The sequence below is a fragment of the Borostomias antarcticus genome (assembly GCF_949987555.1).
Source record: "Borostomias antarcticus genome assembly, chromosome: 4".
Taxonomy (NCBI): Eukaryota; Metazoa; Chordata; class Actinopteri; order Stomiiformes; family Stomiidae; genus Borostomias; species Borostomias antarcticus.
In genome coordinates, this window is record NC_140237.1 from 17,516,807 (window position 1) to 17,588,895 (window position 72,089).

Consider the following 72,089-nt stretch of genomic DNA (forward strand, 5'->3'; position numbering starts at 1 on the left):
GGACCTAAGTTAGGCTTTCCAAAATATGATAATATTGACCCCTCCTGTGAAAAATGTAATCAAGCACCAGCAAACCATGTGCATACTGCATATATGTTCTGGTCGTGTACATCTCTGCGGAACTATTGGTCTGCGATTTTCAATACTTTGACAGAGGTGACTGGGACGCTTATGGAGCCGAATGCCGTTACTGCTATGTTTGGTGTCCCTCAGATACTTTTGCATGGGCCACAAGCGGATCTTATTGCCTTTGTAACATTACTGGCTAGGCGTTTGATCTTATGGAGATGGAAATCACCTACACCGCCTTCTCACACTCAGCGGGTTAGGGAAATCTTCAACAATTTACAGCTTGAAAAAATCTGTTATACATTAAGAGGCTTTTCCAGGACCTTTAAAAAGATGTGGGGACCTTTCTTTGCCTACGCAAAGGCATTTATTTTCCCAGATATTCCTGAATGAGGCCCTGTTTCTATCTTGTTTCCTAATTATTGTTATTTTTTTATTTTTTTATTTTTTTATGTATGCCCTATTTGTGATGTTATTTATGTTTACTGTTATAGGTGAAATAGACCCAAGCTGACTGTTTGTATTGTGTTGTCTTGTAGTTGTTAGATATTGTATGTTGTTGGTTGTTATAATGTGACATTGTAATTTACATGTGCTCTGATTTTGTTCTAATTGTGTATTAAAAATCAATAAACAAAGTTAATTTTTAAAAAAATTGAAGAATAATAAATCACCACAGAATGTCACCATGTCAGACATCAGCATCACTAAATACAAAGGAAAATGTACAGTATCTGTATACAATTGTACAAAATGACATGATGGTTTCAATCACACCTTGATTACATACAGTTTACTGTAAATACTTCCATCCAAATTAATTAGTTTGGGAAGAGAGAAAAAAACAATGATCTACTGTCAGACTGAGGTCATAGAACACTTCATGAAAGACACTAGATTGGCTGGACATCAAAATCCAACCAGCCCTTATTAAAGGAACTGGAGCCATCAAACACAATACATGATATTTAAATGACAGCTGTGGCAGCAACTCTTGCGCATAATGAAACATGTATGTAACAGGAGCTGGCTAGCATGCATGGACCTTTAACATTAAATTACATTTACATTACAGTCATTTAGCAGACGCTTTTATCCAAAGCGACTAACAATAATTGCATTTAACGTAGGAAAAGCCAATGTACTACTACTTACCAGAACTCACAAGTGCATCATCTTTCTAAAACAAGTGACTAAGAGCATAATCTAGTGCTGAAGGCAAAGTGCAAGAATAGCAATTTAAAGTACAGTGCAATACAATACAATACAATACAATACAATACAATACAATAAAATACAATAAGTGCTTAGGAGGGAGGATTGTTGTAGTACTTCTTGAAGAGATGAGTTTTGAGCCTGCGACGAAAGATGGGCAGCGACTCTGCTGTCCTGACATTAGTGGACAGTTCATTCCACCACTGCGGGGCCAGGACAGAGAAGAGCCGTGACCGTGTCGATCGACTGCAGGGGCCTCGGAGTGACGGGGCAACCAGTCGCCCCGAGGTAGCAGAGCGTAGCGGTCGGGAGGGGGTGTAGGGTTTGACCATGGGCTGGAGGTAGGAGGGGGCTGTTCCTTTCATTGCCCTGTAGGTTAGCGCCAGAGTTTTAAACTGGATGCGAGCTGCTACAGGGAGCCAGTGTAGGGAACGGAGAAGGGAAGTTGTGTGGGAGAATTTGGGGTGGTTGAACACCAGGCTTTGACAATGCTAAGATTACACACTGACATTACTCACTGACCTTTATGCTGTTTCAATAGCAGATAGGTCTCCCTGAGTCCAACGTGGGAATCCGTGTGCTTTCATGAGATAATTCTCCTGCTTCTCTCCTCCAGAGCCATATCCTGGTGGCTGATTATGCCTGTGTCCTCCAGAGCCATCTCCTGGTGGCTAATTAGGCTTATTTCTGGGTGCAGCAGGCTGAGGTGATGAGCTGGTCATCTATGAGGAATGAAAGGCCACATGATGTCCAGATTGGGGCTAAGCTGTCAGAGATCCCTGGGGTTTGCAGGGACCTTGACGGTCAGCGTCATGTCCTGGATCTACTGGCCTAAGGACCAGTACTGTAGAAGGGTAGAGTATGACCCCTCCACATCTGTACGGTCCTGTTCCTCTGGACTCCAGCACCTGTTTACACACAGTGAGAGGGAACTGACTTTTTGGTTAACTGTCAAAGAGCAAACCAGCTACTAATTCAAGCGTAAGGAGAGTGAAATGTTTTTTTGGCCGATGTGATGATGAATATGCTAGGTGGTAAATATACTGCTGAGATAAAGTAGCCATAAAAATAACCGTGAGATACTGTAGAAAGGGCTCAGGGCAGCAGGAAACCAGCCACACGCTTTATGAGCCTCAACACCTTCCCATCTGAGACCAGTGAGCAGGGACCATAAATCAGGGCAACATGGTGTTCTATAAAAGGTAAGTTAAACTGTGTGTGTGTGTGTGTGTGTGAGAGAGAGAGAGAGAGAGAGAGAGAGAGAGAGAGAGGAGACAGAGAGAGAGAGAGAGAGAGAGAAGAGAGATTCTCTGCCTTCATGCGGTACAGACTTAGGGAACACATTGATATGGCAGATACAGTAGATAGAGCTCTTATTGATGTACACAGATAGAGGTGAATACTGTCATCTGTGTGTGTGTGTGAGTGTGTGTGTGTGTGTGTGTGTGTGTGTGTCTCTCTCTCTCTCTCTCTCTCTCTCTCTCTAAACTATTTTTTAGCCTGAAATTAGAATCATAATTAATAAAAATTAATGATCTTAGAAATTGCTCCAAATTAGTTTTAAGAGATTTACAAGCTGTGTTAATTGCATTTTCTCATCTGAGAAAGTTATTGCAGCAATTAGTTGTAGTCCAACAATTTGTTGTAGTCCAACCTTTTCTCCTAATCCTTCTTTTTAAATGTGTGCATCTTCTTCATCATTAAGCCACAGGTAATTACTCCGCTGTGAGAAGCTCCCTCTGTGACCTGTGAGGTTCACAGGGTGTGAGATAAATGGAGGCCACTGCTTCTCATTCCAGAGGCACCAAAGGAAGGCAATTGTTATTCTACAGTATCTCACTGTTCTATTTGAATACCAAAATGAATCCACATTATTAGATTGCAAAACTCCTATTGGTGATGTAATGTAAAGTGGACCCAGAGTGATGGCAGGCAGGCTATCTCTCCCTCTAAGATTGATTCAGCAGGTTATTGAGGCAGTCAGTGTCAGTTTCTGGGCCAGACAGAGAGAGAGAGAGAGAGAGAGAGAGAGAGAGAGAGAGAGAGAGAGAGAGAGAGAGAGAGAGAGAGAGAGAGAGAGAAGGCTGAATATTACCTCTTTCAGTATTTTGTCAGACTCCTGGCTCATGAGAATCAGAGCAGATCAATCACGGGGCTCGTTTCCAGAAGGCTCTCCTGTACTTCACCAGATCTCAATGGAGTGTGCTGGAAGGGAATGGCAGTAGGTAATAAGACGCAAAGAACATCTGCAGGCCTCGAAAACGGGCTAGCAAGTCATGTCAAGTCTCTTTATTGTGAGAAGGGCTAATGCACACCCTCAACGATGTAGACAGGTGCGCAGGAAAAAGTCAAAAGTTGTTTCCTTCTCTAATAAAATCTCTTCATTGTCACATCACAAGTGTACCAGTGAGTGAAATTCTTAGGTGCAATAACGCACAGTTACAGTATACAATTAGTAGAAGTGTAATAATAATAAATAATAAAAAACAGCATATTAAACAGCATATCAACAGGCAGTATAATAACATGTAGACATACAGTGTGAACACTATGGACATAGTGGATATGGATGTGATACATGGACATAGTAGACATGGTATACACTATATACAGACATATGACACTATGGACACATTGTATAGAAGTAACATATGGTGTCATATTACAGTTTTTCTCGATTGCTTAAGCACGATTTTGAAAACAGGGCTCGGTTTTTCAAAAGACTACACACAATTAGCACAACCGCACACCCAATTAGCAGAACACCTCAGATCCTTTGCAAAATGAAACACACTTGTCAAAACTATACACTAATTTTTAAAAACCCTATTTTGTTACAATATGAAACACACACGTTTCATATGACTTAATTCTGTTTGATCCAGTTACACACTGCTGTTGCTAACCTAAAACACTTTTAGCAATTCTACTTCTCAGTGAGTAGAGAACTGTAAGTGAAGTACACAGAGAAAGTGCAAATATACAATATTTTTGCCAAACACACAAGACCAATGCTGCAGACTGATGAAAATATAATTTATTCTCTCCATATCTTTACGTCAGTCAGTCAATATTTCAACATGGATGACAAAACATGCAGTTTTCACGCTGCCACATTAGTGTGCCTACTGTAACACTACTGTTCAGGACATATCAGACAAACATAAAATACCCTACTGTATGAGGACCAGGACCACAGTGAAAAGAAGAAAATGTCTGGTAAAACCTGAAAAGAAAAGACTGAAAATACAGTAGGCCTACATAAAATACTAGTGAACATCTCTTTGCCTAGCTGGATCTGGCCAGAGAATCTCGTCGACATCACAGGCGATATCCTCGTTGGCGAGACAACGTGGGAAGAATCTCCTTGAATGTTGAATCCATCCCTGAATAGCCGCAGCCTTGATTCGGTCACAGGCCGCATCCATGGCCTGAATGAGGGGTAGGCCTACCTGACCCTGGGGCCGGAGGTCGTACACCTTCCACCGCCATGCCGAGAAGAACTCTTCCATCGGGTTGAGAAATGGAGAGTAGGGGGGAAGAAATAGCACTCATAACTGTGGATGATCTTGAAACCAGTTGCGGACCAAAACTGCGTAGTGAAATGACACATTGTCCCAGATGATGATGTGTCGGTGAGCTTGGTCTAGTGCTGCAACGATGTTGTGCAAACGGTCTAGCAATGTGAGGATGTGAGCTGTGTTGTAAGGGCCCAGATGGGCATGACGGAGGAGGACCCTATTCTGTGCAATGGCAGCGCAAAGGGTGTTGTTACCCCCACGTTGCCCCGGGACATTGATGATGGCCCTGTGGCCAATGATGTTTCTTCCTCTTCTCCTTGCCTTGGTTAGGTTGAACCCTGCCTCATCTATAAATATGAATTTGTGATGGATTTCACCAGCATCCATCTCCAAAACTCTCTGAAATACAGTGAAAGACAATATTTTGTAGTTCAGCATAGATCCTACAGTATAATTTTACATGTGAAAAGGTTACGTGTGCAGTAGGCTGTGCAACATCACAGTGCTAAAGTGCTAAAGGACAGTACATACCTCCACATACTCACGCCGCAGCCCTGTGATCCTCTCACCATTCCACTCAAAAGGCACTCGATAAAGTTGCTTCATTGCAACTTGATGCTTTTTCAGGATACAGGCCAGTGTTGACAGAGATACTTGATGTACATTGTTAAAAATGCCATTGTCCCCGATAATGTTGGCCTGAATCTCTCGGAGCCTGATGGCATTGTTGGCCAGAACCATGTTTATGATTCCCCTCTCCTGTTCTTGAGTAAATATGGGCCCCCTTCCTCCTTGTTGTTGTTGACCCTCAATCCTATGTAGAGAAAGATACATGTAAACTACTGTGAAATGTCACAGGAAGGGATATCAAGAGTGCTGATATGGTGCATACAATACTGTAAGCACCGGATTACTGTAACTGTAGACAGATTCTTTCTTACCTGTTTTCTTGTCTGAATGTCCTAATGACAGATGCCACTGTGAATCTGCTCAGATTTTGCTGAACACGAAGTCCAGCCTCCCTCAGTGTCAACCCATAGTTCAGGACATGGTCAACTAGTGTTGCGCGTATTTCATTTGTTAGATTTGCTCCTCGTCTCCTTTGAGCTGGTTCTCCTCCAGCTTGGGGTCTTCCTCTTCCTCCACCTCTACCTCCTCCTCCTCCTCCTCCTCCATGCATTCCCCCTCTCACCCTTACTCCTCTACTTTTAACTCCTTCCATTTTCTTTGAAGACAGAGGAAAGAGGAACTCACCTGCTGCAATTGTATAGTGCCTAAAACTGATTAGTGTGTGTACAATTAAGCAATTATGTGTTTGCGCACCTGGTGGTTGTGTTTAACCAATTGGCTCATAGGTGTGTTCATTTGACAGTCTGTGCTTTGGAATTGCCAGGAAGAGACATCAGTATATACTTCTGTGTCTAAGGTATACAAGTGTGTTTAGTGCTTTGCAAATCACTGTGTGTATTGTTTTGCAAAATGTGTGAGGCTGTGTGCTTATGGTGGTGCAAATCTGAGCTGATGTTTTGCTCAGTGAGTGTAAGGTGTTGATAATTGTGTGATACATTTTAATTTAGTGTTTATGCAATCGAGAAAAACTGTAATACACTATAAACAGATGGCATATATACTGCTCCTATACTCTAGTCTAGTCCTACCCCTATATACTGTATCAGGAAGATTCTGGTCAATTTACAGTACTCGTCTCTCTAAAGACTCTCTTTGCCCGGACATCTCTCTGACAGGGCTGAATCCAGCCTTTTATCAAAGGCTTTTCTCCTCCTATTAAATATTCATAGACTAGAAAAAAAAATTCCACCACCCTCTACCACAAATGAGGATATGTCAGTTCACCATAAAGGAACTTCAATCTGGAGACTTGTATGTTTGGTGACTTTATACATTTATACAACAGCTATACTGCTTTGTCAACTAATAGGCCTTGGATGGAAGTGATGTCTCCACAAGTTGTACAAGCTACAATATAAAAGAGAACAACAGAATCTCTTGATCAAGTTTGTGTTTGAATGATCGGAATAACTGCACTCTTGTCCTGTCAGTCACATTGTGTGTGTGTGTGTGTGTGTGTGTGTGTGTGTGTGTGTGTGTGTGTGTGTGCATGTGTGTGTGTGTGTGTGTGTGTGTGCATGTGTTTGCGTGCGTGTGTGTGTGTGTGGGTGTGTGTGTGTGTGCATGTGTTTGCGTGTGTGTGTGTGTGTGTGTGTGTGTGGGTGTGTTTGTGTGTGTGTGTGTGTGTGTGTGTGTGTGTGTGTGTGTGTGTCTGATGTTCCATTTCCAGAGCTGTGGTTCTCAGTTCATGGTGTCCTCCGCTGCTGTTAAAGTGGAGGTAATGATGTGTTTGTGTTCAGGAACAGACAAGGGTGTGAGCAGAACCCCGGGGCTGAGCTGTGTGTTCAGTAACAGACAAGGGTGTGAGCAGAACCCCGGGGCTGAGCTGTGTGTTCAGTAACAGACGAGGGTGTGAGCAGAACCCCGGGGTTGAGCTGTGTGGCTCCTCCCTGGAACTAGTTATTATAGATATATAATTATGATGGATTTAAAAACATTGGGAATGTTACTGTGCATGGGAGGACAGAAATCAATGACACGGTAAATTGTTTTTCAAAGGCAAACACACTGATCAAAATTAACTACAGCTGTAGGAACTACCTATGTAGCATCCTATGAATTTCATTCGGGGTCTAACTGTTGTGTCAGTCATACACTACTAAATAATTTGGAAGGAAAATCAATGGGAAATGCAAAACCCTGGCAGGCATATAGCACTGGTTGCAGAAACTTCATTTGTAAGGGATTTTCTTCCAAACTACTTCAGCGTGCTGAGACACGAGTCCTTATCTTTAAAAATTGTTGGTGTGTACTAACATAAACACAGGGGGACTCTAGTAATGGACTGAGCTCATGTTTGCAATGCAGAGAAAGATTAACGACTTAAATTGTAGTTTGAATTGCTGTGTGGGGATTTGGGCCTACAGAATGAATGGGCAGTGTTCTGGGGCCCCTAGCTGCTGGTGTGGGCGGGGCCCGTTATTCACCGGGGCCCAGGAGAGTGCGCTGGCTGGCTCTGCCCTAATCACAGCACAACATCTGAATACAAACAGCCTTACCTCAGAACACTGGAGGAGAACATAAATTGCCCCATTACTCACTCCCAAATAAATCTATTGACTCCCATCAATGATTGCACATTGAGAACACTGTCATAGTTCAACTTTGATTCAAGATTCAAGATCCGTTTTATCGGCCATGTATATGGTACACACACTTGTCTAGGATAATGGCATACGCTGTTGCAGACGACATAGGACAGGGTGCAGGACAGGACAGGACAGGACAGTGCAAATGTAATACAAAAACAGTACAAATACAAAATACAGAACAAAAAAAATACAGTGCAATATATAAAATGTGATGTACTGTTAAAAAATCGGAGGCACACATGCAATTGATGTACTATATACAGAATGGATTGATGTACTATATACAGAATGGATTGATGTTCTATATACAGAATGGATTGATGTACTATATACAGAATGGATTGATGTTCTATATACAGAATGGATTGATGTTCTATATACAGAATGGATTGATGTTCTATATACAGAATGGATTGATGTACTATATACAGAATGGATTGATGTACTATATACAGAATGGATTGATGTTCTATATACAGAATGGATTGATGTTCTATATACAGAATGGATTGATGTACTATATACAGAATGGATTGATGTTCTATATACAGAATGGATTGATGTTCTATATACAGAATGGATTGATGTACTATATACTGTACAGAATGGATTGTGGCGAGTTAATGTACAGTGTGTGTGCAGAGTGTAGTGTGATAGATGAGCGATCTTATGTATACATACAGTGTGTGTCGTTGAGGATGGGGATTTTCAATCGATCATGCTTATTTTAAACTGTCCAAATCTCTGCACACTATTGATGAGGTGGGCTTGTGTCTTATTAAAGTCCCAGTACAGCTCATTTCATACACAGAGGCAACACAATGCGCTTTACAGAGAGCAATGGGTGGGGGGGGGGGGGCATAGGTCCACTCTATATATTGCAGAGGGAAGAAAAACAAAAGTGAGCTGTAGAAATTCTTCCGATCGAGCAAGCTCCTGGAAAATGTTTGTCTATTCGCTAAGAACATTTACAGAGCAATAAACATTGGCTAAATACTTCATAAGAGAGACATGACTATCAGTAGAGTACATAAATAGTTACAGAGATGTTGCCTACATGGTTGGCCATTGTGTTAGATATCCCTGTAGTTCAAATAGGATATTTAAGTGAATCATATGACAAAGCACTTAGCTGACAGGCTCATAAAAAATTTAGATATGTAGTAAACTAGGTATAGTCACTGAGCAGAAGTGGGGAGACAAAAAGTAGAGAGACAAGAGTAAAAAGGGGGGAGGTGACTTGATAGGGACAGCTAGTGACACATAGTGGGATGGAGCTGGACACGAGGATGGCAGGGGGCCTCTCCAGGAGCCATGGGAGCCATTAGGAGGACCTTGGTCAGGAAAAGGGGAGGGGGACTTTCTGGGACCTTGGTGTAGTACAAGAGAGGGAAACACTAGGGAGGAGAGAGGAAGACAGGGTTAGTATCCGCACTGGGTCTCTGCAGCAGTCAGGGGGATTTCTATCGGCTACAGGGTGGCCTGCAGGAGACAGGGGGGGGGGGGGGGGTCCACAGGGCCTGTTTAGAGTATAAGAGGGAGAGACACTAGGGAGGAGGGAGGAAGGCAGGGTTAGTGGCTGTGACCTCTACAGCAATCACAGGGGTTTCTACCATACTCAGGGTGGTCTGCAGTGACAGACGGGCATCCACAGGACCTGGTTAGAAAATAGGATGGAGAGACACTAGTGAGAGATACTAGGGAGAGGCACTAGAGATAGGGGAGGCAGGACAGGGTTATTATGCAGAGCCATATAAACAACACCGATGTTACCAGACCATGCCAGTTACTGGGCAACAAGCATCTGTATATACTGTACATCTATATATATATATATACACAGTGCATAACAGGATATGTACCAATGTATACCAAGATTCACTAGCAGGCTGGAGGCTGCCTTTCTTTGTCTCTAGGTCCTGGTTAGTGATTTTAGGCTAGACTAAATTGGTAAGTCTTAAGATCTTGCTTGAAATTTCCATTGTTTCAGCCCTTCTTACATTTGGGCTAACCTAACCCTAACCTCTCTAACCCTAACCATCAAACAGAGATGGAACCCACTAGAGATGCACAATATTATTTTTTTCAAGCCGATATCGATACCGATAACTTCCTGCTTCTCAAGACCGATACCCAGCGTGTGAATTGCTGGGGGGGATGGGGGGGATTTCCCCCCCTCTGGTTTTGATATGCCCTCCTCTGATCATTCATTTTTATCGCCGGTGGGGATACGTTTTTATCCCTGCTTCTGGTCAGACTGAATATAGCTACAATTCCTGTGCCCGAAAATAGATGGCGCAATTTAGAAAAACTACACTTGCTCAAAAATATGATTTACAACAGCTAGTTCTAACCACGCGTTTGATTGTCGTGGCAACTGTCAAACAAGCGCCTACTCTAACTAGCAAGAATTAGCAATGAAACGGGGTCAACAAAGCATTTCGTCACATGTTGCTGCGAGGATTTTGGAGGCTGCCCAAAACGCCAGAGGTCGTTACCGTAACCGATAATATATTTATATTTATTCATTTTAAAATGTAGATTCACCTGTAGTTTTTGCACACCTGGAGGTAAGAAAGACTGGTAAACAAAGGTCGATTTAACAAACAGTAGCTTTGTCCTAAACAAATATCATCACTACTATTAACAAAACAAAAACCAAGAACAGTTCTGTCTCTGCACATTTATTTTTCAAATAAACTGGTCCGAGTCCTCAGTATTTCCCTGAACAGTGAATGAACTAGTGAATCACTCTTCTTAGCAGATAAACAATTCAGTGCAGATGTTAGGTTATTGTGCTCCATAAAGTAATGGAAACAAAACTCTCTCTCTTTCAAATGAATAGAAATGTAAACATTAGCCTTAGTAAAGTGTTTATTTACACCGAGCTTCTCTGCAGGGGATGTTTACGACAGGCTGTTTATGGCACAGGCAGGAGAAAGGGAACGCTTGATTTGTCTCAAAAGAAAAAAACGTCCCTCTTCCCAATCCATCCACATCATAGTACAGACAAACCGGGCGGAGCCAAGAAAGAAATCAAACAGACCTCTTCCTAATCATACACAGTACTGGCAAGCTACGCAATCCTGCTTTGTTATCAGAGCTTTTTTTTCTGTTTTTTTTATTTATTTATTTATTTTATCGGTACTATTCTTAACGTTATCAGATTTATCTGTATGACGTCATAATTCCTGATATCGGCACGATAATTATCTGTCCGATATTTACTGTGCATCCCTAGAACCCACATACAATAGTTTCAACATGAAATTCAGGAAATGGCTCCTAGCAAAAGTCCAAGAGTAAAACTCTAATAGTAAAACTCTTGGACTCTGGAGGGTTTGTAAGATGTGTACATTTTGTTCATACTACTATGTTGTATTTTTGTTGATTCTGCTTTTATGTTGTAAGTAATGTTATTAATGAGAATGTACTGTATAGTGTTGCACAAGGACAAAAGTGTTGGGCCACCTACACTTTACACCTACAGGAGCTTTTATGACATTGCATTCTACTGTAAATTCATAGGCATTAATATTGAGTTGGTCCCCCCTTGCAGCTATAACAGCTTCCACTCTTCAGGGAAGGATTTCTACAATATTTTGGAGGGTGTCCTCTCGTCCAACATCAATGTCTGACCTGGGGGGACCAACTCCATATTAATGCCTATGAATTTAGAATGGGATGTCATAAAAGCTCCTGTAGGTGTAATGTGTAGATTAACAACACAACACTGTTGTCCATATGTGCCGAGACCAAGGACCACAATGGAAATAGGTCTTTGACTTTTTTGTGCCATCCTAATAATGCAAGAGTTGCTCTATCATGTATTTTAACTACTGTCTAATTAACTAAACTAAACTAGAGTATTGATAGGGTCTGAAACGGAAATCTGATAAGCCAACCAGCTACAGCTTGTGGGAGGAAAGTGGTTTTGGCGATATTGTTTGGAAGAACTGTTTAGCATGGACACGAAGATACCAAACACTGGAAAGCCTACCAAAGCCTGTGGCAGGCCATTGGAAAGGACTCTGAAAGAAGATTAACCACACACCACCTCACAGACAATTTCTATGTACACTTTTTAACCACCTAACTGAACGTCAACAACGAAGATCAGGCTGGTCGCTTGGAGCAACAGACTGAGCTGGTCCAGATGAACCAGAGCTATGGCAGTGAGTGGTCCGACTTACTCCCTACACAGGCTAGCTTCACACCCCAGGGTCAGCTAGGGCTCATGGCTCCCATTAAATACAACATGTACAGCAGGGAAAGGCACTAGGTTACTGTTAGGGTTTGTAGGTTTGTAGTTGGACCCAAAAGCAGGACGGAGATAGGCAGGTTCAGGAGTTGAGCGCATGAGGAGTACACCACAGGAACAAACTAACATTGACAGTGGACCGCCAACGACAAAGGGATACATGATGGCTTGAATACACAGGGATAACAATCAAGGAATTGAAGTGCAGGTGAGCAACAAGACACAACAAGACATAGGTACATACAATCACCCAGACAAGGACATGGTGGGATTCCAAACAAGACCCCAAGACAAGGACAGAGGGAACAAGGACACAAGGGAAGAAACATCTCACTTATTTTCATCAGGCGGCCATCGATTTAGTTTTGAGGTGTGATAAAAGGTCAAAAGGTGAGAAGTTCAGACCAGACAAGGGCATTGTGGGTACACCGATATATGTATGTATGTAGTTATATGCGCTGAAGTTAAGCTACTTTTTATTTTTTAACTGTGACTTTTTTCCCCTAAAGAACATCCAGGACTTATATCCAGGAGTATATGAAGTGAAACCAGAGGTTGAAAGACACGTTTGAGTGCCACTTATGAAACAGTGCCTGCTTAGACTTGCAGACTAATCATGGAGCATAAAGGCCATTCCATCTCCTCACTCTGACGGCTGCTGGCCCTCCCGTGTTCTGAGTCACAAGCCTGGGTATTTATGGAGCACCAACTGTGGTCGCTGAGCAGCCCAGTGGACACGTTTCCATCCCATAAACCCTCACTGGATGTATCCAACACCTACTGCCAATCATCATTCTAGCGCTTGAGTGGACGCAAACAACGGTAAAGGGGATTTGAGTGAGAGGCAGGTAATGGTTTCTGTGTCCTTGAAATGAAAAGACAGAATGCTCTTTAGTTGTGCCTGAACAGCATTCACTAAAGTGTTTTGAGAGCCGCTTGCACATAAAAATGCCATCAGCATCTGGGACAGTAGGCCTAGCACTCTAGAATAGTGAACAGAAGAAGCTGTTTCTTGCTTTTGTGTTGTTTTTTGCACCCTTTTCTCTGATAGTTACCTGCTCTCTGAAAGCACTCTCTGTGCTATCACAGAATCATACCGGACGGTCTCAAAAACACAGAGTTGTTACCAGGAGCGTTTCTAGGATTCAAAAACATTAGGGGCTAAGGGAAAAGCATCAGGGGCTGAAGTTCAGAGTGGGTGAAACTTGCAGGAAAATATATTTTAAGGGCCCATTTGGGTTTGCCACCATGCACCAAACACACATACACCATAAACAGTGTTTCCCACAGGATTTTGGGCAGCTATGGGGGGTGGACCTCCGACCCTGTAGGGGGGTCCGGGGGCATGCCCCCCCAGGATACATTTTTTAACATTGTTAATTTAAATGCATCAATTTGGCGCACTTTGAGAGCAAAATCAAGAAGCCATAGCAATTTAATCATCAGACCACATTTATTTATGAAAGTGGATGGCAAAGAAGTAATCATACACAAATCATGGTAAACGAGACGGGACATTAATAAATAAAAATCAATATTAAATAACATCCAGTGTCGTGCCCAGTCTTTTTTAATGAGAATACAGGTAACAACCTGACAAACAACTCAATGTGCCACATTTCCATCTACTGTACAAAATACTATTTAATGCAACATACAGCGGGACATGAGCCCTTAAAAAATGTCAGTTCTGAAAAAGAAAAATCTGGGGAGGAAATGTGCCAGTGGAAGCTGAAATGACTGCAGTTGCTAAAAAGAGCCAGCTGACCATCATCTAATAGAGATCCCTCAGAGATGGCAATCATGCAGTCTGAACGAGGCTTCCCCTCTGACACTAACAGCTGCCACCACACACCAGTTCAGAGGGCCTGGACATCTCACTGGTCTAATTAATTTCCCACCCTCTGAGCACAGCACAAAACACCACGGCGTTCGAGTTTTATTTTTTAATGAGAAGTCAAAACTTTTGATAACCAGTGGCGTCTGGTGGGTCCTAGAACCGGGTAAGCCAGGACCAACGAAACGCGCCCAGCGAGCACAATTTTTTGGGGGGTGCGCTTTCAAAGCATGCCCTGATGGGAGGCTTCACAGCACCAGAAGGGCGCTGAGCAGTGGCCCTTTTATATGTAAAAACATATAACCAGTAGCCTAGCCTAGGCTAGATAGATAGATAAATACTTTATTAATTCCCTTGGGGAAATTCGGGTGTCTCGCCACTCTATCACAGGACATACATACATAACTAGGCCTACTGATGGCTACTGATGTTTTTTAACACGTCAACAAAGGCCAATCATTTGACAGCGAGTGAATAAGCGGGCAATATTTACGCCAAAACAAGCAAGCTTTTAGGTACACACTAAATAAACTACAGAGCCATTATATGACAACAATGGCCAAACACCACGAAGAGGAATGACAGAACGATAAAATACACCCCCTTATGGCACAGCACTCAATAGCCTACTCCCCTACTTCACTAATCAGTGTTTAGGCTACTACTAGGCTAGGCTTAGCCCACCTCTCCAGGAAGCAAAGTTCACACTCTCGAGTGCTGATTAAATCTAGGCAAAGCAAAACGCACAGCCATAACAACTGGCAATTAATCACAAAAGACCTACCTTATATAATAACCCAAACTCGTTTAATCCACTTCATTTTGGAATCAACTTTTAACAAATACTCAAGATCTCTGTTTTCCATGTTGATGCTGCCAGTAGCTAGATAGTTAAAGTGGGTAACGTGATTGACAGGCGATGTGAATGACGGGACAGTCATGACAAGTTTTGATTGGATATAGCCTACTGTCCCAATGTTAAAATGTCAATGGGAATTCCAATGTAAGCACTTGGAGAACTGGCTTACTACACTTGCTACAGCTCTGGCGTGTCGGGGCAAGTTCAGGAAACTTTTCTCTCCCGCTTTGGAATCTGTCTCGCGGCACGCAGTGACTCGCACGCATGTAGCCTACTGGACTCGCGGGGGTGAGGGGCGGAGGGGGCTGTAGCTATAACATACGACCGACACGTGAGAGTTGTGACTGTCTGACTCGATTTGGGAATTTGATTTGCGTATTGCGTGCATTTCTTTATTAAAATATGTACTTTTTGCTGGGAACTGGGGGTCAAAAAACGTCCGGGGCTAGATGAAAAACATTCGGGAGCCCATGGCTCCCGACGCCAATGGTTGTTACTGTTCTCAACATGGCCCTTGATAATATAATGACTTTCTATTATACTCATCCCAATCATTCTACTGTATACATCCATCTCTCTGTGGTAGAGAATCTTCTCCTGCACGCAGGATGCTGACAGGCAGAGCAGAAGGGTCATGAAAAGCTGCTGTCAATTTGTAAATTTGTAATTTGTAAATTGAGTATTGGAGTCTGTTTTTCAGCATCATCTTGGAGCCGGTAGCAACATTTCACTGTGACTGTACAAGTACGTGACATGAATAAATAAATAAATCTTGAATCTCTTGAATCTTAAATCTACCTAAATGTTAAAACATAATTTTAATAATTTAGGACATTTTGAATAATACTTTTTGCTCCTCATGCGTATACTGTATATATTGGTTGTGTGATTGAATAATGAGTTATTTCTGAGACGTGACACTAGATTGAGAGTCCTGTTGAAGTGAGGGGGACAGCTCTTGCTAGCGTGGGCCGGCCGGGGGAAGGGAGATATCAGGAGATATCAGCAGCGGCTGTCCTGTATATGGTGCTAGATCTATATGTACTGTATATCTGTATGATCTCATATCTATACGAGTACTGTATGTATGGAATACAGATTGACTGCTAACGTGTGTGAAACCTGATCACTATCTGAATCACATTCTCCTGTGTTTTCATCCGCTCTCTTCATCTGCAAACTCTGGTTTCTCATGAAGGGGGTTCCGCCAACGAGCTCTACTGACCATGCATCTGTCACCCTGCCTGAACTACTAATTACAACTCATTGACTACTCAGTGAAGCCTGCTGATTAGTGGCTTTATACAAATAGATCTGTATTCTTCCAACTTGCTGATAATCACAGTAGCATTTCCACTAGAAAGACGACATCCAAATGACAATGCAAAGACGGTTGGAATTGACGTGCCTATTCATTGTTGGCAGGCATCCGAATAAATGGTATACTGGTTTAAATCAATGGTTGAGGAATATTAAAGGCAAAATCTGAAGATATTTTACCCCTGGGCACACCGATCATGGATAGTTCATAATATGCAACATCCAAACTGCAAGGAGATTCTTCCCACATCTTAATGAGGTCAGTCTACAGCAGGCAAACTTGTTTTTTGCTCATCAAATAGGCATGATGAAAGGCGCAGGTACAGTATGCAGATCACTGCATCGCTCTCTTGGCTTCTTGGTTCCTGAAACCTCCCCACCCCCATCTCTCTCCCTTATCCAAATAAGCATGCACACACACACACACACACACACACACACACACACACACACACACACACACACACACACACACACACACACACACACACACAGATTAAGACAGCCCCGGGCATCCAACAGTACCCAGAGCATCCGTGCTCATCTCAATATCAATACTTTGATGAGACTCCAAGGAGTCATCCGCCCAGACCATTCTCGTGGGAGTGTGAGTGAGAAAAACAGCGCTGGTGGGATAAAAAGTGTGGGGAGAATGTTTGTGGAAGTAATGAAGGCTCTAAATGCTGAGGTGTTACTGAGGCAGAGCTGCTCTTCTATCCTGGAGATCCTGGAGACAGGAATACTTATGTGGTGAAGGATCTTGTGTGAGCATTGGACCAAATAGACAAGCATCCCACAGTCTACAGCTGAGTAGAGTTCTATATATATTTGTGATACTCCAACATGACTCCAGTGACATAACTACAGTGACATGTTTTCCATATTAGTTCAGAGGTCTTATGAATCAAGAGCACAACAAGGATATTCCTTATCAGATCAGCATACTTCCTGAAATCTCATTTTCAATTCTGCCTTTGCTTGAAATGCTGAAATTCATGGAGCTGGCAGCCTTGACACTTCAGATTATAACGAGCCGCATGGGAGTGGAGGGTAAACCTACCTCACACTGAGCAACCAACTTCACCGAGGAGAGCTTCTCACTTCATCTGAAAATTGGTGCCATCACACAATCGTGTTTCATTTGGATCCTCTGCTGCCTGTGTGTGTGTATGTGTGTGTGCGTGTGTGTGTATGTGTATGTGCGTGTGTGTATGTGTGTGTGTGTGTGTGTGTGTGTGTGTGTGTGTATGTGTGTGTGCGTGTAGTGTGTGTGTGTGTGTGTGTGTGTGTGTGTGTGTGTGTGTGTGTGCGTGTGTGTATGTGTGTGTGCGTGTGTGTATGTGTGTGTGTGTGTGTGTGTGTGTCTGTGCTGCTGTTGTCCACTAAACTCCGCACACTGACAGTTCTTTTTATGGATCTTTATCGAAGACTGTGTATTAATAAACCCATGTCTCTCCAGATAGTGTTTTGAGAATCGACTGTGGATTGAAAAACTGAAAAACATATTTACTGTGCATTCAGACATTGGTATGTCTCCTCATCCCAGATACTGTATGGAGAGGGTCTGTTTGTCAAACAGTATGAGCGCAAAAGAGAATAAGCTCAATTGAAAGTTGAGTTGAATAGCTGCTGTAACTGTCCATCTTCAGGATAATCTAATGTATTGAATGTCTTCCACAAAGCCGTTCCAAGCAAAAAATATATGATTGAAATCTGGTGCAAAAAAATAAAGAATGTGTGATGTGATGATTTGATTTGAATGATCAATAATAGGGACACAGCAATCATTCAATCTACTGCAGCATCCTCTCCACTGCTTCACCCTAGCAACACTCCACCTCCAATGGCCGCCCTGTAGGAAGGGAGAATACAGCTCACACACTCATCTGAGCTAAGGGTGTTAGTAAACACAACTAAAAACGAGTATGCTGCAGTCAGAGTGTGTGTATGGAACGACTTCTCAGACTCAGTATTCCCCACACGGCAGCAAACCCTTCCAGATCAATATTGGAGTTTAGAGTCTGTCATAAGACTCAGCTAATATTGATCAAACGCCACTTGACAGCCTGGTATTAAATTTCAGTGGGCAGAAATGGCACATTTTTCTTTCTGCCATCATGCGTAGAACTGAAGATGTCACTCTAAATGTAAAAACAAGCAAAAGCATCAAGCATGTACTGTATGCTTATCACACACAAAAACAATATATCCTGCTGCACTCTGCATATTCCAGACATCTACAGAATTGTTCTTCTTCAGAAGTTAAACTTATCCACTTAATCCTCACAGAATGAATGAATGGTGTGTCGTTGAGGGAGATGTGCCAACAGGAGAGGCCCTTCCATGCCAAAGTCATCTGGCACCACCGTTCTGATTTGGATCACGAAGCGCTGGGGGGATTTGGCTAAGAACTGTTCTAAAGTGGCACAACAATGGCTGATCAATGGCTGATCTGTGGACGACCATGGCCTTTGTTTGTCTGCTGCCTGTCTGTCTGTCTGTCTGTCTGTCTGTCTGTCTGTCTGTCTGTCTGTCTGTCTGTCTGTCTGTCTGTCTGCCTTGATGCATGTGTGTGTGTACGTGTGCGTATCTGTCTGTCTCTAACCCATACTTACAAGTCATATTAATTAGAACCGAAACTAAGAACCTATAGGAAATCAATGTACCATATTTGCTTTGTTGTTTTTATACCAGACATATTACATTATGTCTCTTTGGACTATATATGAGTTATATATGAGTTGTATAGAGTCATGCTGTATTTTATAGAGGGTATACTGTAGCTGTTTTGTATGACTGCACTGTGGACAGAGCATGTGGAGGAGTGTTTAATTCAGATGAATAACGTGGATGGATGGAGGGGTGCTGCGGCAGAGAGAGGGTGAGTCACTCTGTCAGGTGTTTGACAGCCCATTACTGTAGAGACTGGGTCTCCATCTCTCAGAGTACTGGCTGTCGGGGCGTCTGCCTATCATCATTCACTGTTGTGCGTGTGTGTGTGTGTGTGTGTGTGTGTGTGTGTGTGTGTGTGTGTGTGTGTGCGTGTGTGTGTGCGTGTGTGTGTGTGCGCGCGCGTGTGCGTGTGTGTGTGTGTGTCAGTCCTCCACAGACATCCCATACATCCCAACATTCCATCCCCAAAGCAGCTGTGATCATCAGGGCTTACAGTAGCTGAGTCCCGCCTGCTTCTACTACACCAAACGTACAGTAATCTGGGTTCCCTGTCACAGCAGCAGATCTTCATGGTCTGTGAAGAATAGAGGTAACCTTGGATTGAATGGCTGAGACATACAGTCAGACTATTCATCTGTAGCTCAAATTGGGGATATTGCTTAATCTGCCCAGTGACACATCTGTTCATTAAGTCCTATTGATTTTGATTGTAGAACCTTAAGTTGCAAAATTTGAATGAAAGCAGATGCAATATCATCTCAACGTCCTTAGAATGCATGAGGCTACTTAATTACATAGCTCACAAACAGCAACGGGTTGGTTAACTCAAGGGAGCAGGTGAGTGTGAGAATAAGATCATAAATCTCAAAGCAACATAATACCAGGACTCCTAATCGAAACCAGACGAGCCACTTTGCTCGCCAGCAGAATTCCAATTAACGGAAACCTATTGATCACCAAGACCTCTCCATTACATTGACAGAACCGAAGCTACGCTGCAACTGGACCGAACAGCAACGCAACGCATCAGATATACTGTTGCTTTGTGAAAAGTGAAGCTTTTCTATTGATAGAAGAACTGTCCTTTAGGAATGGAGTCTCTGTCCACTTAAAGACGCTGGAGGTCAGTGTGCAGGTTCAGAGAGAGCTTGGGGTCAGTGTTCAGGTTCAGAGAGAGCTGGAAGACAGTGTTCAGGTTCAGAGAGCTGGGGGTCAGTGTTCAGGTTCAGAGAGCTAGGGGTCAGTGTTCAGGTTCAGAGAGCTGGGGGTCAGTGTTCAGGTTCAGAGAGAGCTAGGGGTCAGTGTTCAGGTTCAGAGAGAGCTGGGGGTCAGTGTTCAGGTTCAGAGAGAGCTGGGGGTCAGTGTTCAGGTTTAGAGAGAGCTGGAGGTCAGTGTTCAGGTTCAGAGAGAGCTGGAGGTCAGTGTTCAGGTTCAGAGAGAGCTAGGGGTCAGTGTGCAGGTTCAGAGAGCTAGGGGTCAGTGTTCAGGTTCAGAGAGAGCTAGGGGTCAGTGTGCAGGTTCAGAGAGCTAGGGGTCAGTGTTCAGGTTCAGAGAGAGTTGGAGGTCAGTGTGCAGGTTCAGAGAGCTAGGGGTCAGTGTGCAGGTTCAGAGGGCTGGAGGTCAGTGTTCAGGTTCAGAGAGAGCTGGAGGTCAGTGTTCAGGTTCAGAGAGACCTCTTGTGGCTTCAGAAAGGAATAACGTCCATAGCTGATGTCTTTCAATTATTTCAAAACCTCAAAAGAATTTTGGGTCAAGCTTCCGGGGCTGAAAACCAAATCTCTTTGTGATACAGAGAAGAGAAGGCATCACAATGTCTAACTTTCGACATTGTTTAGTGCTTGAAGAGTACACAAATAGTTTGATACGCACACGCACACACACACACACACACACACACACACACACACACACACACAGGGCTACTGCAGGGGGCTGAGCTACTGAGAGGGCGGGGCTACTGAGGGGGCGGGGCTGCTGCAGGGGGCTGGGCTACTGAGAGGGTGGGGCTACTGCAGGGGGCTGGGTTACTGAGGGGGCGGGGCTACTGCAGGGGACTGGGCTACTGAGGGGGCTGGGCTACTGAGGGGGCGGGGCTACTGTAGGGGGCTGGGCTACTGAGGGGGCTGGGCTACTGAGGGGGCGGGGCTACTGTAGGGGGCTGGGCTATTGCAGGAGGCTGGGCTACTGAGGGGGCTGGGTTACTGCAGGGGGCTGGGCTACTGAGGGGGCGGGGCTACTGCAGGGGGCTGGGCTACTGAGGGGGCTGGGCTACTGATGGGGTGGGGCTACTGCAGGGGGCTGGGCTACTGAGGGGGCTGGGCTACTGAGGGGGCGGGGCTACTGTAGGGGGCTGGGCTATTGCAGGAGGCTGGGCTACTGAGGGGGCGGGGCTCCTGCAGGCCAGAGGCTGAGCTCTCACTTTCTGAGCAGCTTCTGCAGGAGGCAGGATCAAGGTCCTGTCATGTTGTGGAGACTGCAGATTGCTCACATGCACAAAAACACATTTAATTTATCATTGAGAAGATGGCTCATTGGTTGGGGTTCTTCTTTTGGAATGTATTGTAACACATAAAAAGATAATTATATTATTATTAGCATACAACTGTAATACATAAAGTAGGCATGTAATACAACATGTTATGTTATGTTGTCCCTTGTCGTCCATTTTATCCCCATACCTGTCCTGCAACAGGATTTATTTATTTATTATACCTCCACTTTTTGCCTTTTACTGAGGCTGCCAGACTGATTATGTAAATAAGAATTTGTTCTGACATGCCTGGTTGCATAAAATATATATGAGGGTAGGATTACTTGCAGCGAAGATGTTTTAGTATAAAAGCGTACTGAAAAACACCTTCTGGTTCTGGCAACAGATTGTGACATTTTAGCACAAGTTGTCAGTATACAATTAACAGTTACATAGGCAAGCCTCATCTGTGATCACAGGATACTCACTGCTGCTTGTGAACTGAACTGTTTCTTCATCTCACAGAATGTTCTATTTATGTTCTATCCTATGAAGCTGTGGAGAATCATAAAGCTCTTGTTCATATGAGCTCTAGAGCTTCTTGTTGTTACCCCTTCAGTTTTTTGCAGCCTTGGCAGAATTTTCATATAATCAAATTATGGTTCTTAAAATGCAGATTTACCTCAGGAAGCAAGGAACAGAGCAAACATGAGCCAAGAATATAAAGCATAGAATTATAATTGGAGGCTGCAGAGTGAGAGGAAATGCAAAAAGATTCGGGCTGAGTAATGGCAGACAGGAAGCCAGGGAGAGACAATGCCCCAGGCCTCACTCCATATCCTGTTTATGGCTATTGGCGCGTACTCTGGGGAATACTGGACAGATTAAAACCCTTTTATGATGTTGCGGTTGTGTATGTTTATTACACACACACACACACACACACACACACACACACACACACACACACACACACACACTCTATCTCTTTCTCCCTCTCTCTGTCTGTCTCTCTCTTTCACACACTACGCATACACCCTAGAATTAGTCTTGCATCTACTGGATAAATTGTACAGGAAGAGTAGCTATATCAGTATTTTCAACACTGATACTATAACAAATAGGCTACAATATCCTTAAAAGCCCTGAGTCACTGCAGGATATAAGTCCTTATTTCAAAACCCTCACAGAGGGGCAGTTTTATAACAGCACTGGCAATGTCATACTGCCACCCTGTGGTTACTCAATGTTTTACACAGGATTTAAACTCTGATCATGATTAAGAGTGTCAAACATGAGTTGAGAACATGATTAGGATGATGTTCAGAGAAATGTTAAGAAACAGGGATGTCTCACCGCCCACACACAGCAGTACTTTCACCTCGAGGTACCTCTAAACAAGAGAGCTGGCACCATAGTTTGCTTCAGACTTTGCATTGAGCTGAAGGTAAGTCTACCATGCGCTCTGTGTGAAGAAGCCTGTGGCAGGCAACACCTGTGGCCAGCAGTCAGACAGAGCAGAGAAGCAGATGGATGTGATGGATGGAGGCTGGTGGAGGGATGGTATCTACATCAGACATTGATGAGAAGTGGATCAAATCACTGAGCAGAAGGATTTAGCAGGAGAAAGGCAGACATGGCACGCTGTTGGTCGGCCCAAGAGGGGGTTTGATATACACAGCTCTACTGTCATGGTCCATCACTGGATTGTAACCTGTTCAAAAGTGATAAATCATCGCCTTGAGAATACAGTCTAGATATGTCCTCTATGCATTGATCGTGTGGACAATGTTAGACAATGTGAGATGAAGCGAACCATCTAAATCTATTCTATTTTGTTATGTGATACAAGTGAAGTGACCTCATTTTTGAAAAATAGAGCTCCATTTATAGATTTCAAGGAAGGCATTGCAAAGCTTGTGTGCTTCCCGTAGCACTGCAGAATGCCGAGGTTAGGCCTGTCTGTGCTATGCTGGGAACAGGCACCATGACTAAGGCATCAACAATGCAGGAAATGACATCACATAAGAGACCTAATGGTGCATCCTAGCATGCCACAGTACAGAAAAAAATGTCCAAGTGACTGTATTTGATCATTCAAACACATACAACAAGATCAGTCTCTTGTAAACGGTGTAATTCATTACAAAGCATATAAGACCAACTGATTCGGGATTGTTTCAACCACAAATAAATTGGCAATCAAAATGTATATGAATTTTGTCCTACATAAGTAGCTGAAAGACCATTAATGACCGGGGCCCACGTGGTGTCCATGTGCATCGCTGTCATTGTGATATGAGGGTGACCCAAGTTAATGGTTTGTAAGCAATTCTTCCCCCTGCACTCTAGCTGTTGCAGCATACCATTAGTGGCATGGTTCACATTGTGCCCACATGAGCTTATGAGAACCACTTTGTTATACTACACGTGTGCAAGTGGATCCTTCTGGCAGCCCATAGCAGAACGCACAGGTGCAGAGCAATTTAAGCTGTTTACAAGCAAGATGTATAGGATTGACTTATTTATTTATTGAGATGAATGACCCGGTGATCTCTCAATCTTTCTGTCACCTGACAGGTTATTATTCCCAGGCAGGCAGGCAAGTAGGGTAGTATCACCTCTTAGTGATGGCCATAATCTCACAGCCGTAACACAAATCAACCGTTGACCTTTAGAGTATGGGGTCTAAACCAACACTACTTGTCATTCACACCCCTTCATGCAAATAGATTGCAGCACGAATGATCTGGATAAGCTATCTGCCATATTTTCTATACTGATCCGATGGTTTTGAAGTCTATGCAGAGGAGTGAGTTTGGTAGAGGAGACCACTGTGCCTGTCTATAAAATGTCATATTCTTTCAGCTCAAATTCAACACCTATACTGAAAAATAAAAATCTGTAGATGGCAATGTATGAAATAAATCCATCCCATTGCATATGGAGTGCCGTTGTGACAGATCTAGGTCCTTTGTGGGACCTGCTCCTTCTGTCATGGCATAGCCATTCCTCTGCCCCATTTAGAAAACTTCTCTCATGGTTACCTAATGTGTCCTGTGACAGCATGACAAGGTTACCCACTAGCCATACATCATGTTAGGTGCAGGTAGGCCCAACTCCAACTGCTGACCTACAGTACAGCTATAGAGATATTCCTAAAGCTACTGTGTGTTTGCATATCCTGTGTTTTACCTCTCTGTTTCAGATGGATATGGAGTACTTCGTTTCTTGCTAATAAAACCATGAGTAAAACCTTGTAAATGGTCTTTCACTCTCTGATCATAACCTTTGCAGGAAGTGTGATGGCATGACTAAACACTAAAGGAGACGTCTTAAGACACTAACGTTTGACCCTGACGTCAGGGCCAGGGTCCAGGTTCCAGGGTTAATGACGTAATGGATTAGGTTCTACGTTCCTCAGCTCTTTTACATCACAATGTGTGTGAATACCAAGGCTCTTCTCCAGGGTGATGTTCTCCCGGCCAATGACGATATATTTTCTCCTGAAGTCTTCCATTGTGCCTTTGGCTTTGTGTTGGTAATTAACTTCTTCAAGACCTCATTTACCCCTTACATGCTTGCAAGGAGCGAACCATAAAACAAACACGTTTCTATATTTGGATGACAGACAGAGCCATTTCAATAAGGGTTGTGTAATTTGATTGACAGTTAAGCTGCACTACATAGTTCCTGCAGTATATGGCTGTGTGTTCGGGGTCTCAAATTTCTAAAAAAGCTGTCTTTGATACTAAGACCTCTTGTGCAGTGTGCTGGACAGAAAAGAAGCAGGTTCAAAAGCAGTGTGACCGGCAGGGCCTTGGCGGAGGTGCTGAAAGGTGAATTAGTGGTGAGTGTTGGTGGAGGTGTCGTCATGCAGATGCCTGTCCCATCGAAACATTGAAGGGATGACATCACCCTCAATAATGATGAAAGTGGCTCATCAATGAGCATGGGGAGGGTACCTGTATAAAAAGGACAGAGACTTTCTCAAAGTACATATGAACGACTGATCAACAAGCTACACTAGCCTTCCACAGCACAATAAACTACAGAATCAAAATCAAACTTTGTGGAATTAAGAAAATATATAAACAGGTAAGAATAACCAGGCTTCTTCTTGTAAAATTAACACTATTAAACCTAAAATATAAGATTATAAGATCTTCACAATAGTATTTTCTATGCATTATGTTTTCTGTTGTATATGTGTCTTAGAGTGTGTTTTTTTATTGTATTGATATTGTGTTTTTATTGAGTGTTGTGTTGTTTTTAATGTTGTGTGTTTTCACTTGCCTTTTTAGCTGCTCTGTAAAGCACTTTGATTGAAAGTGCTTCATGAATACAATTATTATTATTGTTATTGTTATTATTATTATTATTATTATTATTATTATTATTATTATTATTATTATTATTATTATTATTATGCACATTCAAATTAAATGAAATGTTTAACATTTTCTTAACTTTGCAGCTGATCACCATGCTTTCTCTCCGATGCTTGACCACAATTGTGTTGATACTTTTCCTCTCCAGTCTACACACAGACGCAAGGCCCCTGAGGTAGGCCACTAAAAACATTTTGACCATTTTCAACTCCATTTTTATTCTGCTTACCACATTTCCATCTACTTGCCTCAATCTTTTGACACATCTACTTACACTCTGCGCAAAATGTCACCTCTACTCAATAGATGATAAGTATACTATGTTGATTGATTTGATTGATTTGTTCTGATTTGTATTTTAATGCTGTCCTTCTCCCTTGGTTAACAGAAAGAGGTCCATCAGTGAGGTGCAGCTTATGCACAACAAGCAGGCACACAAGCAGGTGGGGGAGAGACAGGAGTGGCTTCAGTCAAAGTTAAAGGATATAATCGCCGCCTCACACGCCCCGCATGGACAGGCAGGGAAGATCAGAAATCTTGTCCCTGAAGATTTCATGATGGGACCAGATCTGTCCACCAGTTAAGATCATCCTTGGGTTGTCTTATCTTTAGTCTTACACAAGGGAACACCTCCTCCAAGGCCGTTGATCTCACCAGGACACTTAAAGGAGAATGCTTGTTTTTGACAACCTGGACCTTATTTACGGCATATTATAAGACGTTTCACTCACCAAGATAACTTTGGTGTAATTCGGAGGCCTGTAGAAGAAATAAAAAATCCAGCGCGAGCCAAGTATATCCATGTAATGGCGGCGGACGGGGCACTGAGAATGCAGCTTCTAAAAAATCTATTTTCTGCCGCAAAATGGTTGTTTTCATCAATCTGTCTTTATGAATCGCTAGTTGTGCTTACATAGAGCGTAGGCCTGTTGTGGTTTTTCACATGCCTCTGTAATATGATCTTTAGAAACATCTTTAGAAACGAAATAGCTTCCCCACTTGCTCCAGCACACATGCACATGCTGTGCGCATGCGTGCTGGAGCAAGTGGGGAAGCTATTCTGTCCGCCGCCATTACATGGATATACTTGGCTCGCGCTGGATTTTAAATTTCTTCTACAGGCCTCCGAATTACACCAAAGTTATCTCGGTGAGTGAAACGTCTTATAATATGTCGTAAATAAGGTCCAGGTTGTCAAAAATGAGCATTCTCCTTTAAGAATTTCAAAGCACATACTGAGGTCTGTTTGACATTTACAAATGATGGTTGTGATTGTGTATTTAAAGGTCAAGTATGTTTTATTGATTTTATTTATGTATTTATTTAATTTATTTGTCTATTTATTTGATTATTTATTTTCTTATTTATTCAGTTGATGTTTACTGTTTTTGAAGAGATTTGAATTAACACAAATGTATGAAAATATGTATTTATATATACAGTATATATATATATTTATGATCATTGCAAGGACCAAAAACAAAACAAAACATGCAGAAAAAGTAGCTCATAAAACAATTTTAGATGACCTCTTGCTCTTTTGCAACGACCATGTGTCATGTTACATTATGTTTGTCTCTATTTCTCATACACTCTTTAATTGACTTAACTCTGATAAGTCAATCACAATTAGTGACAGTTTATATAATGTTCATGAATGAGGACCAACTTGATTGCCTTCTGCACATTTTCTAATCATGTACTGATGCTACTGTTAATGAATTGCACTTTGTTATTTAAAACTAATAAACATAATAGAAGCCCCATAATCTGGATTTAATATTTTTCAATGTGAAACTCACAGAATGTCTTTATTCTGTATAGGATTTATCTGCCCTTCACCACTGATCCACTCATCAGATAAAAATATACAGTCATATACAGGCACTATTTCTCATAAATATTCTCCTTTGTTTTCAGTTTGTGAATTAACAGTGCATTGTCTTCCAGACAGCTGTTACAATAGTTACATATTCTTTATGCTGTAGCAAACTAAATTGCAGGTTATGCTATTGTAGTCTCTTCAAACCATCTATTTTATCTCCATTGTTCCCTAGTGTGTATTTTATTTTATTATAAGGCTAGAAAACTCGTAGGAAACTCCTAAGAGGAACACAATTTCAAATCTCGCGAGAACATCGATCAAGCTAAAGAGAACAACATCGATTTCCTTTTAGGGGAACATGCAGAGACGCATTAACGTTATTCAAGAGCATAGAGTGCTCTTCTGGTTCTGTTTACATGTCATCGAGGCTAATGTATTAATTCACTAGTTTCGTATCATTGAGAGAATAGTCGACTTTAAAAGGGAAATACACCTATGTTTGGTAAGTGTAAAGCTTTTAAATGCCATTGCTAACCGCAAATTGCCAGCACGCCTAGCCTGGTAGTATCCAGCCAGGCAGGCAGTAAGCTAGGGCTAGCTATGTCTAGCCTGGTAGTATCCAGCCAGGCAGTGAGCTAGTGCTAGCTGTGTCTAGCCTGGTAGTAGCCAGCCAGGCAGTGAGCTAGTGCTAGCTATGTCGAGCTAATTCGCTAACGTTCGTCTAGCTGAGGCATCTGATGTTTTGGTAACGTTAGCTATCACGCCAACGTTAGTGCTAATTTAGTTTGCTAACTAGCTATACTAGCATGATATGGCTAGAATAGATTATATTAGAATAGATTTTACTTTATTTTGACTGGACTAGCCAACGTTAGCTAGCTTCAGTTAAATTGTTCCTGAAGGTACCATGCTAGCTAGCTATGATAATTATGCCTAAACTATACTATAGTCACTAACGTGAGCTAACTAGCTGGCTGGATGCAACGAGTATATCGACTATGGTCATTTATTGTCTAACTTTAGCTAGCTAATTTATCTGATCCTCGCGTAGTTTGCCAGATATGACAGTGAGAGTGAAGAAGTAAACATGATATGTTGAATACAACACCACATAGCTAGCTAAAACAACATTCTTGTCAGATTATGAACAGTGAAGGATCCAGATTGGATGTCTCCGTACACGGGTGATGGAAGCACGTCTACAGTCATATGATAGCAACTCCAGTGACACCGAGAACTGGGAACGGATCACAACCTCCCGACCTCGCAAACTCTGCAAGCACTCGAGGTAAGTCGGCATCTCATCGGGACAGAAAGGGGAACGGCAAGTGTCGAACTAGTTACAGGGAATTAACTATAGCTGTTCTGTACGACGTGTGATGAGTCGCTACAACACTCACAGGGTACAGATTTGCATACCTACCTAGCCAGTCACTCTGGTGGATATCTGCTTTTGACATATTGGCATTAACGTTTGTTTAAGCCATCTAAATTGTCATTGTGGCAATCCATTAGTCAAAGTTAACCGTTTTAGTTTTAATGACATTCCTCAAACCCAAAGCCTGGCAATGGAACCCCTGCCCTTCAATAAGGTCTTGTCTAGTAGTTCTTTTGGAGACGAATGTTAGTTATAGAGAAACTTGCTTTGTGAAACCTCAGAACAACATGTTAAATATTTTAATAGATAGTGTCAAATAGTGTCAAAAGGCCCTTCCATCAGTTTCACTTCTATTTTTGCCAGGAAGGTAGGAAGTAGACTAGCTAAGTGTTCTGCCTACACCGAAAGGGCTTTTTAACTCACTTTGATATTCACTAGTTTTTTTTTCCTTTCTATTTTCGCTACCGCCATTTCACAACCTATGTTTCCCTTTACTTTGCCTTACATGGAGTCCTTACCCTGTAAGGCTGGATAAGCCCTATTTCTCGGCACTTCCATCTGCAGTCAAGTAAGCATTGCCTCTTCTCTTGCTATTGTGATGAATGTTCCAGTGTTCTATCCTTCCTGCTCTAGGCGTTGTGTCCAGTCTGGAGACTGGAATGATTACACTGAGACTCCAGACCTCCAGGGGTCACTGTCACTGCTGACAGTCAGTCTCTCCCATTACAACAGACAGGACATTTTGAGTTTCACTGCAGCAGCACAGATGCCTGTAATAATACCTGAGGAGGAGAGAGGGAGAGGGAGAGAGAGAGAGGGGGATAGAGAGAGGGAGAGAGAGGGAGGGAGGGAGGGAGAGAAGGAGGGAGAGAGAGAGAGGGGAGAGAGTGAGAGGGAGGGAGAGAAGGAGGGAGAGAGAGAGAGGGGAGAGAGTGAGAGGGAGGGAGAGAAGGAGAGAGAGAGATAGAGGGGAGAGAGAGAGAGGGAGGGAGAGAAGGAGAGAGAGAGAGAGGGGTTGTATAAGCCTAACTCTAGTGCTCATCTTCATCAGTACTGAGTGTGTTCTGCCCCTCTGCTGCCCAGCGGTCCGTCCGGCGCATCCCGGCTGGAGGCCGACCCGGCGAGGATGAGCCTGCAGGGCGCCAGCGGGGGCTGTGACCGCTCCCGCGACCGCCGCCGCTCCGGCGACCGCTCCCGAGACTCCTCCCACGAGAGGGGCGAGGCACAGCAGCTCACGCCGTGCATCAGGAACGTCACCTCGCCCACGCGGCAGCACCATGCCGGTGAGTAGAGGAGACCCCGGGAGGACGGGGTCTCAGAGGAGCCGTCACGGGAAGGGTGTGTCGGAATAGTCGTGTTGCACGGGGGCGGTGTGGAGAAAACGACCTGGTGGTGAAATGGAAAAAGGCCCACCCCAGCAGACTGTCTTGGCATGCAGATAAACAACACAAAAAAGTAGAGCTGTCAGCACTTAGATTTTGTCGGGCATCGCCGGCAGTCCCTGAGACAGGCCATCCCTCCCCTGGCAGGAGGGGGTGTGTGTTGTGAGAGAGCTGAGTGTTCGTCTTGTATGTCCAGAGCGCGAGAGGGAGGGCGGTCTCTCCTCCGGGCCCAGCAGCCCGCGGCCTCAGAGAGGTTCCCCCAGCGCCGTGGTCAGCAGCCGAACCAGCAGCCTGTCCAGCACAGATGGCGCCTTCAAGGGCCTGGGCGTGGGCGAGATGGTGTTCGTCTACGAGAACGCCAAGGAGGGGGCCGGCGCGGGCGCCCGCAGCGTCAGGACGTCGGAGAGGGTCACCCTGATCGTGGACAACACGCGCTTCGTGGTGGACCCGGCCATCTTCACCGTGCAGCCCAACACCATGCTGGGCAGGTAGGGAGGATCTCGGGGCTCTCTTTACCGTACGCGTTCTGATCAGTGTTGACAGGATTTGTTGACGTGCTCAGGACCGGTCGAGCTCGCAAACCGGGACGTTTGGTTCTGTGCCGTTCTGGAACATGTGAAGAGGCTGTGTGAGACCGAGACTCACGCGCGACCTCTTGTCCTTTCTCACAGAATGTTTGGATCTGGAAGGGAACACAACTTCACGCGACCCAATGAGAAGGGAGAGTACGAGGTCGCCGAGGGCATCAGCTCTACAGTGTTCCGGGCCATCCTGGTCAGTCCCACTGGCTCACTAAAAACAACACCCCCTGTCCCCTGACCCAGCCAATCAGTGACCATTCTCTCAGGAGGAGGGCCTTGATCTAGGCTCATCATCCACGCTTCCTCCTCAAAAACAGGGCTAATTGGTTCCCTGAATGATTTGCCGTGTGCTCGTTTGTAACAACACAAAGAGACACATACTAAAGGACATGCGTCCCTCCATAGCACAGTGACAGCATGTAAACAGCCTCCATTGTCCGTAGGGGCTGACAGTAGCAGAATAACACGGGAAAATCAATTCTCCCAGCTGCAGGTCGTTGATGAGTTAATGGAGATTGATTAAAGCGAGGGCCGCTGTTGAAAATCAGGGCTCATTCACACAGCTGCAGAGAGGCACAGCGCTTGGCCTCGTATTCTGTGCGTAGCTGACGCTCGGCTGTAGGCTGGGTGTGCTAAACTCATACCTGTACTTGGGTGTAGAGTGCTCTTGCAGCTCCGCCTACTTTAGGAAGGGTGTTGATGGGGATTTGGGCAGGGTGCCTTTATGTACCACAGGTGTTTGTTTGTGTGTCCATAACGGCTGTGTTTGTATTTTGTGCGCTTCCTCTAACTGGCAGGATTATTACAAATCTGGGATAATACGTTGCCCTGATGGAATCTCCATCCCGGAGCTGCGGGAGGCATGTGACTATCTGTGCATCTCCTTCGACTGCAGCACCATCAAGTGTAGAGACCTCAGTGAGTACCCCCCCCCCCCTATCCCCCTCTGTGAGAGGACACGCCTGTCTACCACTAGAGGGCTCACTCTGCATGCAGCATATGTGTGTGTGTGTGTGTGTGTGTGTGTCCTCCTGACTGTCCTTCCCTGGCGCTCAGGTGCTCTGATGCACGAGCTGTCGAACGACGGCGCGCGGCGCCAGTTTGAGTTCTACCTGGAGGAGATGGTACTCCCCCTGATGGTGGCCAGCGCCCAGAGCGGGGAGAGGGAGTGTCACATCGTAGTGCTCACCGACGACGACGTGGTGGACTGGGATGAGGAGTACCCGCCCCAGATGGGCGAGGAATACTCACAGAGTGAGTATGCACACACACACGCACTCTCTCTCACACACACTCACTCACTCACTCACTCACTCACTCACTCACTCACTCACTCACTCACTCACTCACTCACTCACACTCACTCACTCACTCACTCACTCACTCACTCACTCACTCACTCACTCACTCACTCACTCACTCACTCACTCACTCACTCACTCACTCACTCACACTCTCTCTCTCTCTCTCTCTCTCTCTCTCTCTCTCTCTCTCTCTCCCTCTCTCTCTCTCTCTCTCTCTCTCTCTCTCTCTCTCTCTCTCTCTCACACACACACACAGATTTGTCCAGAATCAGCGCCACTCATTTCATTGTACATGTACCCATATGTCGTAGATATGAATGGCTTTGTTTGGTCGTTACATTTCTTTTGTTGTTTTTTCCCAGTAATCTACAGTACGAAACTGTACCGGTTCTTCAAGTACATAGAGAACCGAGATGTGGCAAAATCCGTTCTGAAGGACAGAGGACTGAAGAAGATCAGATTAGGCATAGAAGGTACAGTCTTTTTCCAGAGAGATATTTCTGTCAGGTGAATGTGTCTGTGCTGAATGGTGTCTTGGGAAGCCCATAACGTGACCCGTCTCACGGGCCCTAACCCTTAACCCTAACCCCCGCCAGGCTACCCAACGTACAAGGAGAAGGTGAAGAAGCGTCCCGGGGGTCGTCCGGAGGTCATCTACAACTACGTGCAGCGTCCGTTCATCCGCATGTCCTGGGAGAAGGAGGAGGGGAAGAGCCGGCATGTGGACTTCCAGTGTGTGAAGAGCAAGTCCATCACCAACCTGGCGGCCGCCGCCGCGGACATCCCCCAGGACCAGCTGGTGGACATGCACCCTGGACCGCAGGTGGACGAGCTGGACATCCTGCCCCACCAGCCCCCCGGCGTCCAGAACTACAGCAACAACTACAACAACGAGCCCGACCCCGACGCGCCCTCGCCCGCTGTCTGAGGACCGCCTCCTCCCTCCTCCTCTACACCTCCTCCTTTATACCCACCTCCTCTACACCTCCTCCTCTATACCTCCTCTATATCCACCTCCTCTACACCTCCTCCTCTACACCTCCTCCTCTATATCCACCTCCTCTACACCTCCTCCTCTATATCCACCTCCTCCTTTATACCTCCTCCTCTATACCCACCTCCTCTACACCTCCTCCTCTATATCCACCTCCTCTACACCTCCTCCTTTATACCTCCTCCTCTACACCTCCTCCTCTACACCTCCTCCTCTATATCCACCTCCTCTATACCTCCTCCTCTACACCACCTATATACTGTACATCTCTAATTTTTACCCTCGTCTTCGAGTGCCCCTCACTCTTGGACTTGCCCCTGGGAACATTGTCACAAGGGCTAGCGGTTGACCTCGTCCCCTCAGAAAAGGCCCAGTCCTTCAGGAGAGCCTGTATCGGTATTAACACAATTGACCATTTATCTGACGGAGATAGAGAAGAATACGACGCTTACAATTCGCTCGCAACTTATACGTTTCACGCAACCAATCGATCAAATAGGTCATGAAATAAAAAAGATCACTGCTTCATTACCAGGTCACTTCATCCCAGAATAGTAAATTGTAAATGGGCTGCGCTTATATAGCGCTTTTATCCAGAGTGCTCACAGCAACTCTGCTCCTCCCCACCTGCCAGGCTGCCCGTCTGCTCTGGTATTAGAGTCAAGTCAAGTTTATTTGATAGAGCACATTTCATGCGACAAGCACAGACTCAAATGTGCTTCAAGAATAAAAAGACATTCTACATGATAGAATATTAAAATAAGAATGTATTACAAATATAAAATCATGCAAGATGACATAAAATGTGATAAAATAATTACAGTACAGAGACAATAAGAGTATAAAACAGACTTGGAGGTTAAAAGCTTGTGCAAAAAGATATGTTTTTAGCCAGTTTTTAAAAGAAGACCCAGTTGTAGCATACCTTAATTCATGTGGTAGGGAGTAGGGTTGCAAATTTCAAGGAATTTCATTAATCGATAACTGTTAACCTTAACAAACAATAGTCGATTAATTGATAAGAACGTCCCTCAACGGACTGCTTATCTGCTTATGACTAGCTTCATTTTTTTGTCGTCTTCCGCTGTGTCGTTAAAATTTCACGGCATCCCAATTAACCTTCACTACATGGCGGGGCGCCCTCATTTGCAGTCAGGCCGTAAATCATGATTACATTTCACGCAACTCCCATTGATAACGTTTGTTCCCCCAAAAAGTTATGTTCCATTAACAAGCAATTAATCGAGTAACCAAATCTTACTCGAGTAAATTCTTATCGGCAATTAATCGATAGTCAATTAACTATTAACATCCCTAGTAGGGAGATTTGGAGTTTCCAAATCGCAATTGGAAAAGTCCGATTCAGGGGCTGGAGCCGGGCTACTAAGTGGAACTGGGATTGGGCCTTCCTCTATTCAATTCAATTCAAACAACTTTATTAGTCCCACTAGGGGCAATTGATTTGGAGCAGCTTGTTGCACAGAAAACATAAAAACATCGCACAGTACACAATCAACAACAAGTAGCCTACTGTACACCAGGAGCTCTGAAGATCATTAATCATCTTGATCATCGTAAAAAAATAAAATAATGAATAATAATAATAATACAACAATTCATCCATCGATAGCACGTATAGAGTTCTCTACTCTACACCCTCCTCTTCCTCCTCTACACCCTCCTCTACACCTCCTCTCCCTCCCTTCCTCCTCCCCCTCTCTCTCCCAGTACACCCTCCTCTTCCTCCTCTACACCTCCTCTTCCTCCTCTACACTCTCCTCTTCCTCCTCTACACTCTCCTCTTCCTCCTCTACACCTCCTCCCCCTCTCTCTCCCAGTACACCCTCCTCTTCCTCCTCTACACCCTCCTCTTCCTCCTGTCCCTTCCTCCTCCCCCTCTCTCTCCCAGCATGCAGCAGCATGGAGAGCCAGCGGCGCCAGACCTGTGTTGCCTTGTCACTTCCTCTGCAGCCTTAGAGCCTGAAGGACTTGGTCCAGCGTTAAACTAGAGCAGAACCTGGTCCAGCGTTAAACTAGAGCAGAACCTGGTCCAGCGTTAAACTAGAGCAGAATCTGGTCCAGCGTTAAACTAGAGCAGAACCGCCCGGGAGGGACAGCAGACTGACCCAACGCACACTTCTCCTCATAGGTTTTTTTTTTTTTTTTTTTTTTACTTGACCAAAGGAATTTATTTTTGTTATTTGAAATGCATTAAGCAAACCCACTTATTTTGTAATTATTATTCTTATATTATTATTTAAAATGGTTAATGTACCTCATTTGACAAATTTGATTTACAGTGGTTAATGTACCTCATTGGATGAGTTGGGGCTGTGCACTGTGGTGGGGGGGCTCGTGGGAGTTCCTGACTTGTTCTGACCATGCTTCTGGGAGCAGGAGCAGGGGGCTTCACCTGGCTATGGAGCCCAGCTTCTGACGGGCTCTCCACCTTTAGAGTGCACCAGTATGCATTGACTTCCCCTCTGATAGTGCTTTGAACGGGCTGGTCGTTGGATGACGGGCTCTTTCCTCAGCCCAAATGTTCAGCAGAACATGGAATGTTGTGGTCAGGATCCTTTTCAAAGCTTGAAAATCGTTTTAAAATGAACAATAAAAAACTGTTATCTGGTAAATTTCTCTGTCAATTCAGCTTGAAAGACCAGTGTTAGTTTATGATAGTTCTGGAGCTTATGAAAGGCAGGAGTTTAATTGTGTAGTTGTGTGGAAAGGGAGGCAGTGGATCTAGTTTATCTACTGTCGTTCATTCTCAGTGATTTGCCAGTGTCTTGTCCTGGAGTGGTGTCATGGATGTTGGAGGCAACAGAAAAGTACAGAAATACAATACATGGCAAGTTCAAACATAAGCAATTGAAACCAATATTACACGCAATGAAATCATAACCACAACAAATACAGAGAGGTGGCTGTAGCTCAGGAGGTAGTCAGGGGTCGTCCAATGATCGTAGGATCTAGGGCTGGGTATCCATTCCAATTTCAAGAATCATTTCGATTCCGATTCACAAGATTCAGAGTCGATTATCTCGATTCGATTCAATATCGTTTTTTTGAGCTGTAACCTTAATTACATGACTGCAAAGTTATGCAACACATCAATACTACGGCTGGGTATCAATACTGATTTCCACAAATGAATGAATTAAATAACTATTAATTCCTTCATTTATTAATTCATTAAGTAAATAAATGATCGATTTTGGGATTCATGAATCGATTCTGAATCATTTGATTCAGAATCGATTAATCGATTTGTTAAACCCAGCCCTAGTAGGATCGGCGGTTTAAATCCTGGCTCCTCCTGACAACATGTTGAAGTGTCCTTGGGCAAGACACTGAACCCCAAATTGCTCCCAATGAGCAGGCAAGCGCCTTGCATGGCAGCTGTCTGTATGTGTGTGTGAATGAGAGGCCTTCATTGTTAAGCGCTTTGGATAAAAATGCTATATAAGTGCAGTTCATTTACCATATAAAATCATGTAAAATCATTGTGTCATAGTCTAATATACTGTACAACAAAAAGATGCAATTTGGCCGGCTGCCATGAGGGCTGCTAATGGAACACCTGAACCAGGTATGTATCTCGACCAGGTGTGTATCTCTCTGGACCAGGTGTGTATCTCTCTGGACTGGGTGTGTATCTCTCTGGACCAGGTGTGTATCTCTCTGGACCAGGTGTGTATCTCTTGACCAGGTGTGTATCTTTCTGGACCAGGTGTGTATCTTTCTGGACCAGGTGTGTATCTCTTGACCAGGTGTGTATCTCTGGAAGGTGTGTATCTCTGGACCAGGTGTGTATCTCTGGACCAGGTGTGTATCTCTCTGGACCGGGTGTGTATCTCTGGACCGGGTGTGTATCTCTCTGGACCAGGTGAGTATCTCTCTGGACCGGGTGTGTATCTCTTGACCAGGTGTGTATCTCTCTGGACCAGGTGTGTATCTGGACCAGGTGTGTATCTCTCTGGACCGGGTGTGTATCTCTCTGGACCGGGTGTGTAACTCTCTTGACCGGGTGTGTAACTCTCTTGACCGGGTGTGTATCTCTCTGGACCGGGTGTGTATCTCTCTTGACCGGGTGTGTATCTCTCTTGACCGGGTGTGTATCTCTCTGGACCGGGTGTGTATCTCTCTTGACCGGGTGTGTATCTCTCTGGACCGGGTGTGTATCTCTGGACCAGGTGTGTATCTCTGGGCTGGTACAGTAGAGAGTTATGTGACTGTCCTGATTTGACTTGGGACATAGGAGACTTGAACAGCTTGTACAGCTACTCTGTACATGAGACTCTGAGTTCACCTGAGTGACTCAGAGGGTCACACTAAAAAGCAGCACATCTGCTGCGCGGCTTATAAATAATTAACTCCGTATTATGATTAACAAGAGACAAAGTTGCCGGCCGCCTATTTAACAGTCGTCCCGCTGAGTCACATCAGTCAGAGATGCTGAAGGCTCTCATTTGGATACAGCGCCGTTGCTAGGGAACACCATGAATGGCGAACGACTGAGGACTTCCTGTGTGTAGGAGGAAGCCCCTGTGGAGATGAGCTGCTTTGCACAGACAGGGAGGAACTAATGGGGAGAACGGGAGTTACTGGTCTCGTAGGAACACCTCAGGAACTTTGCTCCATTACCCCGCCCCCACCACGTACATTGTTATCAGGGAGACAGTGTCTGAAGTTCACACACACACACCCAGGTTATTGTACCATGGATATTCCAGGTGCTGGAGAAATATGTTGTACATAAGTGGTGGTTGTAAGCAGCCCTCCAGCTGATTTACATGTATTTGTAGGGACTAAGAAAATACATGAAAAGCAAGATAAGTTTTATTTGAAAAATAGTTAACGGTGGATACAATACATTCATATACTGTACCATATATACCCAGAGAAAAGTTATACACTATGATAGGATAAGCATGTGATTTATACGAAACACATTTTTGAAGTGTAAACAACTGAGATGCCTTTATAAAAGAGCTGGTTCATCTCCCGTGTGTGAGAAGGGACAGAAAAACTCAAGATAACTGGTATGCATGCAGTTTATACTGCAGGACTTAGGAGGCCAGTTCCACTGGGCCAAACACAGCACAGAGGTACACTGTCCACCCTGGACGACACTAGGCCTCTTCGGAAGGGTGGTGGGGGTGCCGACACCTGGACTAAGTTAGATTGGCCCTCATCCACGGCCCCCTGCCACCTGTCACTGACACACTGTACAGCAAGGTGCCAAGACCATGACGCTGCAGGCCGCCCCCAGCGCGCCCGGGTCACACAGCCTTCACGTGAGGCTGGCGGCGCTCTCAGGGGCCAGAAGCTCTCAGGGGCCAGACGCTCTCAGGGGCCAGACGCTCTCAGGGGCCAGACGCTCAGCGGGGCCAGACGCTCAGCGTGGCAAGACGCTCTCAGGGGCCAGACGCTCAGAGGGGCCAGGGCAGGTCGCTGAAGTCCACGGGTCCCCCCAGACCCGCGTCCGCCTCCAGGAGACTCATGATCACAGCCATGGCCGCCTCGTCGTTACTCGGGCTGCTGGAGCCTGGATCATCCATGATGTCGATGCCCATGTGGGAGTTGTCACCTACGCAAAGAGGGAGAGAGAGAGAGCCAGGGAGAGAGAGAGAGAGAGCCAGGGAGGGTGGGGGCAGGAAATGGAGAAAGTGATGTTTCATTATTACTGACGCATACTGTATGCCTTATATCATGCAAACTAATCAACCGGTCTCCAGTCACGTTTCCAGAGAAAGAAAGCAGCATACTCAGATTGGAGCTATTGGAGTAAGGATAGCCTATGGAGTCAGGTCCTGGGATCATCCCTGCTGAAGGAATGTCTGGCGGTCCCCCGTTCTGGATCTGTGAGGGAAGGGCAATGATGAGTCAGCAGTTAGTTCACACCGGCATCCCAGAGCAAGAGCTGGCTTAAGCTACGACCAGACTCACTACAATGTACCCAACTAATGACTCGCTACAATAGACCCAACTAATGACTCGCTACAATAGACCCAACTAATGACTCGCTACAATAGACCCAACTAATGACTCGCTACAATAGACCCAACTAATGACTCGCTACAATAGACCCAACTAATGACTCGCTACAATAGACCCAACTAATGACTCGCTACAATAGACCCAACTAATGACTCGCTACAATAGACCCAACTAATGACTCGCTACAATAGACCCAACTAATGACTCGCTACAATAGACCCAACTAATGACTCGCTACAATAGACCCAACTAATGACTCGCTACAATAGACCCAACTAATGACTCGCTACAATAGACCCAACTAATGACACGACAATAGACCCAACTAATGACACGACAATAGACCCAACTAATGACTCGCTACAATAGACCCAACTAATGACACAATAGACCCAACTAATGACTCACTACAATAGACCCAACTAATGACACGACAATAGACCCAACTAATGACACGACAATAGACCCAACTAATGACTCACTACAATAGACCCAACTAATGACTCACGACAATAGACCCAACTAATGACTCACGACAATAGACCCAACTAATGACACGACAATAGACCCAACTAATGACTCGCTACAATATACCCAATTAATGATGTTCACATGGATCATCAGCGGAGAGAGCAGCCGACTTCCTCCTCTGGTAGGAGGGGGTGGTCGGAGGCGAGGGGGGAGAGCTCCTCTGGTAGGAGGGGGTGGTAGGAGGCGAGGGGGGAGAGTTCCTCTGGTAGGAGGGGGTGGTAGGAGGCGAGGGGGGAGAGCTCCTCTGGTAGGAGGGGGTGGTAGGAGGCGAGGGGGGAGAGTTCCTCTGGTAGGAGGGGGTGGTAGGAGGCGAGGGGGGAGAGTTCCTCTGGTAGGAGGGGGTGGTAGGAGGCGAGGGGGGAAGAGCTCCTCTGGTAGGAGGGGGTGGTAGGAGGCGAGGGGGGAGAGCTCCTCTGGTAGGAGGGGGTGGTAGGAGGCGAGGGGGGAGAGTTCCTCTGGTAGGAGGCGAGGGGGGAGAGCTCCTCTGGTAGGAGGGGGTGGTAGGAGGCGAGGGGGGAGAGCTCCTCTGGTAGGAGGGGGTGGTCAGAGGCGAGGGGGGAGAGTTCCTCTGGTAGGAGGGGGTGGTAGGAGGCGAGGGGGGAGAGCTCCTCTGGTAGGAGGAGGTGGTAGGAGGCGAGGGGGGAGAGCTCCTCTGGTAGGAGGGGGTGGTCGGAGGCGAGCGGGGAGAGTTCCTCTGGTAGGAGGGGGTGGTAGGAGGCGAGGTGGGAAGGGGCTGGGGGGCACCTGGAGGAGGACAGAGGGGGGCTCAAGGGAAGTGAAGGCAGTCACCTTCTTGCCTCCCGGGGAGGAGAGGTCTGGCGAAGGAGTGCTGGTGATGTTGTGAGGACTGGAGCCACAGCTGGAGGGCGAGGATCCTCGAATCCTGGAAGAGAGAAGAACAGGGTGGAAACCAGCAAGACGCCCAGGCATCTCAGTCACACTAGGCCCCACAGCCAAAAACACCAACACCCCAACATTTCCCCTACAATTAAGACCAGAGAATAACCTTCGGTGTATTCCTCATGATGCTTAGTGAGTTTGAAAGTCTTTGCTGTGCACGATGTATAGGGCTGATTTGGTCATCACAGTCCGTGGTGACTACCGACCTGCGGTGCGCTTACCTCTGGATCTCCATGACCTCCTCTGCGATCATGCGGCCGATCTTCCCCGCCCCCGCCCTCGTACCGCCAGGGATGCCAGGCACCGTCTGGAGGCCCCTCCTCCCTGCGCCTGTCGCAAAACACACACTTTTTGTAAATTGTATTTATTTAACTGTTATTTAACCAGGTTTGTCCCATTGAGATCAAAGATCTCTTTTACAAGGGAGACCTGGCCAAGAATGGCAGCACATAGTTTCAAAATAAAAAGGTTTCAACACACTGTCACAGTAAACACACTGTCACAGTAAACAGACATACAGATACAGATTAAGACAGTAAAATGTATACATTTTACACACACAGTCCAATGTGACATTAGACGGTAAGGGACATAGCTGATACGTGGATGTAGGAAGGCCCCGTCACGCCTCAGATGGCAGACTGAGCCCAGCAGGGGGTCAGGCTTACCGTCCGCTGACGTGAGGGCGCTGTCCATGCTCTGGGGGGAGGCAGCGAGCTGCGCATAGTTGGAATCAGCCTCATCAAGCACACTGCCTCTGAGAGGGGGGGGGGGAGAGAGCGAGAGAGAGGGGAGAGAGTAGGATAGAGAGTGAGCAAGTGTGTGTATGTGAGGAGAGAGAGAGGGTCATCACTGGGTATGCGATTCACTGGGTACAGTATGCAGTTCACACCTCATGGGCTTTGTGATCAACATTCATTGAATAGCCTAGCGGCTCATGTCTGATACAGTGTGATGTATGATTCATACAATCTTCTCTCAGAGCCTCACAGGCCTCAACTGTTGCAATGAGGGGAGTGTTACAGGTATTATGAATGTAACAAGGACAGTGCAATGAAACTAAACAAGAACATTTTTGTGTTGTGCTTTTACTTTGAGCACACCAAACACTTAAGGGACAGATTGGTTGAACATAAATATGCTGTACACACTGGAAATCCCGATTACCCTCTGGCTGAACATTACAAAGCAGCGGGACACCGAAACCCAGACTCTCTCAAAACCGTGGCCATCGAAGTAATTCCCAGATCTGCAAGAGGGGGCGCTAGGCTCAGACATCTGCTACAGAGAGAGACCTTTTGGATTACTACTCTTAAAGCCACAACCTTTCCAGGTCTTAATGTTGATTTCTCCCCTTTTCTTTAGGTACACTCCTGCGACTGCTCTTCCTCTATCTCAGTCATTGACATTAATTAGGTATGTCTTCATGACTGATTGTCCTAAATTTAATCTTTTTTATTATAGTTTTTCACTATATTTACTTAGTAAATTTCCCTAAGCCTATTGCCTTTTTTCTATTTTTTTGTACACATGATTGTTTTCAGTATGTACTGACCTAATGCTAAGCAGGCTACCCGTTGATTGATATGATGCTGGACAGCTGTGTTTGCTGATTGACAGCTTGTAGTCTCTATATATGACGCATGGTCTTGGTCACAAGGTAGAGACCTTGACAAAGGCACTTTTGCCAAAACGCGTTGGTCTTTTAATCTTTGCCTACAATAAATTAACTGCAACTGAACAGATGTGCCTTGGACCCCCTTTTTTCAAGTTTACCTCGAGTTACTTGGACTTTTGACATTTAAGGGATTTTGAAATATTTTAACACAAGAACATTATTGTTCCTTGATGTTTACTGAAAGGAAGCCACTACACGGAGACAGATGTGTGGACTTACGAGACGACGGTGTTGGTGGAGACGATGTACTCCACCTCTTTGGTCCAGGGGTTCATGAAGCTGAACCAGCGACTCCTCAGGGTTATGAAGGAGCCATCTTTAATCTTGAACTTGTAGCAGTTTGTGTTGATCTTCTCTTTCATCTGTAGCACTGGGGACAGAGAGAACGGGGGAGGAGCAGAGAGGAGGAGGACGGGAGGGGGAGGAGCAGAGAGGAGGACAGGAGGGTGGGAGGGGGAGGAGCAGAGAGGAGGAGGAGCAGAGAGAGGAGGACAGGAGGGTGGGAGGATGAGGAGCAGAGAGGAGGAGGACAGGAGGGTGGGAGGGGGAGGAGCAGGAAGGAGGACAGGAGGGAGGGAGTGGGAGGAGCAGGAAGGAGGACAGGAGGGAGGGAGGGAGGGAGGGGGAGGAGCAGGACAGGAGGGAGGGAGGGAGGGAGGAGCAGGACAGGAGGGAGGGGGAGGAGCAGGACAGGAGGGAGGGAGAGGGGGAGGTGAAGAGAGGAGGAGGACAGGAGGGAGGGAGAGGAGGACAGGAGGGAGGGAGGGAGGGAGGGGGAGGAGCAGAGAGGAGGACAGGAGGGAGGGTGGGGGGAGGAGCAGAGAGGAGGACAGGAGGGAGGGTGGGGGGAGGAGCAGAGAGGAGGACAGGAGGGAGGGTGGGGGGAGGAGCAGAGAGGAGGACAGGAGGGAGGGAGGGGGAGGAGCAGAGAGGAGGAGGACAGGAGGGAGGGGTCAGGGCTGAGTTGAGACAGCGGAACATTCTGGACCTCCATCTGCACACAGGCCACCCGCCAGCCTGCGTACTGTAGTTCTGTCTGCTGTACTGTACATACAATGACATCACTCTCTACTCGCATTATACCCAAACTGTATTGGAGCCAAGTCAGAACCAAACATATGTAGTTCAAACACGCACAAGAACAGGAGACACAGTGCAGTGTACATATCTGGGTACACACCTAGGAGACACAGTTTACTGTTCATGTACAGTATGGGTACACACCTTGTCTGTGGCACTCGGCTAGGTGCCCAATGTCATCCTGATGAAAATATTCATAAAACGAAGTGCCTAGCAACTCTTGGGGTAGATAAGCCAAAATGGCAGTAGCCCTAAAAAGGAGAAATGAAACAGGATTTAGTTAGAATAATCTTTTTATGTAAACACTGATCACTAATGCTGAACATGCCCTTAATTCTTGTGTTAACCAAAGCATCGATAATCACATCACAAACTGAGGCAGAGTTATCTAAACATGCCCTGTGTACCATGCTGCTGCATTTCACTGCGTGCTGTTCTGAGCTGTGTGGAGCGTCTGGGGTTTTGCCGGAGCCAGTGGGCTATTTCTGGCTGGCATATCTATTCTGCCCTCTGGGCCTCAATCTCACCTACAGCTGGAACATTTTGCTGATGCTATATTGAGATATTGACTAAACCTCGCTCGCAAGCTTGTTTGTCAGCCTCCAGAGATGTGCAAGCGTCTTATGACATCCAGTTTTCTCAAGTCTTTCTGATTTCACTGCGGGCGATGTTGAAACCAGTGCGAATTCGCAATAGCTAACCACGTACAAACTATAGAGTAGGCAAGGCAAGAAAAAAAACATTTCTTTGAGAAATCCAACCGACGGTGGCAAGGCAAGTTTATTTGTAGAGCACCTTCAGCCACAAGTCAATTCAAAGTGCTTTACATGAGACATTAAAGCATCAAGACAAAGTGTAAGAAACACATAAAAGGTCATATAAAACGAAATGTAAAAAAAGGACATTTAAAACAAAATGCAGGAAAAATAGTGTATAAATAGAGGAGACTACAAGCATTTTCAATCTGGCTGAATCTTCTCATCTCTGGTCTAATAGTGGATTAGTAGGAGCTGTGGTGTCCCAGTGCTTTTGTGGACAACAGCAGCATTGCACTTTTGTGGACATGTTTGTGGTTCGACCAACCGACCGTCAGACTGAGCTGCTGGTCACAGCTAGAAATCTGAACATATTAAAGCTACATGAGATATCTCGGCACTTTGGCGGCCTCTCTGGTCGTGATAAAATCGGCACTGCGTTTTAAGAACCACACTTCCCACAATTCCCCACTCACTCGCGGTAATGATGGGGGAAATATATGATAACAAACGTGCGTGGAGCAGACTGGATTGATAGATTGTAGCTACTTCAATGGACTTTCTGTAAGGATGCCCTCAATGCAGGTAAATACAGGTCTTCTTTCTTTTATGTGCATGTAGATAAATTCGCGGGGCGAAGTGTTTGTTGTCTTTCTGATATTGTGACAGGAAAAACGCGTCACTTCCGCTTCCATCACAAGATTTCCCGCCAGTGTACTAGCCAGTACACCGAAATTCTAAAATAATAAATTCACAGGGTCTCTTGCTAAGGCCAATTCATAAACTAATAGGAAGTAAAGTTGAACATTGAACTATAAAAAGTTCTCATTGAGCTTTAAGTGAGTTTCTTTCCTGAGCTAAAACATTCTCACCTCTGATCCACAAAGACGAACTTCCCATCGATGGCGTGACGAGAGACATACTCGGTGGGTTTGACATGGATGTCACTGTTCAGTGGTTGGGGGACGATGTGGGGGTGCAGCCGGCCAATAGCGACGAGGCAGCTGAGGTTGCAGCCTTCGTTGTCGGGCTCGTTGTCCTCATCCAGACCCATCTTGGTGGGGGGCCAGCTCTTCAGGTAGCCGGTACTGTGGATGGTACAGAAGCTCTTCCTGTCCGCTGCAGGAGAGGGGGAAGCCATTATCAACGCTGCCGCTCAACTGAGTTTCCTAAGATGGACGCCGATGTCTCCTCACAGCCCATGCTTTGACTAGAAGATGATTCTGACACTCTCAAACCAGCAGGAACTGATTTATTCTTTATTTAACGGTTTAAAATTACAGGGATGGTGAACATTAATCAACATTTCTGTAAATGTGCCAGTTTAGCCAACTTTTTTAAAGCGAGTTTTTAGAACTAATTATTGACTGCAGTCCCAGGGCGGGTGCAACGACAGCCCCAAAAGACATAAGATAATCCTAACAGAAACAGCCAAGTTAAACATCCACATGGTGGTGGAGAATGGAACGTCCAGGGTACCTTTCTTCTTGGAACAGGTGGAGGGGAGGTCCTTGTCCTCCATCTTGACCAGGGGCCGGTTGCACTTCATCCTGCAGATGAAGGAGCGTCGGGCCCCTGAGCAGAGTCTGGAGGGCCCAGGGCTGACGTCCGTCTTCACAGGGAGGCCAGCTGGGGAACACACAGCTTCACTTAAACACATGAAGCTGCCTTTACACTCATCTTCTCATACAGTATATGTTACTTGACATGTGGTGCCTGTGTGCGTGTGCTGGCTGCTTGCATCGGGGGGAATGCTGATGACACAGTAATTCCAGGGGCTCTTCTCTGCCTTATTAACTACAGATGTGCTCCGTTTGTGACTTCTCCCTCAGGCACATGATATCCTCAGCTCTCTTCCCCCCCCCCCCCCCCCCCCCCCCCACACACACACACACACACACACAGCTCAGCCAGGGTGCATGCTGGTAATCTAGAGCCCAGAGTGCATTACTTTTAGCATCGATAAGCCTCTCGCGCGGTGCTGTGTCAGACGAGGACAGCTGCTCCTTGACTTTGGCGATGTCTTTAGGATGAAGATAATCAAACAGGCTCTGGCCAATCAGGTCGTTCTGCAGACAGAGGGCGGGGTAGACCATTACACAACATCCTGGTACACTGAGATCTCTGAAAGTCTGATTGTATCAGTTACAGTATGCACAAACAAGCAGTTACAGTATGCACAAACAAGCAGTTACAGTATGCACAAACAAGCATATGTCATCTACCAGGTATTTGTTTAGCTTGAGGAAATAGTATTAACATTTTTTATTTGTTTATTGATCATTTAAAAAATCTAATATGTATTTGTAAAGGACATACTTGACTGTAGTTTAGGTTTTTATAGACTGACTCTGAAACAAATAGTATCTTCCCCCGATCACAGCCAACGACAAACAGAAAGCCATCGGCTGCCTGTGGAGAGAGAGAGGGAGGGAGGGAGGGAGAGAGAAAGAGAGTGGGAGGGAGAAAGAGGGAGGGAGAGAGAGAGATGGATGGAAAGGTCTGGACAGGATCTGAGTCAAAGATATATATACACATCATATTTGGAAAGCAGCCAAGATGAACCCCTCCATGGAGACACCCACCCTCAGTATGAGATGTTTGAGCTCGTCATCGGACAGAAAGGCTGGTTTGTAATTGGCTTCTGTGTAGGGGTTAGCAGCACCTGTTTGACCAAGACACAAAACCACTCAATGCACCGTGCTACCCTGAGTGTGCATAGTATCTGTGTAGTGTATTTGACTGAATAAGAAGAACAGGGATTCTATTGTAGCGGTCAGTGAACCCGGAAGTCCCTCAGTACCTCGTAGGGTCTTCATGTGCTGGACGGCCATGCGCAGGACGGTGAGCTTGTCCAGTTTGCGGGACATGGCGTTGCAGGTGGGCACTAATGACGCCAGCACGTCAATGAAGCTGTTCATCTTGTCCCGTCGCCTCTTCTCAATCTGGCTGTGAGCCTCCCTGTTAGAGCAGAGAAGACACCCCCCCCTATCAGCGCTCAAACACTGATCCTATAGCAGGGGCTCTCAGAGAAGACACGCCCCCATCGCCGTCCTCCTATCAGCGCTCAAACACTGATCCTATAGCAGGGGCTCTCAGAGAAGACACGCCCCCATCGCCGTCCTCCTATCAGCGCTCAAACACTGATCCTATAGCAGGGGCTCTCAGAGAAGACACGCCCCCATCGCCGTCCTCCTATCAGCGCTCAAACACTGATCCTATAGCAGGGGCTCTCAGAGAAGACACGCCCCCATCGCCGTCCTCCTATCAGCGCTCAAACACTGCTCCTATAGCAGGGGCGCTCAGAGAAGACACGCCCCCATCGCCGTCCTCCTATCAGCGCTCAAACACTGCTCCTATAGCAGGGGCTCTCAGAGAAGACACGCCCCCATCGCCGTCCTCCTATCAGCGCTCAAACACTGCTCCTATAGCAGGGGCTCTCATCATGTCAAGAGCACCCGCCCAAAAATACAGATATTAAGAAAAAATGAGGTCAACTAGTTGGTTACCTTGCATTCTTGATGCGGCCTTGGTGATCGAAGTCCCTGTGGATACAGAACAGGGATTCAATTCATCCAGATGTGATATGTTCATTCTACATATAGCAACGATGGAGAGCAAAGTACACTGTTATGGTTTTGGTATCTTATTTATGAAAGGGAAATTATATTACCTTCCAAGTTGTTTGTCTGTGTCCATGCTATCCCTGTTAAAACAAAACAACATTAGGACTCAAAAACAGCATAATTCACCTTTCACTAAATACTGTTGCGGTTTGATCAATGATTATGAGAAAAACGAGAGAAGTAATATGAATATCAAAATAAATTAAAAAAAGATGTGGAGAGAACTTCAAATACACAATTTACAAATTACACAAGAAGTATAAATCTATTGTTGATGCTTTCAATATGGATAGAACTGACCCGGGGTGGTCTGACCTAAAGAGACCCCCGCCGCCTGGCTCCTACTAAACATTTACACTACATCTTTATACTACTACTAAACATGTACACTACATCTTTATACTATTACTAAACATGTACACTACATCTTTATACTACTACTAAGGATGTAGATGTAAAGACTAATGACTAAAGATGTTCATTTTGAATAAAGAAATGGTCTGGATTTTTCTACAATCTACCAGTGTCCAATCAATCTACCAGTGTCCAATCAATCTACCAGTGTCCAATCGCAAACAATCATCTTGGAGGCTCAACTAATCACACGAGAGTGGTGTGTGTTTATAGGCTCACAACTATGTATGTAATATCAATTTGATACTTACTCAAAAGAATATCCATCAATTCTGTGAAGGCAAGACAATATACATTACAATGTGTATTACAAGTTATTAAAAATAATTATTTAAATGTTTACATGGTCATGATCTAGATTATACAGGTATGGTCAAATGTGTACATCAAAATCATCCATCTAACCATAAGGTTCTCTCTACTTGTGTGGACATCTTGGATGGAGAGGAAATTCTCTCCCGCCAAGGTTATAAGACTGGGCCTTTCTCCCCAAGCAAGCACGAAACACAAACCCAGACAAAACGACACGATACACAGCAAACGCAGCGCCGGAAACGCTTGACCGCACCAAAGAGGCAAGCGGCCAACCAACCAGCCAACCCAGCCAACCAACCAAGACCGCTGGAAAGCGCTGCCGGAGGTTGTGGAGCGCGGGCGGGTGGGTTGAGGCGGGGCCGGCCTGGTCGGTCCAGACTTACTGGTAGTCGGTGGTACTGCCTTTCCTCTTGCGGGTGCCGTCCACGCCGGTGGCGCCCAGAGGGCTGCTGATCAGGTCAGAGGATCCGGGGGACAGGAACTCGTTCATCGTGGAGGAAATGTCCATTCTTTGGTCTGCCATTAGATCATCTGAGACACACAAAAACCCTGATATCAACACTGACTAGAATGTTCCATAAAAACCCTGATATCAACACTGACTAGAATGTTCCATAAAAACCCTGATATCAACACTGACTAGAATGTTCCATAAAAACCCTGTAGAAAGTTGTACTGTAGATTGGGTTTGATCACTTGACATTAAAGCCGGATGTGCTGTTTTTATAGACCACCAGCCATGAACAAACACACACAATCTGAACATAAACGGTAGCCTCGGTAGGTTAGAACAGGTGTGACACTCACCACAAATATTCATGAGGCCGGCTGTTCAACACGTCATTCAGTATGCTGGTAGTGGCCCCAAACCTGAAAGGCAAGGCAGCGACGCCCAGTCAGACCTTATATACGAGACGAGAGGGAACTGGAACTTGGGGAACAGATATGGTGAACCCTTCTGATCTTGAAGAGATGGGGAGATGATCAAGATGAATGAGGCGATCTCAACAGGCTCAAGCCTGATAAGACAATCAGGACACAACATTATCCATCTCCCTCAATGAGCATTCAACACACACACACAAACACACACACACACACACACACACACACACACACAAGCAGAAACTTGGGTTATGAAAATAAACTGAATCATTTGAAACAGCAGGTATCCGACATGATGCCTAATCCAAGTGTCAGAGATCATTTAATGCGAGTAATCCAAGAGTAATCCAGAATATACTGTAGATGGAACATGGCTAATGTTATTCAGGAGAGTAGAGAGGATATATATTTCAGAAAGACTAGAGACCACTATTGCCATTATACCCTAGTAATGTGACTCGCCCTCACCTCACTCAGACATACTAAATGAATCTCCGCTGTCCTCAAATTACAAAACAAGGTAATCCCTTTCCTTTCAGCATAATTAGAAGATGGTTTTACTGAATATAACCTGAACTCAAACCCAGGCAAATGGCTTTTTAACAAGGCTGCCAGAAATTGTGCGGTGGTAATTGCAGGGTTAGCTTGTGCTGGGGTCAAAGTGACAGTGTGACATGAGAACAGAACTAACGCAGCTCTGCTCACAGCCTGGCCCCGAGTCCTCTCCTTGTAATTTGATTCTACATTGACCTATTTTTCTCCGGCTCTTTCCCCTCTCCCTAGGATGCGTTTCAGAGTGTGGTTACATTGAACCAAACCAAATTAAAACCCAGTGAGTTTAGCCTGCGTCAGCAGTCATCCTGCCGTCATCCACACCCCCCACAAGCTGAAGTCCTTTTTTATTGTTCTTTTTTTGATATTTCTAATGATTCTGCTACCGCTATGAATACGTCCCTGCCGTGACACGCTTGAGGGAAGGCTAACGCCTACACACACACACCTGTGCTGAGAGCAGAGAGGGGATGACTAACAGCGCATGTTTCAGATCAGCTAACCGGTGTCCATCTCTGGCTGCCCCACAGGAAGTCCTTGGCAGTCAGCCAGTGTGGCCTCAGCCTCCTCCCGGACCTACAAGCCAGGGCCCTCACAAGCCTGGGCCCTCACAAGCCTGGGTCCTCACAAGCCTGGGCCCTCACAAGCCTGGGCCCTCACAAGCCAGGGCCCTCACAAGCCTGGGTCCTCACAAGCCTGGGCCCTCACAAGCCTGGGCCCTCACAAGCCAGGGCCCTCACAAGCCTGGGCCCTCACAAGCCAGGGGCCTCACAAGCCATGGGCCTCACAAGCCAGGGGCCTCACAAGCCAGGGGCCTCACAAGCCTGGGCCCTCACAAGCCTGGGCCCTCACAAGCCTGGGCCCTCACAAGCCAGGGGCCTCACAAGCCAGGGGCCTCACAAGCCTGGGTCCTCACAAGCCTGGGCCCTCACAAGCCTGGGCCCTCACAAGCCAGGGCCCTCACAAGCCAGGGGCCTCACAAGCCTGGGCCCTCACAAGCCTGGGCCCTCACAAGCCAGGGCCCTCACAACACACATCACCAGAGGCAACGTAAAACAACCATGTTCACAATTTCAGCCGGTTGAACAAAAACTACAGTAGAGACAAATGTCACTGGACGCTGATCCGTAGAGAACGTACTGCTGTTGGAAATTAACATGAGCTTGTTTTTTTGACTGCCGACGGCATCGATCTGGCTAAGCGGTTTAAACCAGAGCTCAGCGCTGTAACACAAACCTCAGAGTGAATTCAGTCACAGACGTTGAGAAGCAGGGAGACGCAGAGACACGTGGGAAGGAGCAGAGCCACCTGGTGTTCCAGAGAGACCAGCGGTGAGAAGGAGCAGAGCCACCTGGTGTTCCTAAGAGACCAGCGGTGAGACCAACGGCCCACCAGGTGCTCCCTGGGGGCGGCTGTAGCTCAGTTGGTAGAGCGGGTCGTTCAATGATCGAAGGGTCGGCGGTTCGAATCCCAGCTCTGACTGTCCACATGTCGAAGTGTCCTTGGGCAAGACACATAATCCTAAATTGCTCCCAATGAGCAGGTTAGCACCTTGCATGGCAGCTACCGCCATTGGTGTGTGAATGTGTGTGTGAATGGGTGAATGAGAGCCCATTGTAAAGCGCTTTGAGTGCCGCTAAGGTGGAAAAGCGCTATATAAGTGCAGACCATTTACCATCTACCATTCCTGGTGAGACACACGTGGTGCGGTCGACAGGTGAGGGGGCATGTAGGTGGTAGGTGGGCTGGATGAGCCGGTTACCACGCAGTGAGCTCCGCCACACCCTCCAGCACAGCGCCCAGCTGCGCTGATTCACACCGTTTCCTCCCGTGGTTCCTGCCTCATTACGGGCAGGGCCAGCGCTTCGGTGACGTCATCGCAGCGTACATGGCGCTGCGGACGAGCCTCTAGCCTCTCCGCGCTGCTCGTGTCCCAGATGGAGCTTAGGGACACCAGAGTGAGCTTAATGACACCAGTAGCATACTCCTGTTATGACATCACCTCTGTAAGTAAGTCAGGGTGGCTGACCCTGAGGAAGCCATCTGGCCAGAGCAGTGCTCTTATTAGGTAAACACACACACACACACACACACACACACACACAATGTTTCCATGTTGTGAAACAATAACGAGGATGCACACATACTGTAGACAGGCTGAGTATGAGCGGGCAGAGCGTTGTCCAGTGTGAGCGCTGTGCATGCGGTCCAGTGTGAGCGGCCCGAGCGTCCTAGCGTCCTCGGTGGCTCTCGCCTGGCTGCGCTGCTGTCACACAGCGACAGGATGTGCGTCATAAATGTCACAGGTGGCTCGTTTAAAACCCAGAGCTGTCCTACTGCCACGGTGCTGGTCACGGGAGCGGGCCAGCCTCCTGGACTCAGAGAGGGACGTGTCCTCAGAGACGCAGGGACAGGCAGAGGAGCTGGGGGGGGGGGGGCAGAGGACGGGAGACAGAGGACGGGAGACAGAGGAGTAGAGAGAACATGAGTACATAAGCTAAAGGCCAGACCAGCTAGGAGGGGGGACGGTGTAAGTAAGTACATTTTATTTGTAGTGCGCTTCTGACAGAGAAGACTCACAAAGTGCTTCACACAGGTTCGAACGCATACAAAGAATTAATACAATTACAACACAGGAAATAGACATAGAATCAAATTGATTCGGCAAACGCCCGTCTAAACAGAAGCGTCTTTAGCTGCTTCTTGAAAATGTCCACAGAGACCGCAGCTCTCAAGTCCTGAGGAAGAGCAATCTAGGTGCCACAGACTCAAAGGCTCTGTCACCTCTGGTCTTAAACCTGGTGGGAGGGACAACCAACAGCTTGGTCAGCAAGCCTCAGTGGGGCCATGTGCATAGAGCAGGCCAGACAGATTTACAGGGGCCTGACTATGCAGGGCAGGACTATGCAGGGCTCTATACGTAATTACAAGAACCTTGAACTGGATCCTGAAATTAACTGGAAGCCAGTGCAAGGAGGACAGGACGGGAGTAATATGACAAGTTCTACTGGACCTGGTCACCAGCTGTGAGTAAATAGTGAGCTCTTCTCTGAGCAGAGTGGAAGAGAGTGTGAAGCCAGATCCTCTCCTTTTGGCCGTCGGGCTCACTACTACTACGGCCTCAGCTGTGTCTCACGTCTGAACATTCAGAATTCATCTCTGAGCAAATACAAGGCGAGCAGAGAGACGTCACAGCACAGTCAGAGAGACGTCACGGCACAGTCAGAGAGACGTCACGGCACAGTCAGAGAGACGTCACAGCACAGTCAGAGAGAGACGTCACAGCACAGTCAGAGAGAGACGTCACAGCACAGTCAGAGAGAGACGTCACAGCACAGTCAGAGAGAGACGTCACAGCACAGTCAGAGAGAGACGTCACAGCACAGTCAGAAACGTCACGGCTCTATCACCATGTGCATCTCTGCCACCTATCAGCTACAGACGGGCAGCTCCTCTCTCCTGTAGAACAGTACAGAGGATCCCGTTCTCTTTCCTCTGCATCTGAGTTTTGTGTGAGTGAGAGGGTGTGTGAGTGAGAGGGTGTGTGAGTGAGAGGGTGTGTGAGTGAGAGGGTGTGTGAGTGAGAGGGTGTGTGAGTGAGAGGGTGGGTGAGTGAGAGGGTGAATCTGTTATAAACACAGAGACCCTTTACCGCTCTTCATTCTCACCCTCACAGCACTGTGGGGGGACGTAAACAGACCAAAGCACACATGATCTCAGCTTCGCTTTGGTTAACCCACACACACACACACACACGCACACGCACACGCACACGCACACACACACACACACTCGCACGCACACGCACCAGGATGCTGCATGGCATTGGCTTATCCACACATACATTAATTCTAGAAATCTACCAAACCCCAGAAGGGGTATTCACACAGGCAGGTGTGTTGAGCAGTGCCCTGGCCTTCAGGGTGTACCGGAAAATGTTCACAGCCAGGGAAGTGTTCAACACACCTGCCCTTGTGAATACCTCTCGTGCTGTTTGGTAGATTTCTAGAATGAAGGAACAATGCCAGGCTACTGTACCATTCGGTTCTCATCGTTGGGTTTCATCACTCGGCTAGCGTGTCAAGAGACGCCCCGTAGACGGAGTTTATTGAGTTTAGATGATACTTTATATGCCACCCAAACCCAAGAGCCTCCCGTAGACAATGCAGGCCTGCTGTATAGAACGAACACTGCTCCAGTAGCTATATAGGGTCAGATGTCTTCTTTGTTCTCATTCAGCGCGCTGCTCCTCAGGAAGGAATGCATGTTCTGACACTGCTGCTGTACAGAACTGCATTCTCCTGGGATGTTAAGAATGGAACAGCATAGTTGAATTATCACTTCGAAGTTACTGCTGCCTTATTCATATTCAATTATTCATTGACCTGTTATACTTGTAGTAGCATTGTGCTTGCGTAGGGACTGCTATTTACACAAGTGAAATAAGGCTAGGTGGGTGTTCTAGCGACCTTGTGTCGGTCTGTCACCTTCAGCTGGTCTTTAACCACATCCACTATCCCTGTACAGCCAGTCAGCCACCCGACCTACGCCCCCCCCACCCTGGAGAGACCCCACCCCGGAGAGACCCCACCCACACGCCTGGTTCCAGCTCTATCATGACTGCACACAGCAGTTCCTGGAACTATACAATATTGTTACTACAGGTATCGTTAGTCACATACTGTGGTTACTGATTTATGGTAAAGTGTTACCGAAAACAACAATGTTGCTGTCATTACTTTAGTAAAGTATCTATGCAATCACCAGTGCATATGCATGCACAGGCCCAGTGTAACCCTGAAAGAAGAGCATCTGTCTCAATCTACAGGGTGGTGGGGCTGCCATGACTGGATAAAGCAAAGATTTGGGATTCTTTAAATCAAATATTGCATAAAAAAGCCAGTGATGGATTAACACCGGTTTACAATAATCTAGAAAGGTAGGGTATGATGTTTTGACATAATGGTAACAATGAATCCGTTGATGGGCGTTCATGATGTGCCTGATAAAGACATTCCACTGCACTGGTCCCAGTTCAGTGTATCGATGTATACTGGTTGGCCATTTGTAAATGATCTGTATTTTATATTTCCATGGTGTTTCACTGTGCCACATCCCTGGCACGTCAAACAAAGCGTGTTCCCCCGTTGACATTCACATGCGCGACACGTCCGGGTGCAGAATGAGCCATGTAGCCTATTGTCATCTGTAGCTTCAGTGCTAGTTAAAAGAGCAATTAAAACACTCCTATTTGTCAAGAAGATCTATTACATTAAGGTGGAATTAATTTTCCAAATAACAACAGCACAAGCTAGCCTGAACCCGGCTGCTCCAGCCGACATCACGGGACGTGCATTTGATGTGTCTTGATGAACCATCACATATGGTTCAGATACAGTGGATCTGTGCCTAATTGATAAACACATGCCGCAATTTACCAGGGCATTAAATGATCGTGTGTCTTTAAAAGTTAGCCTACAGGCTACAGTAAGCTGATGAATGCACCTCTGTTCCGAGAAAAGAAGCACATCAAGGAACACTGCGTCCACTTCCCGATAACTCTAAATAAATTAACCTTGAAATTGTGCCTCGATAACATGAAATACATGAAACTGAAATACTTACGTTTGAGGAGACAGCACATGTATTCGCATGCGAAGGTCTGCGATAACCGAGCGGGCACACTATGACCTACTTTCTCCTCCAGAGATGATTGTTGCACCACTAACCTACTTTCTCAACCAATGGGCTGCCTCCGAGATCACGGATCTGAGCTGCTAGCAAATAGGAAGGTGCCCATTTCATGGTTTAACCAATGAACATAGGAAAAGAAAAATATTTGTCCAATGAAATGTGACAAATCGTTGGATGGCAAACAAAACGTATCAGCCAATGGTAGATAGTGGGCAGCATTGGTTTTACATGTGCGTGTCGATAATAACAACAGACGGGTGGACTCCCCGTGACAAACGAGGTTGATCTTAATCACCCAAATCATAATAGCTCATGGCGCATGAATCTGGTGCATGAAAACATCAGTATTCAGAAACGCAAATTAGCCCTTTGTAAATGTTGGCCCCGTTCTGTCTCTTTCCACAGGATAGCAAATTCTAATATACATACTACATACATAGTAAATGTCTTAATAGGCCTTGATTAATTGAAATGTTAAGGTTACTGTAGTAACCTTGGTTATTACCGGTGTAGCCTATTTTGCATGTAAATGCATCATTATTTGTTGACTAGTACTGGTTGCCTAGTGCTGGCGCTCACAATAGCAAGTTTTCACCACAAGTCGGCAGCAGAGTACAACCCATAGACTATAGTGCCAGGAGCATGAACAGTTAATTTCACATCGTCACCCTTCATACACTAGGCTACTAAGCTAAATCTATTTTATAATGGTGCTAGATATGACGCCACAAAGCTTTTGCCTTGGCTGCATTTCTGCAGCTGCATATCAAGACACGAGAGCATAAGTAATAATTGTAATCAAGCCAAATTGTCTCCCTATTTCAAAAGGATTTGGGTAGATGAAGCCTGTTATGGACGATGGACAGGTCAGTGGTAGCAGTGAGATTGTTCCGGAACGACAGATTGGATTTGGCGTTTAGCATCCATTGCAATCCAAACATTCTGCCTTTGATCTCTGTGTGAGAATGTCTCCATATTGAACCGCACCTGCGGATTGACTCAGAGTTCCAGCTCGTGCCCCAGTTTGAGTGGAGCGGGCCTCGCCTTTGAAGCACCACTTTTCATTGGCTCGGTCCCGTGTGAACCCTGTCCCTGGACCCTGTATATCCCTCTTTTCTTTCTGCCTGCTACAAAAAAAGGACAGGCATCTTGTCCATCTTGTCATCTCCCGCATAAGAGCAGAGTGGGTACAAAAGCTCTCCCCAAGCACAGCCTTGCTCTTATCGGCAGGCCTTCAGCTGCCATGGGGCCACGGCTCCACGCGACAACCGAGAGGAAGAAAATGGAGTGCGGGGCTCGAGGGGGGATGGAAGGTTTATTCAGGCTACCACCTCTGAAATAGTAGGCTATGCAATTGAAAGTTTAAAAGCTATTTGTCCGGTATAGATAGATAGTAGGTACTTTATAGGAGAACTTCGATCGAAACTAATCAATATTACAAAAAAAAACTCCCTGTCATTAGAGAATGTGGGCCAATATATTCAGACAGACAAAGATACAAGGGACATTTTGGAATCAAGTATTAGAGCTGCACTTCATTGAGAAGGAAAGGAAAGGGAGAATATTTATGTAAAACGGGACTTTCTGACCCCTTGCCCCTGTTCCTGACCCCTGCCATGCCATGATTCAGCATAGCTCGTCTCATCCTCAAAATGATGTCATGACTCCAGAGTCCATCTCTGTGTCCCAGGAGGCTGAGGCAGACTCCTGACGATGCCTGATGCTAGGCTATGGTATCTGTTTTAAGATTTAAGTGCTGGTCCTCTCGTGAACCTCCATCCTGTGCTAGCACAGTACACCGTCTGTCCTGTGTTGTTTCTCCTCTCATCAACTTTCCTCCTTCAACTCTTTCAACTCCTATTATCTCCTTTCTTTTCTCTCTTTTCCTCTCCTGTCCTGTCCTTTCCTCTCCTGTCCTCTCTTTTCCTTTACTCTCCTGTCCTTTCCTCTTCTGTCCTCTCTTTTCCTCTCCTCTCCTGTCCTCTCCTGTCCTTTCCTCTCCTGTCCTGTCTTTTCCTGTCCTGTCCTGTCCTGCTCTCCTCTCTGCTCAGAGCTGCAGGATGGCGGGACGCTGGAGGGGGGGGTGTGGTGGTGTCTAGGCTGGAGGGGGAGGTGTGGTGGTGTCCAGGCTGGAGGGGGGGGTGTGGTGGTGTCTAGGCTGGAGGGGGGTGTGTGGTGGTGTCTAGGCTGGAGGGGGGGGTGTGGTGGTGTCTAGGCTGGAGGGGGGGGTGTGGTGGTGTCTAGGCTGGAGGGGGAGGTGTGGTGGTGTCCAGGCTGGAGGGGGGGGTGTGGTGGTGTCCAGGCTGGAGGGGGGGGGGGGTGTGGTGGTGTCTAGGCTGGAGGGGGAGGTGTGGTGGTGTCCAGCCTGTGCAGCAGAGCGACTGATGGTCACAATGAGACGCATCCAGCCAGAGGACCACGCATGCAGACAGGATAGCTTCAGTCAGGATAGCTTAACACAGGATAGCTACACACAGGATAGCTTAACACAGGATAGCTTAACACAGGATAGCTTCACACAGGATAGCTTAACACAGGATAGCTTCACACAGGATAGCTTCACACAGGATAGCTTAACACAGGATAGCTTCACACAGGATAGCTTAACACAGGATAGCTTCAGACAGGATAGCTTCAGTTAAGATAGCTTCAGTTAGGATAGCTTCACACAGGATAGCTTCAGTTAGGATAGCTTCACACAGGATAGCTTCACACAGGATAGCTTCACACAGGATAGCTTCAGTTAAAGGAAAATGCTCGTTTTTGACAACCTGGACCTTATTTACGACATATTATAAGAAGTTTGACTCACCCAGATCACTTTTGTGTTGTTCGGAGGCCTGTAGAAGAAATTTAAAATCCAGCGCGAGCCAGTATATCCATGTAATGGCGGCGCACGGGGCATAGGGAATGCAGTTTCTCAAAATCCATTTTCGGCCGCTAAACGGTTGTTTTCATCAATCACATTGCATGAATCGACAGTTGATATTCCTCTACGCGAGCCATTCTTTCGGTTTTCAAATACGTGGTCTGTAGCCTCTGTAATATGATCTTTACAAGCCTCTCCCCCACTTGCTCCAGCACGCATGCGCACAGGCCAGCGCGCAGCCTGCTATTCTCCGGCTCACATTCTCTGCGCTACGATCGTAGTTGGTGCCGAGAATATTGTCGTCGTCATTCGTCAGCAACAATCCGATCGTAGCGCAGAGAATGTGAGGGAGCATAGCCAGTGTAAAGATCATATTACAGAGGCTACAGACCACGTATTTGAAAACCGAAAGAATGGCTCGCGTAGAGGAATATCAACTGTCGATTCATGCAATGTGATTGATGAAAACAACCGTTTAGCGGCCGAAAATGGATTTTGAGAAACTGCATTCCCTATGCCCCGTGCGCCGCCATTACATGGATATACTGGCTCGCGCTGGATTTTAAATTTCTTCTACAGGCCTCCGAACAACACAAAAGTGATCTGGGTGAGTCAAACTTCTTATAATATGTCGTAAATAAGGTCCAGGTTGTCAAAAACGAGCATTTTCCTTTAAGATAGCTTCAGTTAGGATAGCTTCACACAGGATAGCTTCAGTTAGGATAGCTTCACACAGGATAGCTTCAGTTAGGATAGCTTCACATAGGATAGCTTCACACAGGATAGCTTAAGACAGGATAGCTTCAGTTAAGATAGCTTCAGTTAGGATAGCTTCACACAGGATAGCTTCAGTTAGGATAGCTTCACACAGGATAGCTTCAGACAGGATAGCTTCAGACAGGATAGCTTCAGTTAGGATAGCTTCAGACAGGATAGCTTCACACAGGATAGCTTCAGTCAGGATAGCTTCAGACAGGATAGCTTCACACAGGATAGCTTCAGTCAGGATAGCTTCAGACAGGGATTCTGTAGTTCTGCTTCCCACAATCACACTTTACACCCTCTTTCCTCTCTATGCAATCATGTTCAGGCAGTTATGATCACTTAATATCATTTACACTTTTGATGTGCAGAAACAAGAACATGCTCATTGTGAGTAGTCCACTGAATAACCATAGCTATTGAGGTATGACGGCATCAGCCAACTACACTGAGAAACAGCCCTTAATAACAACGCCACCCTGAGCGCAGAAGCTCCTTGTTGTCTTTGCAAGCTGATCTTGTAGGAAGTGATTGTGAAAGGAAAGTGAAGGACAAAAGGTGCTGGTGGCTGCAAGGACACAAAGGCCAGACCTGTCACGTGTCAGTGAGCTCAAACTCCCCAATGACCATCTCCCACCAGCCGTCCACCATCTCCTGCTCTGGAGCGTGAGGAGGTGGACACCGTCTCCTGCTCTGGAGCGTGAGGAGGTGGACACCGTCTCCTGCTCTGGAGCGTGAGGAGGTGGACACCGTCTCCTGCTCTGGAGCGTGAGGAGGTGGACACCGTCTCCTGCTCTGGAGCGTGAGGAGGTGGACACCATCTCCTGCTCTGGAGCGTGAGGAGGTGGACACCATCTCCTGCTCTGGAGCGTGAGGAGGTGAACACCATCACCCCACGTCCTCTCCAATCACCGGCCTGCCTTCCTCTCCTTCATATCAAGTTCTACAAGAGGACGGAGCGTGGGAGGATATTGTGAAGGGACAGGCCGTATAAATGACATTTTATTTATTTATTTTAAATTTTAAAAATCCCTCTACTTTTTAAACGCATGCGGAGATGAATCATCCAGACGGTAACCTCAGCTCTCCTCCTCCCTCTGTGTGTTTTAAACAGCTTGTGCAGCGTTGGCTGATGTGCGCTCATCACGCATGACTGACCTGCTGGATGACCGGCTTACACGGGCTCAGTTTTCTGTGCCACTGAACTCATAGTCCAGAGCTATAAGTGTCAGTTGGGTGTGAAGCATTAATTATCATCTGGAATGAATGAGGTAGTTCTGGCCGAAACCATGCATCCCGATGGGGCTGTCATGAAATTGGATGTTTTCAATAAGAAATCTTTTTCATATTTTTGGGGGGATTCCCATCTATTTGGGAGTAGTACCAGAGGGAACTCTCATTGTCCTTGCTTTTATCCTTATCTTATACTTGGCTTTTTATAGTGGATCCAACACCAGTAAACTGTTCCTCTAATTAGACATGCATTACATTGTGCCAAGTGCGTCTCATTTGTGCTTTTTACCACTATGTTTTATTCCCTAGTCAATCTACCTTAACTATCTACCTTAACACTCTGACTTAAACATCTATGAAATACTGTGGTTTCCCTTTCCCTCGACACACCGTCTCCTCTCCTCTCAACTTCCCTCCTCTCCTTTCCACTCTTCTCCTCATCTACTCTCCTTCCCTCTCTTTTCCTCTCCTTCCCTCTCTTCTCATCTTCCCTCCTCTCCTTCCCTCTCTTCTCCTCCTCTCCTCCCCTCTCTTCTCCTCCTCTCCTCCCCTGTCTTCTCCTCCTCTCCTCTCTTCTCCTCTCCTCTCCTTCCCTCTCTTCTCCTCCTCTCCTCTCCTTCCTTCTCTCCTCCTCCTCTCCTCTCCTCCCCTCTCTTCTCCTACTCTCCTCCCCTCTCTTCTCCTCCTCTCCTCTCCTCTCCTCCCCTCTCTTCTCCTCCTCTCCTCTCATCTCTTGACCTCTTGTGTTCTTGTCACAGCTGGCCAGTGACAGGCTGGGCAATCTAATTCAATATTTTTCAGGCAGAATGATGACTACATGCAACGTTATACAGTGATTTCATTAGAGTAGCTCCACCCATCTGCTCTTGTCTGAGTGGACGTGTCATGTTACCTCTCATCAGGGTAAAAGAGAGCTAGAAAATGACCCATCCCATCGTTACAGACAGATCTCTTCAAAACTTTTATTCTTCTGCAATCAGTTGAAGAGGTCCTATACCATTTGACCCTACTGACCATTTGACCCTACTGACCGTGTCCTGGAGGATATTTCCCTCAATGTAGCCTCCCGGTCTGTTTCAGTAGTGGGTTGGGAGTATTGTAAACACCATATAGGTCTTCTCATTGCATCGGGAGGTTCAGGTTCACACAACAGGCCGGTCAAGACAAAACGCTGATTGTTGAGCGGTAAGTAAGCGCTCTCTTTGGGGAGTCAAGGACAGACAGAGAACCTCTCCCAGCTTCAGTTTCTTTTCAGTCCATTCTTACTTCGGTTCACCTCTTGTGAGGATGCCGTGAATGAAACAGCCAGTCTGAATGGTGACACGGATTAGAGACCCACAATGCTCTCTGGCTCGTCACTCACCTGTCCCCTCACTCCTGATATGACTGTTAAACAGAATGTAGAACCTGTGAGCTCCCAGATAAACACAGACACAGAGCAGGCTACACTGGGCTCATAGCGACCCTTCTGAAACAGCAAGACAGTCCTTTTGTCACTCACTGGCTCATCTGTCATCCGGCAGCCGAAGGCGGGACGTGGGGGTTTGTAGCCTGTCAGTAAATGACAGGGGAGCACCGGGAGCACCTCTGTGTGTAACCAGATACTGGTCCTGCTGGACAGGGGGTCAAGTGTTCCTGTCTGACGAAGGCAACGGGAGACGTGGTCTCCTGTCCACGCCTTTGTCTCACGGTGACCACGCTTTGGCACAGGTTGACAAAGTCAAGCAATGTGCTCAGCAGGCTCTTTCTGCTCTGTATGTGCCTCTTCTCTCCCTGAGAAACTTCACAGCCACTTTACTGAACCTCCAGGGAGAGAAGAACACAAATGCTTCATTTGTTTGGTAACACCCACTCGCACAATAACACGATTCAGAGTCCTACTGGAACCGTCCTCTCCATGAGGTGCACACCGCTCTGGCTGTGATGCTTATACTCATCTAGGACAAACTAAATCTATCGCCTTGCCATGTTAAGATATTACACACTATTGTTGATTCTCAACCTGTATGGGAAGGTAGATGGGGATACAATGAACTTTCCTCAGCAATGATACCCTGGCCTAACGTGTGTGTGTACTGGTATGTATGTATGTATGTATGTATGTATGTATGTACTTATGTATGTGTACAGTATGTGTATGTATTAGTACATGCTATAACTAATCCTGGGGGTTAGGTTTCACTAGCCAATAGGAGCTAATCCTGTGGGGCTTCACTCCACTCATACAACTAGTCACAATACGTAACCGGGGTTTTCGGTGCTGTCTGTACGTCTGTCTGTATACGGAAGAGCATTAGGGCCAACAACTGAGTTTATTATTTTTTTAAGCTTCTGAGTTTAAAGTCAGAATTTCAGATTTTAAAGTCAGAATTTCTGAGAAAAAAACTCGGAATTTCTGAGAAAAAAGTCAGAAATAACTTAAGTTAGAATTTCTGACTTTAAACTCAGAAGCTTAAAAAACCCCAAAAAACTCCGCTGTTGGCCCTAATGCTCTTCCGTAGTCCGTATGTCTGTTAGCAGGATTATGCAAAAACTACTGCACCGGTTTTCATGAAACTCAGAGGAAGGGTGTATCATGGGTCAACCTAGAACCCATTACATTTTGCAGCGGATCCAATTTAGGATCACAACTGTCACAACAACACACAACAAACACAACTGTCCATTCAACGCCATTCATTTTTTGGACCAGATAACTAACGCACGCACGCACAAACAAACGCACGCACGCACCAACATAAATAAGGAAGTTTATTTTGCAGGGAATTGAATAGAGTACATCCCCAGGAGCTTTCAGATGAGGCTGGTATTTCCTGACTCTACATGTCAACGGGTGGAGATGAACAATGCTGTCATTCTTCTCCATCAAGACCTCCTGTAGCCAGGGTAGCTGTGTCCTCAGCCCCTCAGCCTGGCTGGAGATGCTGTGCTCAGTTCTTCCATTAATACCGTACCAGTGGCCATCACACAAATGCTTTCACATGAGGCACGGCAATAGAGAGAAAACGCCCCGGAGCTAGTAAAGACTGCATAAAAGAAGAGGATCGTATTTGCCTTTTTCAACTTGGCATGAGTGAGTTTTATGTTAGGCCCAAAGCTATAAACTGGGCTAATTACGACCTGCAGTTAGCCATACTCAGCCAGTCATATTCATCTCAGCTTTCCCAACCTCAATCAGAAATCATTTAACGCAGATGGGATTATGTATGAGCCTTTTAATTATGGGTTTCTGTTCATAAACTGACAGAAGGGATTATGGTGTCATACAGATTAGTGTTGTTTGCCCTTGGCAAGCCTACTGTGGGTTTCAGAAATAACAATCAATCTCAGGATTTGGGTGTTCATCGTGTGCAAGGATTGTGAGTATCTAGCCCCCCAGACAAATGCTATCCTTGTATATTCTCCTTATTTACAGGGACTGAATTCTCCCTGATACCACAGTGTCTTAATCTTGGGCAGGGACCACGGAACACGCACTATCTGGCGGCCGCGCGCTGCTAGACAAAGGGAAAAGTCCCGAAGAGGCTTCTCCTGGAATCCAAGAGCATGTTGGGATTGTGAGGCTGAAAGGGTTGTGGTGGAAGAGGAATTTCGTGAGGAGAGAGCTAGAGCTTGAGAAAATGCCAGCCCTGGTAGCGAGGCCCAGAGAGAGAGCCTGATGAGCATGGCCTGACTATTGTCTGCCCGTATGGCTCTGGCAAAAACGTAACATGATTCATCTTCATTGAATTTCATCAGTCAATTGTGGTAAACCAAATATGACAATTATATACGAATATTTGACCATATGATGTCAAGTCAGTCATAATATTCTCCTGGTTGTAATATCTAGCATTTGTTGTGACATGCCAGAGGGTTGTGGCGTTTTTAATGTCTTCATTGTTGTAGACTTCATTAAATGTGCTGATCGAAACACATTCCTCATAGATTCAGATCAGTCAAGTATTTTACGTGGTCATATTATAAAAGCCATCTGGAAAACAATGTACCCAAAGACTAATGAATATTGCGTTGAGGTTTGTCTGTCCAGGGTGGTTGGAGGACTGCCCTCATGCCCCCATGTGTCTGGGCTGGAGAGTGTGAATGAGGAGGCCTGGACAGATGAGCTTCCCAGGAGCCTTTGTTCTCTCTGCTCTGGGACCTCCATCCGTCACGAGAGGAGCACCACTCCCCAGCTCTCCTAATGGGGATTCCAGGACGTGTGTGTGTGTGAGGGAGAGAGAGAGAGAGAGTGTGTGTTTGTGTGTGTGCGCATGTGTGTGTGTGTGAGAGAGAGAGAGAGAGAGTGTGTGTATGTGCACGTGTGTGTGTGTGTGTGTGTGCGTGTGTGTGTGTGTGTGTGTGTGTGTGTGTGTGTGAGAGAGAGAGAGAGAGTATGTGTGTGTGTGTGTGTGAGTGCATGTGTGTTTGTGTGCATGTGTGTGTGTGTGTGTGTGTGTGTGTGTGCACGTGTGTGTGTGTGTGTGTGTGTGCAGGCCAGTCTTACCTGGTGGCAGATAGACCGGTCCAGGGCTGTCTGATGTCCAGCCTGCCTCAGTCCTCTAGTGGGCTGGTCTCTCTCAGTCCTGTGCTCTAGTGGGCTGGTCTCTCTCAGTCCTGTGCTCTAGTGGGCTGGTCTCTCTCAGTCCTGTGCTCTAGTGGGCTGGTCTCTTAGTCCTGTGCTCTAGTGGGGTGGTCTCTCTCAGTCCTGTGCTCTAGTGGGGTGGTCTCTCTCAGTCCTGTGCTCTAGTGGGCTGGTCTCTCTCAGTCCTGTGCTCTAGTGGGGTGGTCTCTCTCAGTCCTGTGCTCTAGTGGGGTGGTCTCTCTCAGTCCTGTGCTCTAGTGGGCTGGTCTCTCTCAGTCCTGTGCTCTAGTGGGGTGGTCTCTCTCAGTCCTTTGCTCTAGTGGGCTGGTCTCTCTCAGTCCTGTGCTCTAGTGGGCTGGTCTCTCTCAGTCCTGTGCTCTAGTGGGCTGGTCTCTCAGTCCTGTGCTCTAGTGGGCTGGTCTCTCTCAGTCCTGTGCTCTAGTGGGCTGGTCTCTCTCAGTCCTGTGCTCTAGTGAGGTGGTCTCTCTCAGTCCTGTGCTCTAGTGGGCTGGTCTCTCAGTCCTGTGCTCTAGTGGGCTGGTCTCTCTCAGTCCTGTGCTCTAGTGAGGTGGTCTCTCTCAGTCCTGTGCTCTAGTGAGGTGGTCTCTCTCAGTCCTGTGCTCTAGTGGGGTGGTCTCTCTCAGTCCTTTGCTCTAGTGGGCTGGTCTCTCAGTCCTGTGCTCTAGTGGGCTGGTCTCTCTCAGTCCTGTGCTCTAGTGGGCTGGTCTCTCAGTCCTGTGCTCTAGTGAGGTGGTCTTTCTCAGTCCTGTGCTCTAGTGGGGTGGTCTCTCTCAGTCCTGTGCTCTAGTGAGGTGGTCTCTCTCAGTCCTGTGCTCTAGTGGGCTGGTCTCTCTCAGTCCTGTGATACATGCAGAAGCCATGGTAATGGTAAATGGACTGCACTTATGTAGCGCTTTTATCCAAAGTGCTTTACAATGAAGGCCTCTCATTCACCCATTCACACACATACACCAATGGCGGCAGCTGCCATGCAAGGTGCCAACCTGCTCATTGGGAGCAATTTGGGGTTTAGTGTCTTGCCCAAGGACACTGTGACATGTCGTCAGGAGGAGCCAGGATTCAAACCGCTGACCCTACGATCACTGGACGACCTCTACCTCCTGAGCTACACCCACCCATAAAATGTCTCACACTGTCATAATCAGGTCCTGTAGTACAGTATATAGTCAGCCACATACTTTAGCAGCCTACAAACCTTTTATGGCCTGATAGTGGTTTATTATGGGTTTTTAGCTGTCAACTGAATCATATCCTCTTTATTTGCATTTTTACCTTCACCCCAGCGTAAGTGCGTTTTCGGTGGCATGTGTTTATTGGTTTATTTGTTAGCAGGATTGCGCAAAAAATACCAGGCCAACTGATAACCCATTACATTTTGGAGAAGATCCGACCTGAGGAAGGCGCCACAGAGCCACCCAAACACAGCCACCCATTCACCTCCGTTAATTTTTTGGACTCAGGAGTGAAAAATTCACCCTATTCATTATCAACGGTGATGGTCTTGAAACGGCCATATCTTGACGTGGGAAGATCCCAGAGACACAGGGTTTGGACTGACATAAAGCTCTCAACCTAACGAATACAGCAATACCAAACATGTCCTGCTCGCATGCACAGAGACACAACACGCATTCATGGGAGAAGGTTGGTGCTCATACACAGACTGCTTATCCAATCAAGTCCTTGTTTGAAGGCATGGCGATTCTCTCCAGCATATGGAGACTTGAACGGTTGCTTTAGGTTATGTGAGGAGCTTAAACCCTTTACAGCAGCGCGCAATATCTTATGCAACGCTGATATAATAGTGGGCATTAATACAACCCCATTGTTTTGTTTGGGTTTAAGTAAAGAGCTGTTTAAAGTGAAGGTCATTTCCCACTGCTTAAAGGGACAGAGTGTAGCTTTCGTATTTAGAGTATTCTCAGTTGATACATTCCTACTTTTTCCACAAACAGTTAACCAGCATTTCAGAGGATCAACTTTATATCCTTTTGTGATGACGCCCATCGTGAATCGCTCCATCGGTTAACCCCGCCCCAGCTGGGTGAAAGCTCATGTTTTCGGTGGCGTGTCTTTATTGGTTTATTGGTTGGTTTATTTATTTGTAAGCAGCATTACACAAAAACTATCAGACCGGTTTTCATGAAACTCAGTGGAGGGGTGTAGCATGGTCCAACTCAGAACCCATTAAGGAGCGGATCTGATTGGTTGGGCGGTTCCACGAGCCACCCAATCATGGCCAGACATTCACCTCCATTCACTTTTTGTACTTCATTCATTGTCAATGGGGAGACTTGAAATGGCCTTATCTCCACATGGGAAGGTCACAGACAGGTTTGGGCATAAAGCTCTTGACCGAACAAATGCAGCGATACCAAACATGTCCTGCTCACACGCACATGCGCGCACACACGGCCACAACATGCATTCATGGACAGAGGTGTGTCCCCTCCGAGCAGCGTTTCTAGTTTGTGAATGTGTTTAGGAAACCCTGCTACAATGACTTGTTTAATTCCACTCAGCGTTAATCAGCACTCTGTGCTGTGTCCTGGGGACTGACCTCTACAGACGACCTCTAGGGTGTGGAGAGACCTTGCTCCCATGGTGGAAGGTATGTGCTGAATATTCCCTCACAACTCTAATGCTGATTTAAGTGGGTGGCGACCTCTTTTGGACACCCATAGAGGAACTATTTGGTTTTGTTTATTTCTGAAGGTATTCACTCGGATGCCCAGACAACACGTTGCCAGGGCAACCCTCCCTACCTTTCTACCTCAGATGAGGCCCCAGCTCTTAATGGTGTGAGTTATGCACTTGAGTGCACTTTCCTTTTCTCCACGTCAACCTGACAGAAACTCTCTTTTTTATAGTAGACATGCTTATCTGAAGGTCAATAATCCCATAGTACTGTATTTTATACATTTCCCGTCTGATTGTTCGATCACTTCTTACGAGTAATTCATCATTACAGTAGAACATATGTTTGAGGCAGTTGATTTGTACAAAGGACATATTTAGTGTATCCATGTAGAGCAGCATAGTTCAGAGTTGTTGTACAGTACTGCTCGTCAGCAGAGAGAGGGAGCCTGTGTGAGAGGTCACTCCTGATCTCGACCCTCTCAACAGGGGAGCGATAAGATACTGTGACGTGGTATCATCACCATAGGAACACTCCCCATGACTACTGGAGGGAGGGGAGAGGAGGGGTTTTGTTTATGTTAAATCGTTTCAGATCAGAGATGGCAGAATGTCTGGGCGACAGAACAGGTTCATTAGGATCTTTGGATGGGCTTATACTGTAGCTACATATCTGAGGCAGAGCATGGCCTGTTGCCATGGGCCTCGAGGGCATTTAGTGGATAACCAACTCTGCACAGCATGTTGGTTTAATACCTGACATTCTAATGTAAAACTGCCAAGTCGGTCAGAAGTCATACTAGCGCTTTAATTAAACGACAGTGAAATGAATTCAGCTAGTGATATGTCCCTCTTGCTGCAGTTTGTTTTCCGTGGGCTTTTCTCTGACAGGTTTGTGTGTGTGTGTGTGTGTGTGTGTGTGTGTGTGTGTGTGTGTGTGTGTGTGTGTGTGTGCATGTGTGTGTGTGTGCGTGCGTGTGTGTGTCATAGCTGGGCCTTGGAGAGCTTCTATGGGAATGCTGGATCCTTTCAAAGCCAGCGGGAGAGATGGCTTCTAGACACACATGGTCTCCTTCAGAAGGAGATATGCCTTCTAGACACACACAGTCTCCTCAAGAAGGAGAGATGCCTTCTAGACACACAGTCTCCTTCAGAAGGAGAGATGCCTTCTAGATACACAGTCTGTTATAGTTCTAATATTTATTTTCGGGGAAAATAAATATTTTCAAGTACCGAAAATAGGTGGATAGGCGTCATACAGTAGGTAAGGAGTCATTACTACCTGCTCTACATGTTACATGATACAAAACTGAGACAGGGCAACCTATGGAGATGGATTGGACCCATGTACTTTGAGTGAAACATTGATTTGCAAACTTTACATGCTTTTACATCTGTTGTATTGAAGTCTGTCTTGGGAATAGGGTTGGGCGGTTTTCCGGTATTTCGGTATTCTGCCAGTGCCGGTGTACCACACCATGGGATAACCTTACCAGCGGAAACGCTGAACCTGTTGTTTACATGTGCATTACAGTACATGCCTCTCTTCATTCAAAAGATAGTCACAACCACTGGCCAGTCCTGAGAGCACATGTGTAAAATTACAACATATTCCTACTTTTACTGTGTGTGTCTGTTTAATAAAGCATTTAGGAAAAGTTTGAGTCATGAGTTGTGTATTATGTATGTTTACAGTCATTCTGATATTATTACGATTGGGCTTTCAGGTCTGCCAACACTTAGCCTATCTAAGAACCATGCTACTTATAATTAACTTCTAAGGGCCAATACTAAACTGTACTTTCATATGTTCATATGAATATAATATCAAAATCATATATCAAAATACAGATTTACTATATATGTAGCACATATATATGTATATATATAGTACAAGCAGGCCTATTAACACTTAGCTATTTACAAACAACAATGCTGCCTGCTGACTCAATCAAGTATGTCCAGATGAGCCACTGTGTCTTGGTCTACTTACTTCACCACCTAAAGGGAAGTACATAGGGCAGGTTATGACTTTTGTCCAGAAACAGAAGTTGAACCAACAGCAGTAAAATAGCTAACATTACAGGAATCATCAGTGTAACTGATTTAGCCACCAACAGCTACCGTTAATGTTATGGAAGCTGCTGCTAGTTGTTGTGAACTCATGAGCTAACTGGCTATCATGGTCTTATTGTATTGGATTAGCATTGGAAGCATTGGAACTGATGTGTCCAGGTAACAAGACCTATCATAATTTATCAGACATTTTTTCATGTCATTTCAGTTCACAGCTATTTCGGTGGCATGGCTAGCTGATTCCCTCCTACTAACCAGTCCTGAGGAGAAACAGGCCGGCCCCGCCCATAAGCCAGGCTAGGCCTGGTCTGGTTCGTTTGGGATACCACCTTTATCCAAAGAGGGAACGCCGTAGCGTAGAGTCATGTTTACAGTGTGCTCATGAGACCGGTGGTCCCGCTTGAGGTTCAACATGAGCCACAGTAACTTCCTTATGAGGTGGTTGATAGTTTACAAACCTCCAGAAAAGTTGACAGCATGTGCTTTGAAGTGATTATGCAGGCTTTGAAATTGTATCGGCAACAGGGCTTTTTTTCCCCCTTCAGTCAAGCCCACATGTGTTTCACATCTTTAACCATATCGTTTTCACTTGTGCTGGACTACAGAGACCAAAAAGACATATTTACAAAATAACGTGTTTCAGATATGCTTGATTGTAGGAACTTTTGACGTCAGTAAATGCAGGGTCACATTACAATATGTACACTGTTATAGGTACACAGTACATACAGGCACAGGTACATACAGTACAGGTGCTGCAGTATGTAGAGCCCTAACAGAAGAACCCTCTGACAAAAGGTTCCACACAGAATTATTTAATGTCTGTAATGTTCTGTACAGAAGCCTTTTCCGGTCAGAAAGTTTCCAAATCACCTACAAATAAGCTGAACTATGCATGGTTCCAAATAACCTGCAAATAATCTGAATTTAGGGTTCTATACAGAACCTTTTCAGAGGGGGTCAACAATAGCTACAAAGGGTTCTACAATATTATAGCACCTAGTTTGTTTTTAGAGGAGGCTATACAACAATGGCTCCATATTTTATTCTAACAAAAGTCAATTGATGTATCTACTCATAAAGGACTGAGGTTGTAGATGTTCACTTCACCCATGGTGCCCAGACTTAGTTGGGCCAGTAGCATCGAGCTAACAGGTTGAGAAGAGTTTAAAGTTGTTATCTATGACACGGTTTGCCTCTGTGCACGAGTCTGCATGCCTGGGTAAACATGCTTCCTAGGCTAAGCACAGGCCTGTGTGACTGGGATTAGATGTGAGCCAGGCATCGATCGACCTGACATCAGCCCAGCGCTGGCTCCAAGCCTGAGAGACATGCATCCAGAGCTGAGTCTGGGGCTGTTGTCTCTGTTCAATGCTCTATGTTGATTTATCCATATACCTCTGTTTGTAGTTGCCGTTTCTACAACAACCGGAAAATAACCCCCATAAAGCAGTTCAGGAAAGCCTGAGTACACTGGATAGATGTTGTATTCTGTGTTTGCTCTCTGGGTGGGACGCGGCAGTTGATGGATTTCTTTACACACACTGTATTGTAAAGGGTACATACACAAAATTGTGTTTTTTTTCATGATGTGAAAATATCTGAAAAATGTCACCCTTTCTACTAAACCTAGCCCTACTTTCAACATTGTTTGACTTGAAAGAACATCAGATTGAGCCAGAGGTGGGTTCTGTTAAGCACATCAAAGAACAGGTGTGTAATTACAGTCATAGAGAGGTGCCAAAGGCCGTACTCCAACCTTGATACTATTCTGTTTCTCCTCCAATCTCTCCCCCTTTCTTCTTCCATTTCTCCCTCTATTCCTTCCACCTTATCTCTCTCCTCTCTCTCTCCCTCTCCCTCTCTCTCTCTCTCTTCTCTCTCTCTCTCTCTCTCTCTTTCTCCTCTCTCTCTCTCTCTCCTCTCTCTCTCTCTCTCTTTCTCCTCTCTCTCTCTCTCTCTCCTCTCTCTCTCTCTCTCTCTCTCTCCTCTCTCTCTCCCTCTCTCTCCTCTCTCTCTCTCTCTCTCTCCATCTTACTCTTCTAAATTGCTTCTGTCTGCCTCTTCTCTCCTCGTTTTCTCTCTCTGAGATTGCTGTCTTTAAGCCGGACTGCTGGGCGTTAACCCAGCTTTGTCGGGGTGTCAAGTCCACTCTGTTTCACCCTGCAGCCCAGCTCTCACAGTGCATTTAACCCC

At 46.0% G+C, this 72,089-nt stretch overlaps 2 protein-coding genes across 3 annotated transcripts; one reads left to right on the forward strand and one right to left on the reverse strand.

Moving 5' to 3' along the window:
• The first annotated feature begins 28,034 nt into the window (after positions 1-28,034).
• btbd10b (BTB (POZ) domain containing 10b) lies at positions 28,035-33,528 on the forward strand. 2 transcript variants are annotated; one of them, XM_084436514.1, is made up of 10 exons: positions 28,035-28,164; positions 28,803-28,950; positions 29,552-29,608; positions 30,124-30,323; positions 30,619-30,910; positions 31,094-31,196; positions 31,801-31,921; positions 32,060-32,257; positions 32,670-32,780; positions 32,904-33,528. In XM_084436514.1, exons 2-10 carry the CDS (start codon positions 28,850-28,852, stop codon positions 33,233-33,235), a joined length of 1,515 nt encoding a protein of 504 aa, XP_084292640.1. In that variant the 5' UTR covers positions 28,035-28,164; positions 28,803-28,849; the 3' UTR covers positions 33,236-33,528. The 2 variants fall into 2 exon arrangements, with proteins under 2 accessions (XP_084292640.1, XP_084292641.1); XM_084436515.1 differs by lacking the exon at positions 29,552-29,608.
• A 4,675-nt stretch (positions 33,529-38,203) lies between these two features.
• Positions 38,204-55,724, reverse strand: bmal1b (basic helix-loop-helix ARNT like 1b). Its single transcript, XM_084437059.1, has 19 exons — positions 55,663-55,724; positions 49,408-49,470; positions 48,984-49,131; positions 48,537-48,557; positions 47,919-47,951; positions 47,755-47,790; positions 47,049-47,206; positions 46,831-46,910; positions 46,565-46,657; positions 46,197-46,314; positions 45,725-45,874; positions 45,118-45,364; positions 43,635-43,741; positions 42,630-42,780; positions 41,401-41,489; positions 40,954-41,062; positions 40,622-40,715; positions 39,070-39,163; positions 38,204-38,891 (listed from the first exon to the last, which is right to left on the reverse strand). Exons 2-19 carry the CDS (start codon positions 49,418-49,420, stop codon positions 38,734-38,736), a joined length of 1,899 nt encoding a protein of 632 aa, XP_084293185.1. The 5' UTR covers positions 49,421-49,470; positions 55,663-55,724; the 3' UTR covers positions 38,204-38,733.
• Positions 55,725-72,089: the final 16,365 nt, after the last annotated feature.

What these genes read in the sequence shown, in the direction of transcription:
- btbd10b (XM_084436514.1), top strand. Translation starts at nt 28,850, where the DNA reads ATGGAAGCACGTCTACAGTCATATGATAGCAACTCCAGTGACACCGAG. An exon ending in CACGCGGCAGCACCATGCCG is followed by an intron (nt 30,324 to 30,618) that starts GTGAGTAGAGGA and finishes TTGTATGTCCAG; the next exon opens with AGCGCGAGAGGGAGGGCGGT. An exon ending in CAGTGTTCCGGGCCATCCTG is followed by an intron (nt 31,197 to 31,800) that starts GTCAGTCCCACT and finishes TCTAACTGGCAG; the next exon opens with GATTATTACAAATCTGGGAT.
- bmal1b (XM_084437059.1), bottom strand. An exon ending in CACCTGTTCCAAGAAGAAAG is followed by an intron (nt 45,365 to 45,724) that starts GTACCCTGGACG and finishes CCTCTCCTGCAG; the next exon opens with CGGACAGGAAGAGCTTCTGT. An exon ending in TCCACCAACACCGTCGTCTC is followed by an intron (nt 41,490 to 42,629) that starts GTAAGTCCACAC and finishes CCCCCCTCTCAG; the next exon opens with AGGCAGTGTGCTTGATGAGG.